Source organism: Glycine soja, chromosome 2, assembly GCF_004193775.1.
Source record: "Glycine soja cultivar W05 chromosome 2, ASM419377v2, whole genome shotgun sequence".
In the NCBI taxonomy this organism is placed as follows: domain Eukaryota; kingdom Viridiplantae; phylum Streptophyta; class Magnoliopsida; order Fabales; family Fabaceae; genus Glycine; species Glycine soja.
The window spans coordinates 21,769,614-21,831,588 of NC_041003.1; the positions used below are offsets into that span (position 1 = coordinate 21,769,614).

The following is a 61,975-nucleotide window of genomic DNA, read 5'->3' on the forward strand; positions in this document are numbered from 1 at the left end:
AAAACCCAAAGGAATAGAGGAGCAATGGGGAATAAGTGGGAAGTAAGAAAAAGTAGTAAACCCCAAAACCAAAATTACAAATTAAGCTTTAAAAAGTAAACCCAAAACAAAATCAACCAAGTCCTCAACCAATCCAAGTCTTCAAGCCAAGACCTCATTTATTCAACTTCATTCTTTTTCTATTTTATTTATTTTATTTATTTTTTTATTTATTTTTTTTGTTGTATTTTTTTTTTTTGAACGTGAACAGTAGCAATTGGAAGCATTTGAAAAATAAAGCAACAATTAGGCAATATATGTATACATCATCAAGCATGGCCAATAAAAACATATCATCCAATGAAACATACCCCCCCCCCCCCCTCACACTTATTCCCAAAACAATTCCAAAGCTCCAAAATTCCTTAATGGTAGGGTGAAATCATGGTTTTTCACTTAAGGCTTGTAATGAGCTTCAAAACAAAGAAAGGGGAACATGCAATGTTGTACACAAAACATAAAACCAAAATAACAAAATTAACCTAGAAAAAACCTAATAAAATTAAACTAAAATATCCAACAAAATTAAAGAACAATCTCCCCCCCCCCCCCTCACACTTAAACAACACATTGTCCTCAATGTAGCACAATCATAAGATCAAGAACAATCAAAACAATCAATAAATTTGGACAAGTGCAATAAAAGTAAAGAAGGAGACAGAAAAAGAAAACTCCCTAAGTCATGGTGGAAGAGAAGTAGGGTGAAGTAAGGAGGTCTCCACCACTACATCCACTAAGGACGGATTTGTGAGGAATTGTTTCAGCCGGTGTCCATTGACCTTGAAGCTCTTATTTGTGAATTCACTTTTGATTTCAACTGTACCATAAGAAAAAACATTAGTCACCACAAAAGGACCAATCCACTATGATCTCAACTTACCACTCATGAGTCCGAGCCTAGAGTTATACAATAAAACTTTATGTCCAACCACGAAGTCCTTCTTAGCTATCAAGCTGTCATGGAACTTCTTGGTCTTCTCCTTGTAGAATTTGGAATTCTCATATGCTTCTAACCGGATCTCATCTAGCTCACTTAATTGCAACTTCCTTTCATCTCCAGCCTGATCAATAGAGAAGTTGCAGGTCTTTACAGCCCTGTAGGCTTTGTGCTCTATCTCTACAGGAAGATGACATGCCTTGCCAAAGACTACCCGATAAGGAGACATTCCTATGGGTGCTTTGTAGGCAATCCTATGCGCCCAAAGAGCATCATCTAGCCTGGTGCTCCAATCCTTTCTGTTCGGCTACACAATCTTCCCCAAGATCCTTTTTATCTCCCTGTTTGAAATCTCAGCCTGCCCATTAGTTTGGGGGTGGTAAGGTGTGGAAATTTTATGCACAACCCCATACTTTTTTAGCAAGGCATACATGGATCTGTTACAAAAATGGGTGCCTTAATCACTAACTATGGCTCTAAGGACTCCAAACCTTGATCTCTAACAAGGCTCACAAGTGCTATAGATTCTCCACGCATCCTTGAAGATGGTGGGCCATAAGAAAACGCAGTCAAGCACCTTATGAGCTGTCCTCTGTATGCCAAGATGGTCACCTGGTGCACAAGAATGACAGAATTGCAGGACCGAGTCAATCTCGTGGTCTGGAATGCATCTCCTAATAACCTGGTCACTGCACAACCTACACAAATAGGGGTCATCCCAAATATAATGTTTAGCATTGCTCTTAATTTTATCATTTTGAGCTTTAGATGCTAAGGGAGGAAAAACAGAAGCAACTAAATAATTCACAATATTAGCAAACCATGGAATGCCGAAGGAATCAAAAATACTATACAAAATGTACAAATGGTCATCCAGAAAATCATCCTGAATGGCTAAGTCCTCAGACACACGCTCAATCCTACTCAGATGGTCAGCCATGAGGTTCTGCGCACCACTCTGATCACGAATCTCCAAATCAAACTCTTGGAGCCAAAGCATCCACCTGATCAATCTAGGCTTTGATTCAACCTTCTTCAATAGGTACTTTAGAGCTGCATGGTCAGTATAAACAATAACACGAGTACCAAGCAAATATGAACGAAATTTTTCAAGAGCAAAAACTATCGCTAATAGTTCCTTCTCTATGGTAGTGTAATTTTCTTGAGCAGCATCCAAGGTTTTGGAAGCGTAGTAGATCACCCAAGGTAGCTTATCAATCTTTTGAGCAAGGATAGCCTCCAATGCGTAATTGGATGCATCGCACATTAGCTCAAATGGGGCTGTCAAATCAGGTGCATGAATGATAGGGGTGGTAGTCACCGCACGCTTGAGGCAATCAAAAGCCTCTTTGCATTGGTCATCAAAATCAAACTCCACCTCCTTTTGCAGCAGATTGGATAGTGGGAGGGCCACTTTGCTAAAATCTTTGATAAAGCGCCTGTAAAACCCTGCATGACCAAGAAAAGAACGAACCTCTCGCATGCAAGAGGGGTAAGGCAATTGTGAAATAACATCTATTTTTGCAGGGTCTACCTCTATGCCCCTACTGGAAATGATATGCCCTAAAACTATACCTTGTTCTACCATGAAGTGACATTTTTCAAAATTCAACACAAGGGGCGTTTCAATGCATCTACTAAGAACTCTATCCAGACTATCCAAATATGTATCAAAAGAGGATCCATAAATAGTAAAATCATCCATAAACACCTCTATGCAACTCTCTAAAATATCACTGAAAATGCTAAGCATACACCGTTGGAAGGTACCAGGGGCGTTGCATAGGCCAAAGGGCATCCTCCTATAGGCAAAAGTGCCAAAGGGACAGGTGAATGTGGTCTTTTCTTGATCCTCAAGAGCAATATGAATTTGATCAAGAAAACAGTAATGAGATTTACCTGCCAAGCGCTCAAGCATTTGATCAATGAATGGCAGGGGAAAATGATCTTTTCTGGTTACCTGGTTCAGCCTCCTATAATCAATGCAGACTCGCCAGTTGTTCTGCACTCTTGTGGGGATAAGCTCATCCCTTTCATTCTTAATCACTGTGAGGTCTGTCTTCTTAGGAACCACTTGGACTGGACTCACCCACTGGCTATCAAAAATGAGGTAGATGATTCCATCTTGTAAGAGCTTGGTCACTTCCTTTTTCACCACATCTAGAATAATGGGGTTGAGCCGCCGATGTGGCTGCCTCACTGGTTTAGCTCCATCCTCTAGAAGTATCCTATGCGTGTAGGTAGATGGGCTAATACCAGGAATGTCTGCTAAATTCCATCCAATGGCCTTCTTGTGCTTCTTGAGCACTAGCAACAACTTCTCCTCTTGCTCAGCATCAAGGGAGGCAGAGATGATCATTGGGAATTTTTCCTTGTCCTCTAAGTAAGCATATTTGAGGGTTGTTGGTAAGGGCTTCAACTCTGGTGTGGGTGGTGGCTGAACAGTGGGAGGAACCAGGGTAGGAGAAGGAGAAGGTTCCTCAGCCTGTACCTTATAAAGCAAGTCAGAAGTATATGTACTTCCTGCAACATGGTTAGTGCATTTTGACTCTAAAAAATCAACATCAAGAGGTACAACACCCAAAAAATCAGAACCAGACTCAAATTCAAATTCACTCTCAGCATAAAAATCAGATACAAGATCAGATTCAAACTCGGATTCAGATTCAATGCATAAGGAGTGACAAGTATGCAGATCAGATAAAAATGGATGTTTCCTACCATGAAGAATAGAATCAAAATCAAACATATAATCATCAACAATCTGATCAATTATCTCAGCACAAAAAATAGAATGATCCTCAGATGGATGTTTCATGGCATCAAGAATGTTAAAATGAACAACAATATCACCAAATTCCATAGACAATGTGCCAGCATAAACATCTATCATGGTTCGGGCTGTTTTCATAAATGGCCTGCCTAAAATAATTGGGACTGAACCATGGGAAAATCCCTCTTCCATATTAAGAACATAAAAATCAACAGGAAAAATAAGTTCACCAACCTGAACCAGCACATCCTCTATGAAACCTGCGGGGTAAGCAACACTTCTATTTGCCAAATGAATCACCACATCTGTAGATTGCAAGGGTCTAAGAGATAAAGAATTGAAAATGGACAGAGGCATGACACTAACTGATGCTCCTAGATCTAGCATGGCATTCTCAAATTTATTGTTCCCAATAATGCAAGGTATACAGAAAGTACCTTGGTCCTTACATTTCTCAGGAATGTGAGGAACAGATTTACCTATCAATGCTGACACGTTTCTGCCCATGCTAATCCTTTCATTGCCCTTGAGCTTTCTTTTATGGGTGCACAGCTCCTTTAGAAACTTGGCATATCTTGGAATCTGCTTGATGGCATCTAACAGAGGTATGTTCACCTCTACTTTCCTGAAGGTCTCCAAGATCTCCTTTTCTGCTTCTTCCATCTTTTTGTTTGGAATTGCTCTAGGTGGGAATGGAAGAGGGATAAGAGGCTGCTGTAAGTCAGAATTACTCGAAGAAGGTCCACCTGCATGAAAATTTTTGTTAGGAAGCTTTCTCTTTTGTGCAACTATCTCATCCTCTTTTTCAGTTGTAGAATGAAACTTGACAGGTTCAGGTGCAGGTGCTGCTACTGGTGGAGGCACTTGAATTTGGTTGCCAGACCTCAAGGTGATGGCACTCACATTTTTCAGATTTTGTACAGTCTGTGAAGGCAATTTGTCTAGGACTGAGCTTGGTTCATCTGAGTAGCCATCTGCCCCATCTGATTTGTCAGACTCTGAATGGAGGCTCTTGTCTCTTGCTGAATTCCATATTCTGGATGGTCATTTGTCTCACTAACTCTTCTAAGGAAGGTTGAGGAGAAGCCTCAGTTGCTGGTTGTCTTTGTTGTGACTGTTGTTGCTGCTGCTGTTGCTGCATTGGAGGAGGAATATATGGCTTGCTTGGACCAGCATCATTCTGGAAAGGAGGGACAAGCTGTTGTTGTTATGGAGGACTTATCCATCTCAGATTTGGATGATTCCTCCAACCTGGATTGTATCTATTGCTTGAAAGGTCATAATTATTCTGCTGTTGTTGGTTTTGCTGCTAAGGAGGTCTATTATAAATGTTTGCAACATAAGCTTCAGGTTGCTCATTGACTCCAGATTGCTGCAAAGAAGGACAAAAGAAGGACAAAGATCTGTATGGTGATCTGTAGAAGAACATAGACCACATACTCTTGCAACGGGTGTAGATTTCTGATTCATGGAAAGCTGAGTTACTAGGTTGACCAAGGCATCAAGTTTTCCTTCAAGCTTTTTATTTTCAGTAGATGAAGATGAATTCGTGGCCACCTCATGGACTCCTCTAAGAACAATAGCATCATGTCTTGCACTGAATTGTTGGGAGTTTGAAGTCATCTTCTCAATCAAATTCCTAGCCTCAACAGGGGTCATATCACCAAGAGCTCCACCACTGGCAGCATCAATCATACTCTTCTCCATGTTGCTAAGTCCCTCATAGAAATATTGAAGAAGGAGTTGCTCGGAAATCTGGTGGTGAGGACAGCTTGCACATAATTTCTTGAATCTTTCCCAGTACTCATACAAGCTTTCTCCACTAAGTTGCCTGATGCCTAAAATGTCTTTTCTGATGGCAGTGGTCCTAGATGCAGGGAAGAATTTCTCCAAGAACACCCTCTTAAGGTCATCCCAGCTGAAAATGGACCTAGGAGCAAGGTAGTATAGCCAATCTTTTGCCACTCCCTCCAGAGAATGAGGAGAAGCCTTTAGAAAGATATGATCTTCTTGGACATCAGGGGACTTCATGGTGTAACAAACAATATGGAACTCCTTAAGATGCTTATGAGGATCTTCACCTGCAAGACAATGAAACTTGGGAAGCAAATGTATTAGTCTAGTCTTGAGAACATATGAAACACCCTCATCAGGATATTGAATGCACAAGCTTTCATAAGTGAAATCAAGTGCAGCCATCTCCCTAAGATTCCTCTCACAAGGTAGAGGTTGAGCCATGTTCTCAGTATGAAAATTAGTAGTTGAATTCTCAAAATCAGAATATTCAGAATCACCAACAACATAATGCTCAAAATGAATAGAATGACCAGGATGCACACTATGCCTAACTAATCTATGAAAGGTTCTATCTATTTCAAAATCAAAGGGTTGTAAATCACCTAGATTGCCCCTAGTCATGCACTATATGCAGCAAATAATGTGTTTCTCAACAAGCACCTAACAAGGGGGTAAAACTACAGCTATACTCAAACGATATCCAAATAAGCTGAAATTTTGTGAGCGACACCCTAAAATCATGAAAAGATAGCACAAAAATTTTGAGACAAAAATTCAAAGTCTAACTATGAAAACTTCCTAAGGAAAGTTTAGAAAAATAAGACAATAATAGTAAAAAAATAAAAAAAAAACTTAGTAAACAGATGATTTTTGGAGCTTGGGAGACCCCAACCGGCTAAAGCAGGCTATCACAATATGGGAAATTTTTTCTACCCCAAATGCATATATAATAATAGTCATTCTGATACCCGGAGCAAAAGTTATGGCCATTTTAAGTTTTGCTAAAAACAAGTTCCCAAAATTTTTTTCTCTCTCAAATGTTATCACACTAAGTGCTCCTGGTATTTTTCACACAAAATATGGATCAAAAGAAGCTACCACACAAAAAATCAGCCAAAAATAACAACTCTAACTATCAAAACAAAAATTGCTAATTAAATTGCAAAATCAGTCGCTAATTCCCAGTCGCTAATCACTGTTCAGCATTGTTTACAGCAAAACACAAAGCTGAATCAGTCGCTAAAAAATAGTCGCTAAACATGGGATGCAACTGAAATGCAAAACAGAATGCTACACAAAATAAGATAACTAAACACTATTATGAACCTTTCGCCCACTGCTCCCCGGCAACGGCGCCAAATTTGATCGAGGTCGTACCCGAATCAAATAAACATTAAAATGCAGTATCTAGGAAATTGCAGATTGAAGAAGAAAAAAAATTATAGATTGAAGCAGAAAACGAATTTTATTGCTACGTGAATAGTACGCATGAACAGTAAAAACTGGAATTGCAAAACCTAAAATTATTCTCTCTCCAAACGAAAAAAACTCCCCGAACTAAAACCTTGGTGCTATTATCTAGGTTCTCAGCCCCAAAGCTTACAAATTTGTTTTAAGTCCATGCCCATAAATAAAATAAAATCTGGACAAGATAAGATAAGATTTGATAAAATAAAATCTAGATGAAATAAAATCTAGATAAGATAAAATCTAGATGAAATAATATCTAGATGAGATAAAATCTGGATAAGATAAGATTTGGTAGAATAAAATTGTCTGCTCTCTTCAAGTCCAAGCCCAATTGCTTATAATTCTCCTGAAATTAAATTAAAAACACAAAATTAGTCCAGTAGGCCCAAATGATAAAACTGCATAATTAATTTGACAATTAAGGCTAGTCAGTAATTAAAATGGTGACAAAAAGGGTTAAGAAATAGGAGAAAATGATGACACATCAATGACTTTGAAAAATCAATTATTATGAAGTTGTTGAATACAAATGTGTAGAAGCAAGCTTCATGATGAATCAAGATTGATTCAAGGATTTTTTATGATAACAAGGATGATGACAAAAGGCTCAAAAGTCAAGAACACTTCATGTTAACAAAGATGATGACTTCAAGAATCAAAGAATGAGTTCAAGGTTGAATCAAGAACACTTCAAGGTTCAAAAGGAAATTTGATTTCAAGAATCAAGAATCAAGTTTCAAGATTCAAGTTTCAAGAATCAAGATCAAGATTCAACACTCAAGATTCAAGAATCAAGAGAAGTCTCAATCAAGATAAGTATTAAAAAGTTTTTTCATAAACTGAGTAGCACATGAATTTTTCTCAAAATCTTTTACCAAAGAGTTTTTACTCTCTGATAATCGATTATCAGATTATTGTAATCGATTACTAGTAGCAAAATGGTCTTCAGAAAGCTTTCAACTGAATTTACAACGTTCCAATTGATTTCAAAATGTTGTAATCGATTACAATGATTTGGTAATCGATTACCAGTGTGTTTGAATGTTGAAATTCAAATTCAAATGTGAAGAGTCACATTCTTTCACAAAAAAGCTTTGTGTAATCGATTACACTGAATTGGTAATCGATTACCAGTGATAGTTTCTGAACAAAATCAAAAGTTGTAACTCTTCCAATAGTTTTCAAATTTTTCTAAAATTTATAACTTTTCCAAATGGTTTTTAAGTTTTTCTAAAGGTTATAACTCTTCTAATAGTCTCTTGACTAGACATGAAGAGTCTATAAAAGCAAGGCTTTGATTTTCTTTTGAATGCATCTTTTTAATTCATTCTTTAGGCAACAAACTTTTGCCAATTGATTTCTGAGTCTCTTTGAACTTCTTCTTCTTCCTTTTGCCAAAAGCTTTCCAAAGTTTTCTGGTTTTCCAAGCCTTGGAAACTTGTGCTATTCATCTTTTTCATTCCCTTCTCCCTTTGTCAAAAAGAATTCGCCAAGGACTAACCGCCTGAATTCTTTTTGTGTCTCTCTTCTCCCTTTTCCAAAAGAACAAAGGACTAACCGCCTGAATTCTTGTGTCTCCCTTCTCCCTTGTCAAAGAATTCAAAATGACACAGTATGAGAATTCTTTTGATTCTTCCCTTTCCCATATACAAAATATTTCAAAGGACTAACCGCCTGAGAATTCTTTTGTATCCTCATTCAAAAAGTTTCAAAGGTTTAACCGCCTAAGAACTTTTTCTTAACACATTGGAGGGTACATCCTTTGTGGTACAAGTAGAGGGTACATCTACTTGGGTTGTTGACTGAGAACAAGAGAGGGTACATCTCTTGTAGATCAGTTCTAGTGAAGGGTACATCCACTAGGTTGTTCAAAGAGAACAAGGGAGGGTACATCCCTTGTGGATCTTTGCTTGTAAAAGGATTTTTACAAGGTTGAAAAGAAATCTCAAGGACCGTAGGTCGCTTGGGGACTGGATGTAGGCACGGGTTGTTGCCGAACCAGTATAAAAACTCTTGTGTATTTGTCTTCTTCTTCCCTACTCTTTTAATTTCCGCTGTGCACTTTAATTCCTGCTTTTACTTTTGGTTAAGTTTCTTTTCTATTCTTCATTTACTTAACAACATAGTAAAAGCCTTAGAAGAGTAAATTTTTAATTAGTAAAGATTTAGGAATAATTAATTCAACCCCCCCTTCTTAATTATTATGAGGCCACTTGATCCAACAAAATGAAGGAAGGGTGGCAATTACATTAGATATGTTGACTGCAAGCAACCAAAAGAAAGGCTATATGGCTGTCACAACTCATTACATTGATAGCTCATGGACTTTGCAAAGTCGCATTTTGAGGTACTAGCAACATTCTTAATTTTATAGCTTCCCAATATATTGTGTTGAATATTTTTTAGAATTTTTTGTGTTAGATATATTGTGATAGATATTTTGTGTTGATATATTGTGTTAGATCTTTTTGTGTGATAGTGTGATTAAGCTATTTATTGTTATATACTAGGTTCATTTATGTTCCTTCACCTCACACAAGTGAAAGACTTTGCAATGCATTAGTTGAGTGTTTCTTGGATTGAAACATTGATACAAAATTGTACACTATCACTTTGGATTAATTGTAGTACAAATGATTGCATGATTGAAAAAATTAAGGATAAGTTGTAGTTAGGCACTTTAATTAAGGAAGGAGCATTTCTTCACATGTGTTGTCGTGCCACATATCTTAAATTTGATAGTAAAATATGGTTTAGGAGTTGTGAAGGATGGAGTGGCAAAAATTTGAGATGGTGTAGCATATTGGATTGCAACACTTAAAAGGTTGGAAAAATTTCAAGAAACTACTAAACAATTGTGAATCCTTTGCACCAAAAAGTTGAGTTTAGATTGTCCAACTAGATGGAATTCAACTTACAAGATGCTTGATGTTGCAATATCATATAAGGATGTGTTTTCTTGATTAAAGCAACGTGAACTCAATGCTCTTGGTTTCCAAGTGATTCACAATGGGAATTTGCAAAGGAAATGTGTGGGAGGTTGGCCATATTTAATGATATTACATAAATGATTTCAAGTACAAAATATCTAATTGCTAACATTTATTTTCCTCAAACTTGTGAGATCAAGATGACTTTATCTGAATGGGTCAATTCCCCTAATGAAGTGATTCAAAAAATGGCAAAAAAGATGTTAGACAAATTTGATTCTTATTGGAGTGTCATTCATGTGATCATGGGAGTTGCTACTGTTTTAGATCCAAGATACAAGATGGAGTTACTTGAGTTTTACTTTGAATCAATTTACCCCATGGATTTTTTTTCACAAGTTAATAGGATCCGAAACTTGTGTTATGATTTGGTTTTGGAATATCAATCCAAAAAGCATGAAGATTTTACTAGTTCTTTTCAATTGTCAGATGTGATTAGTGATGGAAAGAGCAAATTGTGTGATTATGATAGATACATTGCAACATTACAAGAAATTACAAGGGATGTGTGTTAGTCGGTGAAAACGACTAACTTTTGTGTATAAAACTTGTGTATATTGTATCAAACTTCTCCAATTTATAGTTGTTTTATAATATTATAAGTACTTTATGTTAAATATAGGTAATAGATAATTTATACTTTTGTTTTGTGTGTTTAATAATCAATTTCTCTCAATTTCAGGTTAATTAGGCAAATTGGCAAAAGTGTTATTTTCACCTTCTCGCTAAGCCAATATGTTGGCTTAGCGATCATTCGCTAAGTGTGACATTCAATGGCTAAGCATGAGGAAGAATCCAGAAGAAGATGAGTTGTCAAGTTCGCTAAGTGCACCGCTTCAGATCATCAAGTGCATCGCTTCAGCTCATCCGCTAAGCGAAACAAGCGTGCTAAGCGATCCAGATCTGCGCTAAGCGCATGAGCACGGACAAGGCCATCTATTTAAGCCTGAAATCATATTTGCAAAGTGAGTTTGGCATTTTTCTTGAAGAAGCCTCTGCATGCACGTGAGTCTGGCCTTGGCTTGAAGCTTTTGCATGTTTAGGAAGTTCTAGAGAGAGAAAGGTCCAAGTTCCAAAGAGTTCTGAGAGATTTTGCTATGTGAAGATTTGCAGAGAAGCGAGTTCGAAGTGGAAGCCGTTTTGAGAGCTTGAGATGAGTTTGTGAGTGATTGTGAGATCCTAGAGGTGAAGGAGACATCCTCACCACTTGTGTTTTTGAAGTCTTTCATCTTGTTCTTCTCTTTGTTGTAAAGGAGGTTTCCGGACTATGAAAAGTTAAATCCTCTGTTGGATCTTCCCTGTAGGTACCTGATGTAAATATATTTCTATCTATGTAATGATGTTTTGTGTGTTCTCTATGCTATCTGCTTTTCATTCCAGTGTGCTTTTACCTTGATCACGTAGATGCATGCTTTGTTAGGGTCATTCAATAGTGGGAACTGGTCTGATTCTAAAGTCATTGATAGTACGGGACTAAGTTGTTGTGCTATCACGAGGGATCGGGGTACAAGAACTTAGTTGTGTATATGTGTCTTAATGCGGTCATGGTTGAGTTTAGTCTTACAAGAGGAATCTGCGGACGAGGCTTGACCAGAACAAGGCTAGGCTATCATGAGGAATCAGGGTCTAGCAGTCCAGGAGACAACATAGGAACACATGAGCATTGTTAGATAGAGAACATCCTTTTTAGCATCAGGAACCTATGAGGAAGACCAACGCATTCTGTACTTGTTTTTACACAATATTTCTCTTGCGTGATTTTCTTTCTTTTTGCCTAGATAGTTTAAATACCTGTTCATAACCACAGTCATATTTTCATACCAGACGCCTATTTATCGAAATAGCTTGCCAGATAACACAAGTTCCCCGAGAGTTCAATACTCGATTCTTACCGTTTTATATTACCTGTGCGATCCGGTACACTTGTCGGCCGCGAACAATGTGTTAGCTATTCTGATCTCCATTGTAGCTTCTGAATCAACATTTAGTATTGGACTTCATTATACTACTTTAGAAGCTTTGATGTGTTCTAAAAGTCGGTTATGGAATTCAGAGAATGCAAATAAAATTCTGAATGCTTATGTGATACTTTATGAATTGCTTATATTTTTAAAACTTATAAATTGTTATTTATTATTTTATAATTATTATTTGTAGGTTATAGAGCAATGGAAGAATCAACTTTTAATGATGAGATTGAATCTGATGGTGAAGGTATATTCACTTTTAATCATTCTAAAAAACTTTAATATCATTATTCAAATCTAATTTTTCAAATTTTTTAAAATATAGGTAGATCTTTGGTCAGAAGCATTAGTCAACATTTGCAAGATTAGTAGATATTGTTGTTGATAGGTAAAGTAATAACTATACTTATTTACTGGTGTGATGTTTGATTTTACGATTTGAAACCAGATCTAAAATATGATGTTTGATTTTATAAATACCAGGTTGAGGAAGAAATATTGATGACATCTTTGGTGAAGTTGGTGGTTGTTTTGATGATGGACATTGTTTTTATTTTCTAGTTATTTCTAATTTGGTGTAATTTGAACTTATGAACATTGGGTTAGTGTCTATGACTTTGAGTTATGTTATTTAATATTTGGTGTATTTTGTTTACCTTAAAAAACAATGGAATCATGAAAGACGTGCTTATCAAATCTTGCTCTTTAATTTAATTGGGTTTGTAGTCCAAATAATCTCATGTCATGATATATCTAGAATAGTAGTTATTAGTCAAACAAAGATACTTGTACAAACTATCAAAGTAATTCCATCCCAACCGTTCAAAGACGAAAATCTTGATAATATTTTGAACCATTCATAAACATCACAATAAATATTATTAAAACATTTATAGTGTCTAGTCAAACCATCAAAGTAATTCCATCCCAACCGTTCAAAGACGAAAATCTTGATAATATTTTGAACCATTCTTAAACATCACAACAAATATTATTAAAACATTTATAACATCCAGTCAAATAAGTAGTTGTGATGCAACTACAACATGAGAGTTTGATACGATACAGAATAAAAATATACAAACAAAAACTAGGCCCAATGAAAAAGTGAAAAAAATGGAATTCGTAAATAATGTGTTAGTCTTAATTTTATTTATTACCTGTTAATTTTATTTTAGAATTTTTATATAATTTAATATTATTTTCTTGATGATTTGTGTAAATAAATGTGTTACAATAAATTTATTGATATATAAGTAATTATAAATAAATATGTGATCATTAATTTATTTTTTTTAAAATTAAATTTTTAATATATTCTTTTATAAAAAAATCATTTTTTTTAATTTAAATCGAGACTAGAGATATCTTACAACTGATACGGGGGAATATGGTAACAAATCTTTAACTCCCCCGTTATGGAAAACAAATAAGGAAATATGTTTTGAGAGTTTGGGTAGGGAACCTAGAATACCCTTGCCCGCTCGGCTGTCATGTACTTCCCACTTTCCCACTTTCCAGTTCTCTCTCTTCCCACAACGCTTCTTCCAAATACGATTTCGTCAAGGTTTCTATTTCAATTCGAAATTTCTTTCTTTATTCTCTTTTCCTATGCTTTCTATTTCTATTTCTGAAGGTGTGGTTGGGTGATAATGCGGATCACTACTACGCTCTCTCCGGATTTTTGCTCAGCATAATGCTAACGGTAGCCAAGGTATCTGATAACCACTGTTTTTGCTGAATTCTATTTATGTTTCTTAAATTTAAGTTACTTGAGATGATTGGTTCATTCATTGATTGGATTGGAGTTGATTTTGTGAAAACTAGCAGGGATGTATTGTCAGATCATTTATTATTAGAATTTAAAATTTAAAATGTGTATAAAGTAGTTGTTTATCTATAACAATTTTTTATTATCTAATATAAATAAGTATATAGAGTTGCTTTTTTTTTTCATTTTTATTTATTAATTTTCAATTTTAAATTATTTTTCTAGTCATTCTTTATTCTTATTCTAACTGTTTATTTCTCCTGTGAAAATATCAGCAACAAACATGAAAATCCATTTGCAAAAATGATGAAGGTAAGTGAATTCTCATTATTAGTTTCAAAGGTTAGAACAAAAATTTTCTGTATTTCACATTAATTGTGTGTGAATATCTTTATTATCTATATATTTTTTTCTTCTTAATTTACAAACTAAAACTAACATATGTTAATATATAATTTAATATACAACAAGAGAAATTATTGTAAAATATTAAATTTAACTCTTACCCAAATAAAAAAAATGTATAAAGACATATATCGAGAAAAAATAACTTAATAAATTAAAAATAACATAGAAAAAAACTTACAAACAAACATTCATCAAATACAAAATAAATTATTCAATAAATTAAAATATACATCAATACATAATAAAAAAATATGATGATAATATATTTTAGTAATATAAAATTTAATTCTTTAAATTTATTATATATATATATTTATTTTATATAGTTATTGTTAAAAATTTATAGTATTTTAATTTGAATAATTTTTTATACAAAACTTGAAATAGAAAAATAAAAAATACAAACATAAAAGCGCGAAAGTATCTATATTTCCGCTAATGGTAACATAAAAAAATCATCAGTATTAAACTCTAAAAATACATTAGTTTTGATGATAGGATATTTTGACCTCTTGAAACAAATTTTACTTTTTACATCAAGCATCAGTCCATCCATCACCCTCCCAAACCCTAGTAATGGAGATCTTGCCGTGTGACTTTCTATCTGTCCTTTTCTCACCGAAGATTTGAGTACTTATCCTTTTCCTATATATTCTCCAGAGTTTCCTTCTTATACTTCTCTTTCTCTCCTTATTGGCGGAGAGAGAAAAAGAGAGAGGTAGAGAAAAGCGAAGAGTCTCTCTCTTCCTATCTCTCTCTTTCAATGTCAGGGCACAAATCTTCCACCTCTACTTCTTCTTCTTCTTCCTTCTAACCTATATCAGAAGGAAACGCGAAAAAAGAAAAAAAAAAAAGAGGCAGAAGGTTCTAGAAGCCGCCAATTTTTATTTCTTTTAATTTGTCTGAGTCAGAGACGTTCGTGATTGTAACCATGGATTCTTCGTGTGTCCCAAACGGCGACGTTTCTGGGTTCAAAGATAAGGAGTCAATGGTTGACCCTTTCTTGGTCGAGGCTCTTGAGAACCCTCGGCACCGTGTCACCAGTTAGTGCTCTCTCTCTATTTAAATCTTGAAATTTCGTGGTTTATGTTGTTCGGGTGTTTTATTTGTTGTTGTTATTTGAATGCTATGGTTGATGGGTATGCAGCAAAGTTATAGCTTGAAGTGAATTTAGTTATTGATTTAATTTGAGGTTTTGTAGATAGGGGTCAATTGTTTTTAATTCTTTTTATTAGGGTTATGGATAGGTTATGTTATGTCAGATCTGGGATGCTTCTGGTAAATCCCTGATTGAGATTAACATAGAACTTCAGAATCTGAATGTGATGTTCAATTTTGGGGAGTTGCTATGGGATTGAGAAATTTTAATTCCAAGGTTGTTGAAATGTACCCATTTATGTTGCAGAAATTTGGTTTTTGATAGAGCATGATGGAATAATCCATGTAATAGATCCCACCCAATATAAGACTGCATTGTATAATATGATCCTAAGCTAACTGCAGATAACTTCAGTGTCCAAAGGATAAAATATAGGCCAAGTATGTGTGCCCCCATGTAAATTTGATGGATTAATTAGGGGGTGATAAGAGAGGCAGCTTAAATTCTGAAGTTAACAAAATTTGATTTAGGTGTAGCATCTATGTACTTTGAGTTTTTAGGAAGATAGCACCCACCATAGACCAATTAATAATAACATCTCCATTCAAAATATCGTCTAGAAATAGGATTTAGGTGACATGCTGCTGGAATAGGTTGTAATCATCCTGCTTTTAATGATTAGGACTGCATAGTAGTTATAATTTGAAACTGTCAACTTCCATTTTAATATAATAATTGAAGACATGTAGAGAAATCTGAAGCCTAGAATTTTTTTTTATATAAAAAATGTTATATGAAATGTATCTTTTGGTTGTCGTTGGTGACCATGGAATTTTTTTTCATGTGTCAAAAAGAACTGAGCCCAAGAATGAATTGTTTGCCTTGTATTTGTATATAATTATGTATGTTTGTAACTTATTTTGGTTGGTAGGTAGAGAACATTTGGATTAAGATATAGGAGCATTGTAGGAGATGAAGAGGTTTCTCTTTGATCATGTGGTTGTCAACATTCGTTTGACAAGATTGTAATTTCCCCAACTAATATCTTTACTAGCTATCTTTTAGGTTATTTGTATTTAGTTTTTCTCCATTCTGTAATTGTGTATCTTGACATTTTTCTTATTCATTATCCACTATTTTGTTCAACTACTATAGTTTTGCGGATGGAGCTGGATATCCAGAGGTTCCTGAGTAATGCAGATTATCAGCATTTTGAGTTTCAACATTTCCCTTCTTCCTATCTCAGACTGGCCGCACATCGTGTTGCTCAACACTATGGTATGCAAACAATGGTTCAAGATAATGGCTTAGATGGCCAGGGAACCAGAATTATGGTAAGAAAGATGGCGGAAAGCAGGTATCCCATGGTTCGCTTATCTGAAATACCTGCTAAACAGTTGGAAAATGATAAACCTGAGAAGATAAAAATTGCCATAAGGCCTAGGCCTAACAAAATCAGTTTAAATGAAGCCAATGAAGCTGGAAGGAAAAGCAATCCTCCTAGAAGTGTGGAAGAGAGAAAGGTGGAATATGATCGGGCACGAGCACGCATTTTTAGTAGCTCCAGAAGTTGTGATTCAGATGATACTCTGTCCCAGACTTCAACTGATGAGAAAAATTCTCTTATAAACAAGGATGAGAATGAAACTAGCAAGACCCCTGTGGTTTATTCAGAACAATGCTCTATTGGTAGGGATATTAATTCTACTCGAGTTGCCATCTTGAGAGATAGGGAAAAGGATCGCAGTGATCCAGATTATGATCGTAACTATGAAAGGTTTGTTCTATCACTGCACTATCTTATTTGTTTGACAGTTGTCTGGGTGTCACTGTTTGATGTGTATACTTAGAAATTTTTTGAACATTTTATTATAATAATTGATAAAAAGTACTTAATAAATAAGGGGGAGAGGTAGTTACTGGTTAGTTTGTGGCATAGTTATCAATGGTGCACGATAGCAGCGCTATTTGCAGTGTAGCATTGCATTGCAGTTGGTGCCCATATGAAAACTGCAGTCGTTCCTGTAATCATGATAAAAATTGTTACTGTGGCCACAATGCTGAAATGAGGATAAAACCCCCGTTTTGTCCCCTGATAAACACATGGGGTTAAAAGCTAGCTGCCAAGGGGGGAGAACCAAGCACTTAATACTCCACCGAGCATCCCATACTACTTGATGTGGGACTTAGGCAACCCCATAATACCCAAGTCCCTATCACTCTCTTGTCCCTCAATTTTTTTGGGGTTATTTCATGTTCTTACCAACTCCCCTCCCCTTTTTTGTAAGAATTTCATTTTAAACTGTATTTGATGCTCATTCATGCAACATGCACCGCTCTGTCACCTGTTTCAAGTTTGAACACAAACCACTGACACCCAGTGCTCGCCAGCACTGTTTATGGGCTTGGGCATACCCACGTCTCTGTTTTCCACGTACCCTGCTCTATTGGTTGTTCACATATTCTCTACTTCAGTGGGTTCTCACAAAAGCCTTCCAAGTAGAAGGTCCATGTCCATCCTCTGCCTCTGTTCTGTTGCTTACCCTTCTGTTTCATTTTCCCTTTTCTTTTTTGTGTGTCTGAAGTCTTCATTCTGTTTACTACTCACCCTGTTGTGTTCTGATCTGATTGTCCTTTTTATACCTTCATTGTTCACCATCTTTGAAGCAGTCATAGCATCATCCAATTTGCTGCCTACACTCATTTAATTTCTTGACTTTTGTTGTTATTGACTTGTGTGTTCAGAATGTGACTTTTGACGATTAATTTCTAATTATGAACAAATCTTTGACTTTGCATACTTTTTTTATTTTTTATATTTTGAGCATTTATGTGTTATATAAATCATTTAGCGTATACCTAAAGTCGTTAGAATAGAGGTCATTCTGATTTCCACTATCCATATGGTGGTTTTGTGGTTGGCCACTCCATGGCCACCATTCTGGTAGATTGGTAAATATTGGTATGGAGAGTGTCAGGGAATGTAGAATTCAATTCTAGTGGAGGTTAAGAAAATTTAAATGAAAGATCACTATAGATTAGCCTTACAGTAGTATAGGTAAATTATTTCTGTAAAACCTTTGGGTTCTTCAGTTATTTTTGCATTGCTAAATCCTTTTAAGTGAAAGTAAAAAGCCAGCTTTGTGTAAGAGAGGAATGAGAGCGTTATGGATTATTGGGTTGGCATATTTCATGGCATAGATCAGAACCACTAATGACAGTCTACACATTAAGAACTTGTGATGTTTATAGATATATTTTGTCCCTATATGGTGGCTGATTTGTTCTAATTGAGTTTTAACTTTTATTATGACGAGTTTGTTTATCAGATCATATCTCATTTCTAATGCAGGTATGCTAGGAGTATTCCAACTTCTTCTGTTAACTTGATGCCTTTTAATTTGCAACAAGTTCGACATCCATTTGTGCAGTATGATAATGCTTTTAATCAGTTGAGTCAGATGTCACAAAATCAAGCTTCACTTGGCTATGGACCTCAACCAAGCCCTATGATGAATCCTTTTGGTGTCACAGGGTTGAATCAGGTGCCTAGGGATGCTGCTTATGTACAGTGGCCAAGTGCTGCAGTAATGTATGCACATTCATATGACCAATTTAGACAAGCTGTTTTCCAGGTAAGCCATAATTAATAATTTTGTTTTGCTGTTGAATGTGATGTGTGGTTTTCAGTTCATTTTTTCATCAAAAGATTGATACCATAATGTGACAGTATGATTATCTCCTTCTCACTTTTTTTTTCTTTTTTATCTTTTCATATACACACATCTCAATAATACACCTCAAAATCGAAGGAGATATCTTAATTCTTGCCCTATTTTGATGTTCACAAAACATTTTTCAGTGTTTTTTATATATTATCTTTAAAATGGCAGGGCTTGCTAAATCTTTAAATTTGAAATTTAGGTTTTGTGGGCTAACATGACATGTAAAAGTCCCATTCAAGCTTAATGTCTTGTGGCTCTTGCCTTTGCATTCTTTCAATTTCCTTGTTGCATGCTTCTCATAGATTTGTATTGGTTGGCTGGTTTTATTTGTTAAACTAATCACGCTGTGTTGGGGAGGAAGGTTGATGGAAGAAATGGCTGTACATTCATATTGTAGTTGTAGTGTTTCTTGGACACGTTTTGCTTTAGTATTTGCTAATATGCAAAGAACGACTAGTGTCTGTAAGGCGAGGTTAATGAATTTGTTTCACTTCTGTTTCATAGTTAGGATTAACATTGTGTTTCCTTTAGATATTTGTAGAATATATCCTTTATCATATGTATGTTATATGTATTTTTGTTGCTTTTGCAGGCTCCATTTGGTCAACGCCCATTGAGTTTCGATTATTCGCAGAATTACTAGATGACGTTTGGGAAGCAGTTTTCCATTTGGCTGCATAAGTTATTTTAGCTATTAAGGATTTCAGAGTTAGATATAATTTTTCTGTACTGTTATAGATCCTTGTTTCCTATTCTGGTTTTTAAGTTTTGATGGTGGTAGCAAGTATTTGGCGTTTTTGGTATTTCCTGGCGACATTTTTATACAGGACTGTAGTGAAAGTACTTGGATTTGAAGTATATGAAGAGTTATATGTGATTACCTTGTCTAATGTTAGGAATGCTTGACCTCGTTCTGTCTATAAAGTTTATGCAAAAACCTCACCTTAATTCCATTTTAAATGCGTGTATCCGCAGCCTACTCTGATAGTCTGATTGGTGTTGGGTGATTTTGGATGCATAGGGAAAAACTTGTGATATTTAGGTGTATAGACGCGTTAATGCAAATTCATATCACCCCTATAGCCGGAAAACAAAACTCACACAATCATCAATAGGTATATTAAAATTGTTCAGCCTCCAAATTGTTAAGTGTCAATTACGGGTGCAATGAGGTCCATTTTTTTTTCTCTCAAGCACTTTCTTTATTTCTCTCCTTTTTTGTTTTTTCACTGGGCAAAGCACAGGTTGTAAAAGAAAGTTCATACCGAATTTCAAAGGTCGCGGTTGTTCTCTAGTAGTTATTTATAATGTTTAGGCTATTTATAAAAGAAAGTTCATGCACAATTTTAAAGGTCGCAGGTTCTATTTCTTTCGCTAACATAAAATTAACAATTAATTAGCATTTATCAATAAAACAAAATAATTTCAAAAGTTGTGGGCCGGTGTATTTAATTGTACACGGTGTAGTTCTATTTTAAATTGGGTTGCTTGACCTGTATTGATTTGTTTATTTATATATTTTACAAGTATTAAAATTAGGCAATTATAAAACATACCTCGTCCCTCTTAAATATGCCTTCTTTTTTAAGTAAAAACGTAAAACATATTTTTTGTCCTTGAACTTTTTGTTATTTATTAAGTTCCTAAATTTTTTGATGATTGATCAACGTTCTCAAATTTTTCTATCTAATATTTAGTCTTTTTCATTTAGTTTACTGTTAAATGATGATGGTTAATTAATTTTATCATGTTTTCTTTCTCTAGAAGCTAAAAATTGTTAGAAATGGCTTGCCCTACATCATCTAAAATCAAGTCCAGAAATTACTATGACAATTTTTCAAACATCGAACACCAACTATGAACCCATCACATCCAATTTGCTTGCACTTTGAACCCACCGCATCCAATGCAAAACTACTCTGAAATTTTTATAAACATCTAACACCAACTCCTCCAAAAGAGGAAGTCCAGATAACAAAGCCATAAGAATAGCACGACTAGCCCTAGTGTCTTCTCCACCCAAGCCTTCATCCACTTTGCGATTTAAAACAACAAACCCTATATATCTCAAATCAAAAAACTGCATTATCATGCTAGGCATACAACCTATTGACTTATTCGCTTCCAATTCTATGGATCTAAACACAATCTTGAACGATCTGAACACAACTCACTGAATGGACCGGCAAGAGTTAGGTTCAATAGATTAGATCAAAGTAGAATTTGGGTCAATTTTGCTTTGTTTTCTTAATCTTATTGGTGGGGGTTAGCGGTGTTCGTGCAAGCTTGCTTAGGAATGTAGTTATCGTGTCGGCAACGATGATGAAGACACTAAAGAAGAAGGGCGAGTCGAAGGGGTTCATGGCGATGAGATTGCACAAAAGGGAGTTTATGAGATGTTGATGATGAGGCTCCACCTCAATTGGTGGTTGCTTGACTCATTGTGGTTGTAACGACCCGCCTCGTCGCTACGGTATCCACACTCTAATATTCGATGATTTCAATTTTTTTTTTTTGTAAAAAGAACTTCCTTAATTTTTGATTATGAAAATAGAAGCGATTTTGTCACAATATGAATTCATCCAACAACACGCAATTACTTAAGTGAATATGCATAATTACATAGAAATAATAATTCGGTACATGTCATACACATAACGAAAATTAAATCTGTTCATAGATATAATTAAAATCCCAATTTTACATCTTTAACTCAACAAAATAAAACTTAAAAACCAACTACGGAGGAGTTGATTACAAAATACAACTCTCCCAAAATAACGCCAACGTCATCACGTCGGCTCAGCGCTCCTCACCAGAATCTTACTCTTTGCACCCTGCCACTGTCATTCTACTCCCACGAACAAGGTTCGTGAAACATTACTGCAACCAAATTTGCTACAATCATATTTGTTACAACCAGAATTACTAAAACAAATGAACAAAATATGATTCATTAATAGTATAAACATGACACAAAATAAATATGAAAAAAGATGAAAAAAATAAATGTACCTAATACCTTAAATGCTAATAGTCCCAATATTAACCATATTTAAAGTAAAATTTGATTGATTTTCATTGGTTCAATTCAAATCTATAAATCTAAACCCATGACTCAACCCTTTAGATCTATAAATTTAAACCCATGACTCAACTCATATATGAAGTGTTTTGATCGGTTCGATTTCAATAAAAGGATATGGGCCATAATACAAGCCCGGTTGTAAATAATTTGGATACAACATAGGCTGAGAGGGGAAGTAATTAGTTTGGAGAAAGACATTTGGCAAGAAAAGTAGTTGTAAAGGCAAATAAAAAAGTGTAACAGAAAAGGAGAGTAGTTAGTTAAGTTCATTTATCAGTTAGTTCAGGAGAGAGTAAGGGCTCTACAATTCCCTTATTTGGAAGTGTTCTGTATCATAGTTATCAATTTCTAGGGTTTCCAGCAGCTTGCTAAGGATCCCCAATAATATACCATTCTCTATTTACCTCTCCGTCTATATCCTTTTTTTTTTTTGTCGGCATCAGCGTTTATAATATATCCTATTACTCTTTGGCACTATACTTTTGTCATGTAAAATTTGATTATTTGTAAAATAGAAAAAAAGTACCATGATTAACTGATTTCTGATTTCTATATTAAAAAAAAAAAAACTGATTTCTGATGTGAACATTCATCAGAAAAAATTTCAATTTACACAATATAATTAGTCTTGGCATATGATAGGATTATATCAAAAGGTTTACTGCTAAATAGTGTACCAACGAGCTGAAAAGACTGCTTCATTAGGGAAACTGGAAATTAGTAGAAACTAGAAAAGTCAACAATTCTTAAGCCATTGTTCAAGTTTAGAAGAAATGGAAGCATCATAGAAGGACAATCTTAAATATAACATATATGTTCAACTTGAAATCCACAAGATTGTCTTAGGAGATGACTTACTAGTCTACTGTCAGTATATCTACATCTGCTATGGCTGTGGAGAATACATAATGCTTAACATGCAAAGCCATTGTTAATGGAAACTGATCTACCTACGGTCAATTACAGAATCCAAGTTCAAACATGTTATGCAATGAAGCAGACAACAAATTGTTTATAAGTCCTTCATTTAACATGGCCATGCAATGCTGAGGCCAGAAGCCAGTTTCTATATGAAGATTTAAACATAAGAAGGAACAAGACAAACACCATATACTGAAACTCTAGACATTTAGACAGAACTCGAGCAAAACAGCTTCAGAGCAAACCAGAGAGGAGACTCACATACTGTGAACTTGTTATTTTGAGCAACTAGACAGTCATGTTGACACTGCCTGATGGAAAACTCAAGCAGGAAGATGGTCTTAAAAAACATAAAACAAACAATGAGTCAGAACTTTTGTCACAATTTCATATCCCAACTCAATTATGCTGGCAGTCCAATTACACTGAACATGATAGCTTCTTTGGTTTCTGAAGTGAAAACATGTTATGTTTAAATAGATAGAACTGTGATTTACTAAATCTCAGTTTGTGTTGTCAACCAATACATCTTCCTATGCCATTCAGAACACCAAAAAGAAAATCAATACAAGAGAAATGGTTAAAACACCATCCCTTGATCTTCTGAAAGGTAGTATATATAGCTAAGATCTTGGCACTGAGAAAATTGATCATCAAATAAATGATTTAAATGACTAAGACTCACTAGGAAACTTAGTACATGAGGAAATCTGGATGTCTAACAAGCCAAGAAATACACGACTAAGTAAAGATGAATTTATTTGTTTGATTTTAAACAGGGTAACATGGCAAAGCTAAAAATTAATGAAAACTAATCTTGAGTTCAAAGAACATGTAGAAATTAAATCAACAAGAAAATATAACCTGAATTTTGAAAGAACACCTTCCATCAGACAAACAATATAATATTCACCTCCTCAAAAAAGGGACACAACTTGAAACTCAAGAGGCTCCTGGATCTACTCGAAGAACTCACAATCAATGTGGCAATCTGATATGCTTCCATTGATATCTAATAAGCACAGTGCGCACTTATTACTATCTTCAGGCTCATAAATAGCAAACTTGTTCCAACCAATGCGGACAGAAAACTTCTCAATGGTAACACTAGAATCTAAATTGCATTGAATCGTGGCCAATGCCTGGGATAAATCAACATATACAAAGTCTTGAAACCACAAAACTACTGATTCGCACACAGAATTACAAACATTATTGCTTCCAAAAGTGTCTATAGACTGCTACCAACAAGGAAACTAATTACAGATAGGTTGCCATTGCCTATAAGAACACCACGGCTGAATCTACAAATTAATCCAAAAGTCTCATCACATTACGGATACACTCGTTTATGCCACATAAGCAAGATCAATTACTAACCCCTAACACACAATTATCCACTTAACACTAACCAAGGTTTTAAATTGCAGTTTCATCCAAATACTTGACATTGCAGATAAATGCAGCCACAGTTGCTGTCACAAAGAACCCAAAAATCTTGACATTGCAATTGCAGACCGTATTTAAAAACCTTGCCCCTAACCAAACTTAAACACACCACCAAACATTAACTTCACCAGGTGGAAACTACAGAGTTCAAACAAAGATAACTATAACCAACATTATAACCATTGTTTTAAAATTTGGTCCACAACCGCAACTTTGGCAGCAACTTTTTGAAATATCCACAATCGCCATTGTAGCCACATTGGCTGCATTTGTCCCTGCATCGGTAGCATTTGTCTACAATTTCCCACAATATCAAGAATCACGACAAAACCATGACCACAACAGCAATTTTTAAAACTTTGAATATAACCATTTAACATATTCATTCATCTCCAGCAGGAAACAAAGTAAGAACCTTCCTCCCTCCGGATTCCACATCCTCGGCCGCATAACCCGGCACCGGAGCCCCCATCCTCGATAAAATGGGAAGCTCAAAGTGCCCATTCGGCGGCAAGCCAAATTGGCGGTGGCCAGCTGCCGCGGAAGCTGCCACTGCCAAGTGCTGGTGGTGGTGGCGCTGCTGCTGCTGCTGCAACGCCGGCACTGACACAAGTGGCAAGAAGTGGTCGGAGCCCGGCCGCTGCAGGAAATGCGGCGGCACGGGCGAGCTGGCGAAGAGGCGGTCGGTGGTGGGGTCGGCGGAGGCGACCCTACCAACTCCGCCACCGGCCGACAAACCCTGCATGCGCTTCAAGTAGAGGCGGTACTTCTGCAGGTGACTCGCGACGTTTTCGCGGGTCAAGCCGTCGACGCTCATGAGCTGCATTATGGTCTTGGGCACGGCGTTCTTGATCCCCAAGTGGGCCACGGCGTCCACGAAGCGCTTGTGTAGCTGTGGGGTCCACACCAGGCGTGGCCGCTTCAGGGTGCGTGCGGGTTCCTCGTCGATGTTGTCCGGTACTTGATGAGGAAATTGTTGTTGTTGTTCTTGTTCTTGTCCTTGTTGTGAATATTGTTGTTGTTGTTGTTGCTGTGAGGGGTTTGTTATGTCAAAGGCTATTGCAAGGTTATGGCTTATTAGGGTTTGCGATAGAGGCATGAGTTCCTCTGGGGGAGGGAGCTCCTCTTCCCAACTTGAGAACCAATTTGAGTCCTCTTCTCTCATTGTTGTTTGTTTTCTCCAAATCTAACAACCACACAGACACCCAAATCACGCTCTGGTTTGGCCTAAAAGGAGAAGAACTGGGTTGAACATCGATTGCAACAACGATCCGATGAACGGCTCATTGGGATAGAGATAGACAAAAAATTGTTTGTTTTTTTGGCACTGTTTTTAATGTGGTTTTGAATTAGGATAGTGAGAGAAAAGGGGATGGAAGTGGAGATATCAATGTTGGGAGAGGGGGAAGGAGTGGAGAGAGATTCGAGGTGGATCTTGTTTTCAGCTTTTGATTATATGTAAATATGTAATGGTAGCTTTTATTTCTCTTGTGTTGGGAGTTTTAAAGGAATTTATTTATTTATTTTTCGGGCTTTGTGGGTCTTATAACCAGAGTGTTGCTATGTGCTAAGATTTCGAGATTTTTTTGTTCCAAAGACACAACAAACCAAAGGCTGCGACTAGGTTGCAGTTCCACGCTCATAATGCCTTGTCTTTTGTTTATTAATACTTTTTTGGTTTATTTATTTCATGTTCTAAAATTATTTGAAATTTTTAATTATATTTTTATTAAAAAATCTAATTAGATTCTTAATCTATTACATGTTTTAATTATTAGGTCTTGAAGTTAGGAAATCCGTTACAAATTGTTATTTTTCAAGCAATTTTAAACCATCATAAATTATAAGGATTTAATTATAAAGATAGGTCAAAGATCAACGATTTAATTATAATTATTTTAGTTTAAAGACCTAATTAAAAAATTTAGGAACATACTAATATATTAGTTTTCATCATACACCAAAATAATTTCATATAGCTTAGGAATAAAAAATAGAGACATTGAGTGAATAGACATTTTGGTCTCTGACTTTTGACCCATTTTATAAATTAGTTTCTATCTTTTTGAAATGCAAAAAATAATCTCTATCTTTGCATAAGTTTTGCAAAATAGTCATTGCCGTTAAATTTAAAAGTAATGTCGTTATTGAGGTGCATTTTGACAATTTTAGAAGCTTCTAACAATGGATTCCCTGAAAACTTGGTCAAAGTTTCTCCAAGTAGTAGAAAAGTGACGAGTGTTGCTAGGTGTGCCCAACATTTTTGTTGGTGCACCCAGCAAAGCTTTTAAATGCCAAAATTGCCCCTAGCTCATTTCTTCCTTAAAAATGTAACTTTTTTCCAGAAAAGCTGTTTACCTCCATTTTCAGAAACGCTGTGCTTCTCGTTTTCTCTTTTTCGTGCGGCATTGCCTCTGGTTCGTGGGGGTAGCAGCGTTGAGCGCAGCGGTGAAGGTGAAGGTACCACCGTCGAGCGTTGCGGTGGTCGGTGGCGGCAAACGAGGTACGTAGATGGTGGTTTGACTATCGTGGACGTACGGATGAGTTCCGAATCAAGTTGATCCGTAAGCTTTTTCCGGATCAAGTTGATCCGTAAGTGTATTATTTTTGGTATTTGTTGTTTTTGCATTTATTTTCCTTTTTTCTTTTAAATTACTAATTTTTTTGTATGGCCATTTTTTGTTTGATTTGGTTAGATGGACGAAGATGAGTGGATGTATGAAATAATGTCTGAACGAGCGGATATGGATTATGAAAATGCAAAATCATGTGGTGCGAATGAACCACATGTTGATTGTTCGGATGCGGTCAAGATTTCTCAGGTTATAATGTTAATGTTTGTCACATATTTAATAAAATGAATACTGGTAGAAAACTTAAATTATGTGGATTTTGTAGGTGTTTGAGTGTCGAGAGGATGTTTTGCGGTGGGCTCGATCTGTGGTTGATGAAAATGGATTTGTGGCGGTGATTTTAAGGTCAGACACAAACACAGGTAGTAAAGGAAGGAATACGTTTGTGTTAATTGGTTGTGAAAGGAGTGGCGAGTATAAGTGTAGGAAAAAAGAATTTATCAGAAGAGACACTGGGACTAGGAAATGTGGGTGTCCCTTCAAGCTTCGTTGCAAGCTAGTGGTTGGAGGAGAAGGCTGGATGGTGAAGTTGATTTGTGGAGTGCATAATCATGAATTGGCCAACTCATTAGTTGGACATCCATATGCGGGGCGATTGACTAAAGCTGAAAAAACACTTATTGTTGATATGACGAAGTCCATGGTAAAGCCAAGAAACATTCTGCTAACTCTGAAGGAACGCAATGCCAATAGTTGTACGACCATTAAACAGATATACAATGCAAGAAGTGGATTTCGTTCTTCCATAAGAGGAAGTGATCTTGAAATGCAACATCTGATGAAGCTTCTTGAATGTGATCAATATATTCATTGGCACAGAATAAAGGATGAAGACGTGGTTCGTGATATCTTTTGGTATCACCCTGATTCAGTGAAGTTAGTCAACGCATGTAATTTGATGTTTTTGATAGATAGCACCTACAAAACAAACCGGTACAGATTTCCATTGCTCGATTTTGTTGGGGTGACACCGACTGAGATGACATTCTCTGCCGATTTTGCATATGTGGAGGGTGAACGCGCTAATAATTTGGTATGGGCTTTACAATGCTTCCGAGGCCTTTTTTTAAAGCGTGATGCCCTCCCTGGAGTTATTGTCACTGACAGAGACCAAACATTGATGAATGCAGTGAAGGATGTATTCCCTGAATGCACAAATTTGTTGTGCATCTTTCACATAAACAAGAATGTGAAGGCCAAATGTAAATCACTAATTGCGCAAAAAAATGCTTGGGATTATGTCATAGATTGTTGGGGATCTCTAACTGATTGTCCTTCAGAACAACAGTTTGATGAATGCCTAAAGAAGTTCGAAATAGCTTGCGCACCTTGACCAATGTTTGTTGACTATGTCAAGGAAACATGGATAATACCACACAAGGAAAAATTTGTTTCCGCCTGGACTAATAAGGTGATGCACTTAGGAAACACAACAACAAACAGGTATGAAACTGTTCAACTATATCTATTAACGTTGAAAAATTTATGGAATTGTATTATTGCATATGTTTATTTTTATTTGTGTATTTGAAATGTAGGGTTGAATTTGCTCACTCGTCTTTTAAAAAGACTGTTACAAAATAGCATTGGAGACTTATGCAGTGTGCGGGATGCCATGAACAACATGATTACGTTGTAGCACACAGAGATTAAAGCATCATTTGAAACAGGTACACATGTCGTTGGACATGTGTTCCAAAAAACCTTATACAGGAGGCTGCTTGGAATGGTTTCAAGGTATGCTTTAAATCAGATTGCTGCTGAATTAGAGCGTGTTGACTATGCTGGCAAGAATCCCTCAAGTTGTGGTTGCATGGTGAGAACCACACTTGGTCTTCCTTGTGCTTGTGAGCTATCCAAATATGTTGGTGGTTGCATCCCACTGGATTCAATCCATATATTCTGGAGGAGACTCAGTTTTTCAGAACAAGGGTTATCTGAGCCCGAGGTGGGCATCAAGGACGTAATGGAAACAATATACCAAATATTCGAAGAACTTGATGTTTGTGGCAAGTTTACTCTAAGAACTAAACTTTGGGAAATTGCACACCCTGATCAGAATTCGATGTGTCCTTCTCCAGCAAAGGTTAACACAAAGGGGGCATCGAAGAAAACTATGAGCAGGAACCCAAGGTCAACAAAGCGTGATCCATCTTACTGGGAGTATGTAGATGCCTTTGAATCACAACAAAATAGCAATTCGTCGGTGAGGCGTACTGCATCATCCTCTGAGCAACCGAATCGAAGAACGATGATGCCCATGTTGGACCAGTTTCAGCCAATTATGCACGACTTCATTGATAAGATTGTTGATGTCAAAGCTGATGGTAACTGTGGATATCGGTCGGTTGTCATTTTATTAGGTATGGGTCAAGACTCTTGGTCGGTGGTCCGCAACCATATGCTTAAAGAACTTGCCAATTTCTCAGAAGACTATATCAAGCTCTTTAGTGGCACGGAGAGATTTGAGGAATTAAGGATGTCACTACTTGTTGATGGTTAACCAAGGTATGTAATTTATGTATTTGATTTTTAAGACTTTAGTTTGAAATTAAGTTTGACGTGTATATTTGTTTTATTCAGGTGACAAGGGATAAGTGGAAGTATATAACGGACATGGGACATGTCATTGCATCAAGGTATGACGTAATCTTTGTATCCTTGTCTAAACAACAAAGCATGGCATTTTTTCCCCTTAGAAGTCAATCGCTGGCAAATTCTTCATTGCATCATATAATTTGTATCGGTCATGTGTATGGCAATCATTTTGTAGAGGTACATTGTAGATATGAAGTGCTTTTTTTTATGATTATGCAATGAGTTTTGTAGGATTGAGTTAACATTTTTTTCGCATACACAACAGGTTTATTTAAAAGAACGTTGTCCCTTACCGCCTGTATCATTGTTATGGTCTAGCAATTGTCATCTGCAGGCGAAGTCGTGGCCAAATCCATATATTAGCAGAATGCAGCATTACAAGAGCTTTGTGATGTTCAAGAGAGACTATGTTGACATAAATGATGATTGAACATGTAATTTATAAATGGCTGATCGTTTTGAACATGTAATTTATTTGTTACGTCCACAACAAAATTAGTACTTAATTCTAAAAAAGCATGTATGATATATCATTGCCTGAGTTGACAACACATTATGGAAAACCGTGTATGATAAATTGTTGTTTGCATTAACATAAAGCGCGTGAAAGGACCCTGCACAACATGACTACACATGCATATTTGATGCAAGCTAAAGTATGTCATGTCATTCGTGTAGTTGACAATACATACAGAAAGCATGTGCATGCGTATTTTTAATCTTTAAAAAATACAGCACTGGTATTAAAACTCATCTATATATATGGTACAACCTAACCTTGTAAGAAAGCACAAGTTTCAGTATCAACCCAGGTCTTACAAAAAACTATGGCATTCTTGGGAGAGACAAGCAGTTAGACAGTTGTGAACTCCACATTAGGTTTTATTTTTCCAAATGGATCTATTGTTCACAACGACAGTGGTGTTTCCTTTCAAGCTTCCACTCCAGTTCTCATTCGAGTACCTAACGGGTGTGATTTTCAAACGTTAAAAACCAGAATACACAATACCCTTAAGCTAACCAACAAGCAATTTTTGGATGAAATTTACTACCGGCAACCTTTCACGTATGCAGGTAATCAATTTCGGTTTCAATGTATGCAACTGAAAGATGATGCTGATGTTAACACAATGTTAATGTGTAATCATGAATTTTCGTTTGTTGGTCCGATTGAGTTATTATGTAGCATTGCTAGAACCCCAGATGATATTTTAAACTTACTTGAAACTACTATGACCCCTACTCATGATGCCCTGCTATATTACAATGGGAGGTGGAACATGTCACGCCAAAATGAGTTTGTTGGTTATTCGTTCACAGGAAAAAATCCCAAAAACTTTGACATTCCCACCGGATGTACCCTGGATGAACTGAAGGATTTGATCAAGCAAGTTGCGCCTCGTGGGATTCCCCCTTATGGTGTTGATGAAACACAAATGGTAAGGCGATTGTTTTTTCGGAAACCAAGTCACCATGAGTATTCAGAAAAAGTTATAAAATTTGAAATAATTGAACTCAAAACCAACGAGGACATGATGAAGGTGCTCATTGAGTCTAACTACTGGAAAAAGATTGGACCAATAGAAATTTTAGCTGTTTTCAGTAAACCTATACTACAAATGGAAGACGAGTTGTCCTTGTTGCAAAATTAGCATGAGTTAGTTGTAGTATTTGATGCGAATTTAATTTCGTTCGACTATGTTGAAGTTAATGTACTGTTTGAATTCATGTATTGCATAATCGATTTCAATTACAAGAATCTCAACTAAAAAAATAGATTATTGTATATAACAAATTAATTAATGTAACAGCGAAATTACCAACGATAACAGTGAGAAGCACTGGCAGCAAAGAATAAACAATTCCAAATACCTGCCAATGTTTATACCTCAACAACTAAAAACTAAGACGAAGAACACAAGTTTGAAGCACAAAAAACAAAAGGGGGATAGTAGAAATGAAAATAAAAAATTAATTATTTATAATAAATCAATATTTATAAATATATTATAATTAATAAAATAAATATCTGTATAAATTATATTATAAAATAAATATCTTTAAATATCTTTAAATTTATAATTAATAAATCATTGTTTTTTCTCTAACGGATCAAGTTGATCCGTAAGTCTCTTACGGATCAACATATGGATCAACTTGATCCGTAAGAGGAAAAACAAGTAAGGGCAATTTTGCCATTTTGTTAGAATGTTGGGTGCACCAACAATAACGCTGGGTGCACCTAGCAACACTCAAAAGTGACAGATGCAAGTGTTCCATGGGTTTCACTCCCGTTGTGGCGTCCCTAAATAATGACAAGTTTAATAGTAATAAATTAAATAGCAGAAACCATGGGAATTTTCTTTTTCTTTTCTCTCTCTTTTTTTTTTCGCCCTGTTATTCATTTCACGGTAATTTTTTTCGCGCTGTCCCTCCAGGGCCACTCTCCTCTGTAGAGTCTGCCTTAGACGCTGACATAATATCCTCTGGTAGATCAGGGGCGTCCATAGCAGGTTCAGGAGATAACTCCTCTGGGTCCTCTTCAAGATCCTCTTCAGAGGATGACACCTCTATCACTTGAATCGGCTCAACTAGTCGATATGGAGTGGGTGTAGGTAGTATCCATTCCACAGGCTGCTGAAGTGTGCACGCGGGCTGCTCCGGATGTACTAGCGAAGTAGCAGTGAGTCGAATTGTGCCACGGAATCGGCACCTCTCATTGCCTTCGAGGGTCTCCCAAACACCCTCTAGGCACTCCATCACAACACGATCATGGATCAACTGTGCTGCCATCGCGATCTACAAGATATAAAAGAAAGAGGGTAGACTCTTTCACAAGAAATCTAACTATACAGGTAACCATACAATGCGTCCCATAACGGCTATGCATACTAAAAAAATGTCTTTTTCAAGGAATTTTCTCTCTGGCAATCGATTACCAAAGTATGTAATCGATTACCAGTGCCCAAAAACGAATTACTCAACCTTTGCACATTGGAATCTACAAGTTACACTGTGTAATCGATTACACATAAATGGTAATCGATTACCAGTAGCAGGTAGCACTATGTAATCGATTACACACAACTGGTAATCGATTACCAGTGCCCTATCATACTGTGTAATCGATTACACACAATTGGTAATCGATTACCAGAAGCTACTTAACATCCTGTCTCCATTTTTAAACCCTATAATCGATTACCCACGAATGGTAATCGATTACCAGAGGGTAATTTTCAGATACCACCCAAGATACATAGCTGGCCAGCCGCCACACAAGTCTCCTTGCTTCGTGGACTTTGTTCTTTTATTGGTTGACTGCCAGGAGCTCGCCTGCTTAGGTACGTCACAGGTTCTCACGGACTGACTATGCCCGGGTTGGGTCGGGATTAGCCAAGCTTGGTTTTGGACAATAGCACCCCACCTGATGTCCCCAAGGTCTCCTGACTCCCGCGACATATCTCCAGTTACCACTCTGTGGTCAACAAACAAAAGTAGGAAGACTGACTCTTTCACGCTTTCTCACATCAAGCTTATTGGATTATGGGGCACCCATCATATGTGGTACTAGGTGGTGATCGGGCGATGGCGTAAATCAATTCTCCCATTTCCACAAGTCAGGCATAAACACACTATCCCCAGTTGCCCACCTTTACATTGAGCTCACGCACTCCTACGTAGCCCTTATCCTCGTTCCTCTCAGCACCGGGTCCCCATCAACCCCTCCAAGCTTTCACAATATCCAAACAATTCAATTTCATTTGTCATGAAACTACCCTAAACCAAGAAAAAAAATTGGAGGCAGAAAACTCTGCACAAAACTCATTCAAATTCCACAGTTTTTCCTACTCACATACCCCAGTAACATTCTCTTCGTTCTGATTCTTTAACCGTTGGATCGCCTTGAATATTTAACTGGAGGTTCCTAATACATAAATCTAAATTTTGACCGTTGGGATCTGCTAGAAAATATCTAGAACACGAGTTTTACTGCCTTTCCCGTGACCAGCACTGCACCACCATTTTTCTGCATAATAGGCAAAATTTACTGCACAAATTTGACAGCTTTTGCTTCACAATTTGGCAGATTTCGAATTTTAGCTTGCTTGTGTCCAATTTCACTCAAATTGGATCCTACAAGTCCTAAACCATGTCCAAATCATGTTCAAAACAAAAACAAACTTCAAACCAAGGTAAATCAAAATATAGGTATCCAAAACCCACCAATTTAGTGCATTTTCAAGGTTTGAAAGGTGAAAATGAAAATTTGGTAATTTTGGGGTAAACTCTCATCTTCATCAAGTCTATAACATTGATTTAGACTTGCTCAAACTGGTTTTAAGGTGAAATCTCCACCTATTCCAAATTTGGTCTCTCAACACCCAATTTACCCTAGAAATGGCTCTTCCCTTCCACATTTGTCATTCATTTTTCTCATTTGCTCAGACCAAGCTCTCCTACAAGTTCTAATTGACATTTTAAACAAGAATCAACTCACTTTAGACTCCAATTTCCACTAACCCCAAATTTGGCTTTTCTAACCCTCACAATTTCACACTTTTCCACCTACAACACTATCATTCTCACATTTGACTCTAAGTTAGCTCTCCTCATCATCTCTACCGGTTTTCTATCAACATTTTAAGCATACACATATCACAAAGCATCATTATAAAACCCCAAATCAGAATGGGTAGTTTTGCTCACATCAAACATGTCAAGTTTAGCATGATTTCAACAAATTCCTTCACAAATAACTACCCTAAGGCAATAACCTAGTAGCACTACCCATTATAGCTCCCAAAAATCCAACACCCACAAATTTCAAGTGAGAAGAAGTCCACCCTTACCTGAAATTTAAAGCCCCACGAAGTAGAGGTGTGCTCCAAGACTCCGAAAATGGCTTCTCCTTGCAATTTGGGGTAGAAAGGAAGAGGAATTTTGGAGCTTCAATGGAGGCACAATGGAGAAGAAGAAGAAGAGAAAACCAACGTGGAAGAGAGGAAGAAGCTTCTGAAATTTGCTGAAGGAAGAGAGAGAAGAGTTGGGTTTTTTTTATAAAAAATGATTTTCTTTTCTTTTTCCTTTTCTTTTCTAAAAATAATTGTCACATGTCCCATTTTAAGTGGAGCAAAAGGGCCCACCTTTTTCCTTTGATTTGACATCATACTCATCCATAAGGAAGAAAAAAATTTGACCTTTTGGATGCTGAAATCCTGCCTCGGTTTGCGTGCCGCCTCTCTGGTTCCAGTTCCTCGCGTTTCTCTGCACTCGTCGGGGCCCGTTTTCGAAAGTAGGCAATATATATATCAAAATGCTCAGAATGAGACCCTGAGCGTGGTTCAGAGGTTGGTTTTGTTAAATTTTAAGTTGCACGCAAAATGATAATTTTTAGACTAATTAATTGCGAATTAATCTATAACCGTCCGGTTATGGGTTACTCTTCGTTAATTAGTTTAACCCGCGTATTTTTCCCCCAATGTACATACTTCTACCAAGAATATATATATATACACTGAATAATATATATATATATATATATATATATATATATATATATATATATATATATAATTATTTAAATGTAACACTTACAAAATTCCGGGTAGAAATTATAGGATGTCACACCCGTCATCTATTGCAAAGCTTGGGAGGGTAAATCTCCTAAAAACACTTTTTTTCCTTCCACTTTTAGCTTTTTTGACTCTTTGTTGTCAAGTATATATGCTGAATGCTAAAGATAGTTATATGCAATCTTGTAATTTTCATTGACATGTTTTCAAATTTAGCCGAGGGTGAGCCTTGGCATAACAGTGAAGTTGCTGCCTTATGACTTGAAAGTAACGAGTTTAACTCTTGGAAACAACCTCTTTGTATGCGGGGATAAGGCTGTGTACATCTACCCTCTCCCGAGACCGAGACTAATTTATGTTTTTTTTGTACTTGTTCTCATTTGGCTAATTGGCATGTCCCCAACTTTCAATTAAGGTCATGATGGAGAGGGTAATGCTAATGGGATAAATTCACCCAAATGCTTCTTCATGACGTTAAATAAACAAGTTTTATTAAAGCTATTATTATGACAACATAAATGCATATATAATAAGTATGCAACAACCAACTAGTATATTGCCAAATCATACGATTGGTTTATTCTTTGGTTTTCTGAGTCTGCCATAATAAAATATTTTCTGCCCATATTAAATTATCTTACTCATAGAACTAGCTGCTTGGAGAAGAAGTTTTGTGACTGTAATGTTTGATTGGGCCAGAGATCCAAGGAAAGGCCCTAGGATAGATTTCGAACCCATGGACTAAGTATGAGCCCGCTTATCTTTGTAAATATTAGAATAGGTTTTTCCTTCGTTTGGGCCTTGTATTTTGGCCATTCTAGTAGTATAGGGTTTTAGCCTTGTATTTCGAGGCATTTTGAGTAGTCTTTGTAGTAGGGAATTTTTTGTATTTTCATGTATTTTGTCATGGGGGTGAGCTTAGCTATTATAGGGGGTGTGTAGCTAAGCTCTAGCTTCTCATCTCAAGGAGGTGAGCTTAGCTATTAGAGAGGTGTGTGTAGCTAAGCTTTAGCTTCTTTAGGAATCTTCTCAAGGAAGCTTCTCAAGGAGGTGAACTTAGTTATTAGAGGGGTGTGTGTAGCTAAGCTCTAGCTTCTCAAGGAAGTTTTCTCAAAGAAGCTTCTCAAGGAAATTTTCTCAAGAAAGCTTCTTTAGGAAGCTACCTAGTCTATAAATAGAAGCATGTGTAACACTTGTTGTAACTTTGATGAATAAGAGTCTTGTGAGACACAACTCAAAGTTCAACTTCTCTCCCTTTTTCTTCCTTCAATTTCATGCTCCCCCCTCTCTCTTTCTCTCCCTCTTTCTTTTCCTCCATTGAAGCATCCTCTCCAAGCTTCTTATCCAAGGCTCATCTTGGTGGTGAAGCTCCTTTTTTCATGGCTTATTCCCTAGTGGATGGCGCCTCTTCTCCTTTGTTTTCTGCTGCATCTCCATGGTGAAAAATCACCATTAAAGGACCTCATTGAAACTCAAAGATCCAACCTACATAGAAGTCCCACAAGCAAGCTTCCATCACAGATGGTTGCAACTGAGGCTATACAAGAGGTTGTTGTTGCTGAGAGTTTGCTGCAATGTCTAAGGTATGAATATATTCATATGAACAACTTTACTATGAACTACTCAATGTCAGATTAGTACTTCCCATCATTAGTGTTTCTCAATATATAGTACTGGTATAGGTATATTTTGGCACCTCTAGAGGATATGCAAAAACTAAGTGGTTTATACTCATACCAATGAAGTAATGTTGATACTTTGTGATGTTTCTGGCAGTGTATATGCAGAGCTTAGTAATTCTGCTAAGGAACAAAACCCGCAGCCTGTAGTAGAGGAGTTCCTAACTCTTCATGCTAGCCTGAATATTGCGCGGATGATTGTTGACTTGCTATCTAAATCCAATCCAGATGATTCTTCTCCAGATAATGAAAGAAGCATAACAGAAGAGGCACTAAAACTCAAACTAGATAGACAAAGGCAAGCAAACTCTTGGGTCCAGGCTACTTTATCCACCAATCTATCATCCTTTTCTGTTTATAACCGCCAACCTCTATCATCCAAGCTTCCAGTTTCAACCAATTCTCAAAACCAAAATAATATCCTGGGAAGTAAACCAATGCTAGTCATGGAAAATTCAAGTGAAGATTCATCAAAATCTCATGGAAACAGGTGATATAGGGCATGAAAATCGTTTAGACTGCCCATTACGCGGTTTCGCAATCTCCGCTTTGTCTTCCTCTTCACTCTTGATTCCATCAACGCTTCTCTCGTCACCATTTCCAAGAGGCTCAACAAGACTTGCGATTGGATTGTTGCCATCAAAGCCCTCTTGGAGTATGAGCATTGTGTTGTTGGATTGGTGTGTGAAGGCCTTTTTCAATTCAGTCCAAAGACTTGTCACATGAGTTTGCTTACATGGACAAAGACTTGTCACATAGACATATGACTAACAGTGGAAATTAGATTTTAAAGGTAGGGGCTTAGTTGCATAATGGATGTAAAGATAAAGACTATTTTTTACATTTCAAAAAGATAGAGACTAATTTACAAAATGGGTCAAAAGTCAGGGACCAAAATGCATATTCACTCCAGAGACATTTGATAAACATCAATTTCTCTTTAACTCATTAAGGTTCTTTCAAGTGTAAAATTGTCCGGCTGAGACTAATGTCAAAGTAGATAATTCTCTGAATGCAATGATCCTAACTGTTCTAAACCATATCTCGTTATGATCACTTGCTGAGATCCTCTGTATCATGCCTGACATGCTACCCAAACCAACATTGCGTTAGGTTGAGATTTTTTCTCGCACTGACATGTTTCTCGGAAGGGTAGAGCATGTAACCCTAGGGTGAATCACAAGATCCGTAACTGTCTAACTAGTTTTCTTGCCAAAATCTAAGTATATAAGGCACCCGTAAGTATGGAACTAACTAGATCTAACATAGCACACTATTTTCCTTCTAAGATTGACTTAATTGTGGAAGTGTTTATAGCTAGGTACTCAAACTGGTGTAGAAGTGAATCAAAGATGTTGCCAACTTTTTTAAAATAATAAATTTACAAAAATTATTCCCTGTGTAACATTATTGTATCGATAGATATTTGGTGCGTGGAAGGAACGCGCAGCAAAGGAAGTTGTGGATGCAGTTTGGTACGAGAAAGATGACTTGTGTGAAGCAGGGAAGAGGAAAACTGAGATGAGACAGATGCAACGATTCTTAACTTTGTGGTGATTTATTGTTTAATGATAGAATAAATTGAGCTGGAGATTGGCAATTGGCACTCTTACTTTAAAGATAAAAATTGGACTTGAATGTTGATAAGGGATCTATTACAATCATGCCAATTGAGTTTAGTTTAGATTCCCATTAATAATTAAGCAGAACAAACAAATGGTGGTGACCTACATGTCTATGGCAGAATTATTTTAAGGACTAATCACAAAGGGGGTAATGATAAAAGGTACAATGAATCAAAGATTTTTTTATTTTTTTTACTAAGAGTAGTTGATAAAGTGGTTCATTATTTTCTCTTAATGATTGAGATTTGAATTTTTATTTGAAAATGAAATCACGATTGAATTTTTTTATATTTTAAATGGGTCTACCCCATGGAAAAAACAAAATTAGATATTAGTATTTTTGTTATATAAAATTTGTTTAAGTTATGAAACTTATATATAATTTTAATAAATTTATTTTGAGAGAAACATAAGAGTGAATTCAAAAGTGATCAAAATGTGGACTAAAATTTGAGAAGTTGAATGGGTTGTCGAAGAATTTATTTTGATTGAAATCGATGACTTCAATATTAAGGCACGTGAGATTTGAAAATACTGATAAGCAAGATCTTTTCAAAATTCAAGATATTAGTTAAAGTGACTACCAAAAAGTTACACGAAAACATCAAATAACATTAGATATGTGTATTTAGGAATATTGTCGTACTCATGTCGAAATCATATAATTCGGCCATTAGAATTAGAAGTCTATAGATAAGATCTTTGACTGTCAATATTCAGTTGATTAAATTGTATCATTTAACTCTTCAAACAAACACCGATAATGTCTCACATTCAAATTGGCTATGGTTCAGAATGCCAACATGCATGTATTCATTCCCACCCTTTATGAATTCATGTCTTTTTACTTTATTGCATCTTTTTAAACCCTTTACTTTTTCCAATTTTTATTTCTTCCCAAAACTTTTACTTTTCTAATTCCTATTTTTGGCTACTATTAAAATTACTATCAAAGTATAATAATTATCAAAATTAATTTTTTAATAAAAAATATTATCATAAAATCTAGTTATAAATCATCGTACAAACCGTTATACAATATTACTATAATTATCTATAAATATCTTTATTGAAATTACTATGATTATATGTATTAAGTATTTGACAATTCTTTGATAAGTTAAAAACTATGATCTTGTTTGTTTAATTAAAAAGAACTTATAATTGAGAATGAATTCTATGTTGCATCTTTAAACATTTATTTTTTAATATAATCATTTAGTAAAAATTACTCAGTTTCGTATAAAAATATATTTCTTTCGAGGAGTAAGTGTAATTTTCACAATTAACAAATGTCAAATAAAAATATCAAATACCATCTAATTGCACCAAAAGAAAAAAATGGACATGTTTAAATACAGTTTTTCATAAACACAGAAGAAAAACATGAAATAATTTTTTTATAAGCTAAAATTAGTTTATATATTAGTTAAAAATAAACCTTTGAAAAAAAAATAATTTCTACAAATTAACTTATATAGAAACTAATTTTCTTTGATGTAAAAGTTTATCTTCTCCTTCTTATCTTCTCCTTCTATAGTTACTTATATAAAAAGGTTTATTCAAACATTTAAATAAATGAACAAAAGTTTAGTATCTTTTCTTATAGGAGTTGGAACAGAAAGCCCAGAACAAAAGCATTGCAAGAATATGTTGGCTTCAAAAATCAATTTAAAGCACAATCACACATGGGACACTAAACAAATTGAGGAAGAGATAAAGGATGCAAAGGATTCGGATTTATGTCTTCCTATTATTAGCAAAAATAAAATAAAATAGAGTGAATAATTATTGTCGCAGGGCTACTTTCTTTGGCAGCTTATTTATACACTTATTGAAGTTTGACAAGAAGGGTAGCCCCATGTGACTCCAATGTTTCAATTCGAAGGACATTATCATGGTGACAAGTGTATCTCTTGTAGCTATTATTACTTTTTGTGACATAAATATCCATGTTAGACGAATTGTCAAATAGTTTTTTTCTTCTTCATCATAATATTCTTTTTCAGATAATATTATTGCGAACTTAATTATACATGTTAAAGCTTATCACTTGCCTCTAGAGGTATTATTTTATAGGGATAAAACCTCTAACTCTTATCATAAACTTTGCCGGTAATCTCAGCTCTATCACATCCATTAAGTTCAAATAGTTTTATTGCACATTTGAATATATGTTAGATAATTTAAACTCATGTAAAAATGTTTGTGAACCACCAAGCGTGTGAACTAGAGTAGGGTTGTTTTATTAATGGTTTTGAATTTGACTACATGTCATTGCATTAAATATTTGACAGAAATTTTTATTGTTCACCATAGTTTTATCCGCCTTGAATATAATTTACTTTAATAGAAAATATACCTGTAGTCTAAAAAAATAACTAACATATCTAAATAATTTTAGATAAACATTCGCATGTATAATCTTATGTTAAAGAATTAATTTCAGATCCTAAGTTCATTTTAAATTGAAATCATTTTAGATTATTTTGTGTTAGATAAAAAATATTATATTAGTTACTTTATAAAAATATATAAATATAAATTACTTTATTTAAAAAATCATTTTCATTTAAAATTAATTAGGCAAATGTCGCGTTGCAATATACGATCACTACTACAAATGTGATGTTTTACGACACTGGTTCTAAGGCGGTTCTATGAGAATCGTCTTAAAAAATATTACAGTGGCAAATTTGTAATTAATGAAATGAGAAAAACTTTTTACGACTGACATTCTAATGCGGTTATTAAAAACCGCCTTAGAATGTATGTTAGTGGCGATCCTGTGCTTCTGTGAAATGAAATTACGACGGGTTTTACTTAAAACCCGTCTTCCTTCGCATTCCCAACATTAAAGTCCTACATACCTCTCTCCACCTGTTCGTTTTCCCATTTTTGCATTAATTCTCTCATATCTCAATCTCTTCTCTATACTTCAATTCCCTCTCATGTCTCCGCTGCAGCCCAACCGCGTCGACCCCAAAATCTGGCGGGCATGTGCCGGTGCCACTGTCCACATGGAGCATGCCTCTCCCTCGCATCACCTCAGCCCTCTCATCCGTGGCGCGATGGGGAGAGTGACCGCGGAGGCCGTGGCTAGAGCTTCTACAGTACAGACTAGCTTGAGCTCAGTGATTGGAGTTCTCTTTCGCTAGCTCGCCCAATTTCTCTCTCGTTGGTTCATTTCTCTCATCTCTACAATTCCTCTTTAATCCGTAATCTAGGGTTTATTGATTCACGCATTTTTTTTTGTTTTTTTTATTTTGTTAACAGAAAATAATAAAGTTGCAAATAACTCTCTCCCTATCCCTGGTTCGTCTCTCTCTCATCTCTGCATTTCTTCTCAAATCTAGGGTTTAGTACGGTTTTCATGGTGCACAAAAGATTTCATATGTTTATCTTGACCCATTGCATTTAAATAAGTATTTTATTAAGTCTGTATCTTTTACTTGTGACCTACTGTATTTGTTGATATTATACAGGTCATAATTCTATGATATATTTTGTTGATGATGTTGGTCCTTCTCCTTTGGCCCAAAACGTTGTGCTCCGTGATGTGGGTTAGCATTCACTCTGGCTAACCATTTTTAATTTCCCATGGCCTTTTCACGGATAATTTACTGATATTTATGGAACTGGTGGATCATTGTATTACATGTTTTCAGGTATTATTTGTTTCGGATATTTGACTGTAACCCAATGATTTTTGCCGCAGATGAAAGGGGAATTTGGTATGTTCAAATTCACATTTTGGTTTTCTAAGATTGGCGTTATCGATGTGACTTGTCGAATTTGTGTGCAATATCTAAATAATTGTGCTTTTGATTATCTTTCTAGGTGGAAGAAAAGCGATTATTTTGGTTCCTCATTTATTTTTCCTTCTCTTTTGATGTGTTTTTTTTAGGAGTTTTGTCAGATATTTGGGAGAACGAAAAGCAGCATCTTCTGGACCAAGATACGGCTCACAGGTAACTGAATTTCTTGCAAAAGATTCTTTAATATTGAGCTATGAGAAACACGAATTTCCAGCTCGAAATCAATTTCATTAATCTTAATGCCTGGCATGGAAATACTCATGGAGTTGTAGCATGGGTAGCTTGATATAGAGAGAGTTCTTGATCTCCGTAAGTCCTTAATACATTTAGATTTGACAAATTAGAAAGATCAAAGAGAAATATCAGGGAAAAATAATTCTGCTAGCTCAAGGGCACTATAACTTCCATTTTGATGTCTAATGAATATACTCTTGTCATGACAACATTTAGTAGAACCCCACTAACCATGAATTTTTTTTAAAGAATCTATAAATTAAAAAAGTTACTAAGGTACATGGATAGGAATCTATAGTTGAGATTTGCTGATTTGGCTTCTAGTTGTCCTACTCCCTACACAAGGCCTGACATCACTTCATTGGTACTTAATTTGCTGTTTTCACAATTACTACATTCTTTTCTTCTCGCATTTACCTTCCTTCTCTGTTTATCCCCTGTTTTGGTTGGAGGGATCTTTTTAGGAATAGCATTTAACATTGTCATTTTGATTTTAATAGGATGAAGGAGATACTATTTTAGAAGGTTGCAGACACCCTTGTGTAGAGCCACAAGACTAGGTGAATTTTATACCAAATGATTGCAAGCTTGTAAGTATTCGAGACTCATGAGATTCATGGAAAGTAAGCATTTGTTCATTTAAATTGGGAACTTATAAGTTTCATTAGTAATTTGTTTGGAGTGATTTTGGCATGTAATCAATGTTGAATAAGTTACCCCTACTCCGTAGTCTAGATGACAGAGGGCCCTCAGGAATTATAGATGTCAGGATTGTTATATTCTACTGCCAGTTACCCTTGAATATGAAAGATTAACATGGTTTACATATTGTCTTGATCTTCTCTATGTTGTTTTCTTTCCCTTACCTTAAGTGAAATACTTGTAAAGATGAGGGGTTGATCTAATTAAAAAATGATAGATGAGGTGTAATTAATAAGGCAACGTGCTGGCCTAGTTTTCAATAACTTTTTATTCAATTTTAGTCTTCTCATGGATAAAGTTTTCATTGTGGTTTTGAAATAGGTAATAGTATAATAACTTAGGCTGGCACATGTGTCCCACTTTGATCAATTAGGTTTGTCTATGGCAATTGGAGATGATGAGAAATTATACTACATACTTGTCACTCTCTCTGGCATAGTGTTATTTATTTTTATTTTTATTTTTAAAAGCCACTCTCTCTGATAAATTTTAGGGAGTTTTCGTTTTATTTGTCAGTCATGTTTTAGCTCTATAAAGAGAAACAACCTGCTTGTAATTTGTGAGCTGGTTTCAGATTTTTTTTTCTTCCATATTCTTTCAATATAACAACAATTTTCTTGATTATGTATGAAACAGATTGGTCTGCAACAGTATCTATAGATGATTTCTATTTGACGACTGAAGGTCAGGTATATAGAAGCTGCTATTTATATTTGTCTTGATTGTTGTAGCTTCTCTTGCTCTTATTTGTTTGGCATGACAAATAGTGTTTGGACTGTAGAATAAACTAAGAGAAGCTAATCCAGGAAATGCTCTTCTTGAGGTAATTATTCCCCTATAAGCTAAGGGATAATTGTTTTTTTTAAGTATTTAAGGCATAGGCATAGTATAAATAAGACTTCATTTTAAAACCATTCATTAAATTAAAATAATTATATGTCAATACATCCACGTGTTTAATGGTAACAAATAAGTTAAAAATAAATAAATATAAATGATACACACTAATAATTAATGGATATACATAAAAGAAAATAGTCCAATTTACATAGCTACACGGAATTAGATTATTTCACTGTTTAGGATTGGATGCACGTTTCAGAGCGAAAAGAAGTAGAGGAAATTGTTTGATTATTTTAAGTAATTAGTTTTTTTTTTTTTTAATTTGAATGATATGAATAAAATAAAAATATTATATAATTTTTTTAGTTATTTTTATGTTATTTAATTTAAAATTAAAAAAGTAACCATTGATATTCTATTTTCTCTATTTCTTCTATCCAAAGGTGTCATTTCTCTTGTCCAGAATGTGCCCCCTCCCATTCTCCTTAGGTTCCTGCGGGAGCATAGATCAGAATGGGCAGACATTTACTAACGTCTATCTTATTCATGCTAGTTTTTGGAAGTCATTAAATTGGGAGTTGCTCATTCTCCTGGAGACTCAATAATGCCCAGAGAAATGTTTCTTTTCCAAGTAAGTTATTTTTGTCTCATGTTGCTTGCTCTATGCTTCCCTCTTCATAGATGCCAGTTGCCAGTTTCCTTGTTCTGATTTATGTATATTGCACTAATATGTATAGAGCATGTTTTGATACACTTAGTCATAACACTTAAGTGGAATTTGGTTCAGGCCTTAGTGTTCATATTTTTTTTAAGAAAGTAATATTTGGATATTTTGAGTTATAATTGATTTTGAGTATAAAATTATTAAAATAGGCTTTAATGTCTTTGAATACTTATTTGCTATTATAATTTGCTGTTATATAAATAAATTAAAATTAAATAAATATATAAACCCCCACTCATTATAAAAAGATAAAATTAGCATGAGTCTCATACACAAATGCATCTATTTCAGTACAGTATTTGTAACACCCCAGCCACAAGATTCCAGCACAATATTTGTATTACTCTTTCAATGGATATCCTATGAAGTGGTGATAATAATCTTTCTTTAACTGAGAGAACAAGTAAATGTAATAATAAATTTTGAACTACCAAAGTCCTAAGAAAATATAATAAATGCAAACAAGAAAAAAGAAAGAATGTATATTTCCAACTATTCAACCTATCACATAAAGTTTTATATTTTCTTGAATCAATTCAAGTTGAATTGAAAGTTCTCTCTAGTGGCGTCAAAGTCACTGTGGGTTGGAGAGCCTTAACGTGAAATTGAAAATGATATCGAAACATATTTTTATATAGTCAAATCATGTTTGACCTGGCTGATTACACCCAAACCAAATATGCTCTCAATGAATTGAACTAAATTTCATTAATTAACAACTAAAGTTTACAACTATTCCTCCTTGGATGTTGCCTTTTTAATATTTCCCCAAACCTTGTCACTGTAGCAAATAATATGTGGTTCATATTACTTCTATTTTACACTTTTTAAAATTGTTAAATCATTTCGTTAAAAAAATTGGTAAATCATTTGATGGGAAAAAGCAAGAAAAAAACACAATATTATAGTTGTAAGAAAATCAAAACTTAAAAAAAAATAAAAATCCAGAAGGTTGTAATTGGAAAAACGCAAATATTTAGAAAGTGCCAAGATTAGAGGTAGTTGGGCCTGTGTTGCTATCAATATTGTCTTCCAATCACACTTATATATTTATTTCTTTTGTGTTGAATAGATTTTTGAATCTAAAATTACACACCGCTATGCAGCTCCAGAATATATCATGACAGGTAACCTTACAACTTTCTTTGTGTGTTCAGGACTTCATCATATTCCCTTTGATGCATAGCATGGTGAACTTCTTGGAATTTGGATATGACCCCTGTTTCATGGTTCTTTGCATTGGATACTTGCATGTACACAGGGAAAAAACTTCAAAAATGGAGCTTTTTATAATTTCTGGTGCTGCTTGCTTGCCTCATCCCTCTAAGGTACCTTCCATACTTCAATATCATGACTCATTCTGCTCAGTTAATAGGAATGAGAATGAAGCATGTTAAGCTTACAAATGACACTGTTGGGATTTTAGTATCATAGTTAAATAACACTGCTTAGTTAATAACAACTTTGCTCCTCTATTTCATGCTTCTTGTTAAAAAATATTGTACAAACCTCAAAAGTGATAAAAACAAAATTCGTATCCCATATGTGAACCTCAATAACCATGTAAAAATTACTTGACCTTTTCTAGATAAATACATTTCTAGTCACGTGCAGATAAATACCTTTCTAGATATATAAAATTACATTTTAAAAATATTATACTTGAGCTTTTTTATAAAAATTAATGAACAAAAATTAGATATAGTTATTAGATAATTTTTTATACTGTTTTTTTAATTAAGATTAAAACTTTACTTTGATAATTTATGGAATTTATCCTTATTAAATAACTTAATTCTTATACTTACCCCACTAGCAATGATGTATTAAATTAGAGTATATTTGAAAAAATATATATTAAATTAGAGTATCATAATTTGTTACAATATAGAAATAGTGACTTGTCAAATCCCAAGATGCAAGAACACAGTGTTTTCAATTTAAAAGTAACTTTAAATTAATTTAAAAATTTTGATCTAACGATTCATACAAATTCAAACTTCCTTTACATAGATAGATATATTAGATAGATTCAAATGAGTTAATTATTTTTCACAACTAATGATAATAATTTTATATCACTAGTTAACAACTCTAAATCTATTATACCATATCGTTCTATAAGATTATTGAATTTTAAAAAATGAATGGTTGAAATAAAGAGTAAATATTATTCTTAAAATAATTTCATCCCTCCTCGTTTTTTTATACTTTTTTATAAAATAGGAGAAGGATTTTATTGTTAGAAATATATGATTTTCCTGGAAAAAAATTCTACAAGAGTTTTCCAAATATATGATTTTCCTAGAACCATTATTCTCTGAAGCTTTAACAAATAAGTCTTAAATCTTCACATGATATTTATTTTTGAAATTTCTGTCGATCCTCACTAAACATGTGACTTATTTTTTAATTCTTTTTATCGTTAATATTTGGATTGACCACTTACTTTTTGTTTATTCTGCAGAAAGCATACATAAGTAAACCAGTGCCTCAGAAAGATACTGCTCCTGGTCTTGCATATTTCCACATCCCTCTGCCAGAATATGCTACTTTTGACTCATCAAACATGAGTGGTGTGAAACAGGAACCGGATGGCAATGGCATTAGCTCTCCTTCTGTGAACTCCGGCTTCTTCACAACCTTGCTTGCAGCAGGAGATGTGAAGGCAGTTTTCACTGGCCATGATCACATCAATGACTTCTGCGGCAATCTAATGAATATACAACTTTGTTATGGTGGGGGATTTGGATACCATGCGTATGGAAAGGCAGGGTGGCCTAGGAGAGCAAGGGTGGTGGTAGCTAGCTTGGAGAAAACGGGGAAAGGAAGTTGGGGAGATGTCAAGTCAATTAAAACATGGAAATGCCTTGATGATCAACATCTTACTGGAATTGATGATGAGGTCTTGTGGAGCAAGAGCACTGGTGGTAAGATATCCTTTGATACTTGTAGTCCTATTCTTGTTTTGAACAAAGCAATGTTAAAAATGAATATGTAAAGTTGAAAAGTTGAAAAGTTGAAAAATTAGTATAGAATTTTAATTTTTAAATTAGCACTGAGTTGAAAAGTTGAAATATTAGGAAAAATGCACAATATATAATTATATATATATATATATATATATATATATATATATATATATATATATATATAGTAGTTAAATACTAATACAATTTAAGATAGTAATTAGCTCTAGTAAGTTAAATTAGCACGTAGTTTGTGATTTTTCTATTACTGGCTCAAATATGTGTATTTTTTCATTAAATAAACCATAATCATGCACTTTAACATCACATCAATATTTAAAGGGGAAATTATAAATTTTGCACAAATAATAAAAAAAAATCATTATTCTACATCGGTTGAGTGATAAACGATGTATAAACCCTTCAAATTCTACATCGGTTGACTTATAACCGATGTAGAAACCTTGCCATTATTACCCATTCTACATCGGTTGACTAATAATCGATGTAGAAACCCTACCATTCAACATCGGTTTCAACCTTAGAACCAATGTAGAAATCTCACATTCTACATCGGTTTACTTATAACTGATGTAGAAACCTTGCCATTATTACCCATTCTACATCGGTTATCAGTCAACCGATGTAAAAACCCTACCATTCAACATCGGTTTCAACCTTAGAATCGATGTAGAAAGCTCACATTCTACATCGGTTGAGCTACACAACCGATGTAGAAAGTTCGCCCTTCAAGGACGGTCCTCCAACCGATGTCGGTATTCAACGACACTATGTTATCACCATGCGTCATAATCGATGTAGAAAAGCCATTAGAACCGATGTAGAAGACCTTTTTTTTAGTAATGGATCAACAAGAGTAAAAAGAAATGCTACGAGATGAGCTGGACTGGGATCATCCCAGTGGGATGTGTTATTACGGTGTGATCAAGATAAAACAAATGGCCCATTGGGATTTAAAGGGAATTTTAACAAGAATACTCAAGTGACTTTTTCTTAAGCATCATTTCTTACATATAACAACATCGTTAGATTCATGTGAGCCGACACAAAAATTATATATTATACACAGGGAACCATTTTCTTTTTTAGTTGGACAGGGAACCATTGCATTAAAAAGTGGACCAAAGATCATACACAATTCAGAATGCACTAGGCAAGTAAAAAAAATATATTAAAAATAGAAATTAATATTAAGTTACTGATTGAGATTTAGTCTTATAACTTATCCAAAAGATCGAAAATGTTGAGATGCTGTTACTTGATGGTTCGAGACTCAAGCAATCTCCAGAATCTTCCTTCACAAACTTGAAGAACAAGAAGAAGAGAGAATTCGAGAAAGAAGAGAAAAAAACTTGAGGAAGAAGAAGAGGGAATTCTGGTTTTTTATTATTATGCCTTTCCTCGATACATGGTTTAGCTTTTATAGACATGACTAGCTCCTAACCGCCTAACTAACTCCTAACCGCCTAACTACCATAATTGCTTTTGCAACTCACTCATATACTACAATACAGCTCGTATTATTCTACGTACATGAGCCATAACCATCTTCTTCCTAATAGCGTATGTAATCCTTCAAGTATGCTGGAGGAATACTCTTGCGCTTGGGTCGATCCCTTCTATGCTCCTCCTCTTGAGCCCCTTGAACGCCTTGGTCGCTTTTATACGTAACATTCCCCTCCTCTTCAAATACCGCCTTGTCCTCAAGGTGGTAGGTGTCCCTCCAATGGTTCGTTCTACCATTGAACCAGAACCATGCGCCTAGGCCCTTCATTCGACGGAACAATTTTAGAAGTGACTGCCGCTAATGGTTTGGCCGCTGGAGCGCTCGTGTCTTCCAATGGAGGTAAGTCCATGCCGACCAACTGTTCTCCTTTATCGACCAACTTCTTGAGAATAGAAACATGGAATACCGGGTGAATTTTTGCATCATCTGGAAGCTTCAATCGATATACAACCTTGCCCAGCTTCTCTGTTATTTCAAACAACCCAAAGTATCGCTTCCCCAGTGGCTGACGTTTGCCTATATGGTCGGAGCTTGACCCACACCTTCTCCCCTACCTGATAATCTGCTTCTCTTTTATGTTTATCAGCCTATACCTTCATCCTGTCTTGTGCTTTAAGTAGCTTCCAGCGTAACAGCTCGAAAACTTCTTCCCTCTGGCTGAGCAGGTCATCAATGGCTTCCAGCTTAGAAGACCCCATGAGATATTGAGGAATGGAGGGTGGTTTCCTTCCAAATGTCACTTCAAACGGTGTCATGCCTGTGGCGGAATTATAGGATGTATTGTAAGACCATTCAGCCCACATCAAGTACCTTCCCCACGTTGATGGCTTCTCGTGGACAAAAGCTCGAAGGTATTGCTCGATCACGTGATTCGCCACCTCTGTTTGCCCGTCGGTCTGAGGATGATAGGAAGAACTGAATCACAACTTGGTGCCACTAAGGGAGAAGAGCTCTCTCCAAAAGTTGCTGATGAAGAGTGGGTCTCTGTCGGAGACAATGCTGCGAGGCATACCATGGAGGCGACTAATCATTTCCATGAACAACAAAGCTACTGAATGAGCAATATGCTTAGTAGGCAGCATTCCTAAGTGAAGACCTTTGGAAAATCGATCTACCACTACAAAGATGCATGTATGACCTTTGTAAGCTGGCAGTCCCACGATAAAATCCATTGATAAGTCCTCCCAAGGTCTCGCCGGAACTGGTAAAGGGCAAAGCAAGCCCGCTGTTTTCCGATTATCATATTTAGTCGCCTGACAAGTCGTGCATCCTTCCACAAATGCTCTTGTGTCTTCTCGAATAGACTTCCACATAAAATTCTCTTGAAGTCTTTGGAGAGTTTTCTGGACTTCGAGATGACCTCCTGTTGGTGTTTGATGAAATTCTGCTAATAATAACTTGATGAAGGAGCAATCGGAAGGCAGCCATATCCGACCTTTGCAAAGGATGAGATTCTCTGCAATGGTGTATTGTGATGTTTCAGGAAGATCATTTTGGATTTTGTCTTGTAATTCTTGGTATTTGACTGAACTTGCCAACTCTTTTCACAAATCATCTAGGAAGGCAAATTGAGGCATCGATATGAGAAAAAATTCAGCTGTTTCTTCCTCATTAACACGCGATAATGCATCTGCAATGACATTATTTCTTCCCGCTCGATACAAGATGGTATAATCAAAGCCCAGCAATTGCACCAAGTATCTATGTTGTTCTGGAGTTTGAATTGCTTGAGTCATCAATTCGTGCAAGCTTCTGTGATCAGTGAGGATGAAGAAGTGGTGGCCCAATAGGTAGTGGCACCACTTCTTAACGACGACGGTGATGGCGGCAAGCTCTCTCACATAAGTTGAAGCACCCATCAACTTTGGACAAAATTGCTTACTGAAGAAAGCAATTGGATGACTAGCTTGTGTTAATACTGTCCTCATGCCTGAACCTGAAGCATCTGTCTCCACAACAAAGGGAATGCTAAAATCGGGTAGGGCAAGTACCAGAGCTGTGGAGATGGTTGTCTTTAATTGTTGGAAGGCCGCCATGACTTTAGGTGTCTATAGAAAGGGAACTAGACCAAGTAGTTATGTTAATGGGGCGGCCATTGAAGCATAGCCTTTGATGAATCACCAGTAAAACCCAGCCAATCTTAAGAACCCCCGCAAGGCTCTAATCGACTTTGGTGGTGGCCACTGCAAAATTGCATCAACCTTTTCCGGCACTGGTTTGACTCCTTCACCTGAAACAATGTGTCCCAAGTATTCTAGCTATTGTTGTGCTAGAGAACACTTAGAAAGCTTCAAGGAAAATTGCCCTAGCAGTAGCAATTGGAAAGCGCTTTCTAAATGGAGGAGGTGATCTTCCCAAGTTCTACTGTAAATCAAAACATCATCGAAGAAGACGATGATATATTTGCACAAATATGGCCTGAACAGCTCATTCATAGTTTCTTGGAAGGTTGATGGTGCATTGCACAGTCCAAAAGGCATGAAACGAAATTCATAATGACCTTGATGTGTTCTGAAAGCTGTCTTATGAATGTCTTCTTCCTTCATCAGAATTTGGTGGTATCCCTACATAAGATCAAGCTTTGAAAACCAGTGAGCTCCACCTAATTCATCCAACAATTCATCCATAGTAAGGATTGGAAATCGATCACGCATCATAATAGCGTTGAGTGCTCAATAATCAACACAAAAATGCCACGATCCATCGTTCTTTTTAACTAAAAGCACCGACGATGAGAATGGACTAGAACTTTGCCGGATAAATCCTTGGTTCATCATGGCTGCCACTTGTTCCTCAATCTCATGCTTTTAAAAATGAGGATAATGATAAGGTCTCACATTTATTGGTGTAGTGTTTGGTAAGAGATTGATACTATGATCGATAGCTCTGAATGGAGGTAAACCTCGAAGAGGTTGAAAGAGAGAAGCATACTTGGCCGTGAGCGCTGCTATCTCCGGTGAGGGACAATCTGGTGAATCAGTGGCCTGTACTGCTTCCAATTGAATGTGAAAGAAAGTGCTAGCAGAGTGTGTATGAAGCAAACGACGCAATTGAGAGGAAGGCATGGCGTCGATGCTTGTGTCGTGATCACCATGGAGTTCAACTACTTGACCAAAAAGTATGAACTTCATAGTTAATGTGTTATAATCAGTCAGAACCGGGCCTAGCATCTTTAACCACTGTACTCTGAGCACCACATCGGCTCCACAATTTGGTAATATGTGGAAGTCGACAGAGAAGGTATGGTTTTGGATGTAAACTTTAACTGTTTGGCACATTTGGTGACAACACAGTTCATCACCCTTTCCTACTGTGACTCGTAATGGAGTTGTCTCTTGAACCTCCAATCCCATCAACAACACAATTCTATGATGCAAAAAATTGTGAGTACTACCACCATCAATCAAGATACTAACCTGTTGATCATTTATGCTGCCTTTTAATCTGAGTGTTTCCGGTGCGACATGACCAGAAAGAACGTGTAAGCTCAGCTGTGCCGATGACAAATCTGAAAATTGTTCTGGATCACCCTTAACCGTTAATTTCGGTGACTGCTGTGACTGAACCTCCTCATCATCAGCGATCAACAGAAACATAGTAGAAGAACACTTGTGACCTCTCGAGAATTTCTCGTCACAATGAAAACACAGTCCCTTTTCGCGCCTAAAAGCTAACTCCTCTGGTGTCAACCTTTTGAAAGGGATTGAGGCGGTTGCTGGTCGCACTGGAGTTGGAAGCAATGGAGGTGATGGAGCTGTTGGCACAATTGCTGAACGTGAATTGTTCAGGCTTGGCACCGCTGTGGGAGAACGAAATGTCGAAATTCTCCTGGCGTCGTCGTTCTTCTCCTCCTGCAAACGAGCATACGCTACTACCTGAGCCAAGGACACAGGTTGGAGAACCTGAACCTCTCGTCGAATCGCCGGCTTTAGCCCTGCGATGAAGCAGCTCAACGCAAATGGCGCCGGTAATCCAATTATTCGATTAGCTAAGGCTTCAAACTCAGCTAAATAGACACTCACCATGGATCGTTGCTGCAATTTGCACAACAAACCTGGCATCTTCATATGGAGTCGCTGCAAATCGTGAATGCAAAGCATGAAGAAAAGCTTGCCACAACGATAACTATGAGTTGCAATGCATCCACTGGTACCATGCCAATGCTTGACCTTCCATGTAAAAGGAAGCTATGGTGAGGCGTTCATGTTCTGGTGTCGCGTGATACTCGAAGAACTGAGTGATCTTAAAGATCCATCCCGTCGCATCAGAGCCATCAAAGCGCGACACATCCAGTTTCATTCGATAAATTGCCGATTGCATCGCCGGAATTGAGCTTAGCAATGGTGTCCTCCATGCGTTCCGATGAGGATGACTTCAATCGTTTACCGTCTTCCATGGCCAAGGAATGAAAGCACCAATTTTACTTGATGGTTTGAGACTCAAGCAATCTCCAAAATCTTCCTTCACAAACTTGAGAAAGAAGAACAAGAAATAAGAGAGAATTCGAGAAAGAAGAGAGAAAAACTCGAGGAAGAAGAAGAGGGAATTCTAGTTTTTTATTATTCAGATGCCTTTCCTCAATACATGGTTCAGCTTTTATAGACATGGCTAGCTCCTAACCGCCTAACTAACTCCTAACCGCCTAACTACCATAACCGCTTTTGCAACTAACTCATATACTACAATACAACTTGTATTATTCTACGTACATGAGCCCTAACCATCTTCTTCCTAATAGCGTATGTAATCCTTCAAGTATGCTTGAGGAATACTCTTGTGCTTGGGTCGATCCCTTCTATGCTCCTTCTCTTGAGCCCCTTGAACACCTTGGTCACTTTTATACGTAACAGATGCTTTGGGTCCCACCAAAAAGATAAAGGCCCTAATTACCATGTGTTCAAGTCGAAGAACACCAAGGAGAGAAAATAAGGTGCTCTAGCTCAGATCACCATCGATCGATGTCTTCTCCTAACTTTGCCTAATCATGAAGCTGAAATGGACCATGCAATTCATCTCTATTTATACATGGTGCTCTCCGACAATGGTGTCCATGTATAAGGATCTTGTTGGTTCCTTTTTGCTATGCAATTGTGTGGATTCAGTCTTGTCCCCCTCGTACATGATACAGGGTGCGAGTTTGTGTGTGTTTGACCTATTAGGTCACAGTGTGTCCCCGACCTTGCCGCTGCATGTTGTAATTCCTATTGTTCCATTGTCTCGGCCACAGTAGTCGAGTGTCTCTATGTCTTCTCAAGATTAAGAGTCGGCCACCTAGAAGAAGTCGCGGTTACGAGAGTCAGGAGTCATCATGTCTCTCGGATATTACTAGGATATTCATCTTAGATAGTATGCATCCCTTGACGCATTAAGCCTTATGGCATGAATGCTTAAGGATAAGCCAATATTTTGGAGATGAGTTATGTCTTCCATGTATTTCCGGGATAGTCATCCTAGAAGGTGTACATCCCTCTAAGCATTAAGCCTTGTGGCCTAAATGCTTAAGGATAAGCTGGTATTTGGAGATGAGCCATGTCTTCCATGTATTATCGGGATAGTTATCTCGGAGGATGTTAGAGATATGATTGTTAGAGAATTGGGTTAATAATGCTTTAGATATTATAGATGAATTGCATTTGATCGAGCGAGTATACTGAGTTGAATCTCTAAATATATGAAATCATTATTGTTCTGTATAATTCACCATATCATGTGTTGTGGTAAATTATTATTCCTGGACCTTTTGTGTGAATGTTCGTGATTATATTTTTTTGTTACTTGTACACATATATACAATGAAAAAAATGTGATGAAGTCATTCCCTGATTCATGTCTTGAGTTAATTATGTATTGGATTTGCCAATTATGCATTGAAGTTTTGCTTACTTCAATAGTGTGCATGTTGCGTTTGTTATCATTTATGATATATATATATGTGTGTGTGTGTCTGTGTGTGTGTGTGCGCTTTTACATATAATATAAACATATTGCATTGCATTGTTCTTATTAGTTAAATTGTCTTTATAGTGTATATATAGTGTTGCCATTATGACATTGAGAAATTAATGAAACATCTCCATCTGAGATGGGAAAAAGATTCTGGATATCTCTATCTATAATGGAAAAAATAGTGAGATGTCATTGCATAGATAATTTAAAGAATTTGAGATCCACATTGATTCTAGGAACTAAAGAGTTGAGTCTAGTAATTTCATAAATTACTGATTTGTGTCTGTGATATTTATTTGAATGATTTAAGGTATTGATGTTTATTTAAATAGTTTTATATGTTATTTGAATAAAGTATGATATATATATATATCATGGTTGATTTTTTGGACACTAGTTGAGAACAACAATATTTATGAACCTTTTTTTAGAACTTTTTTATTTACTAGAATTATCATCTCATTGTAAGTGTTGTTTTCAATGCACATGTAAGAAGTTGTTGTATTTGAGGAGACTTGAAGACATAGTTTTCTTAGTTACATTTATTTTAGTTTGATTAGGACTTTAAAATAAGACACCGGATGTGGCTGCTTTCTTTATATTTTTAACGTTCATTTAACTTAGATGCCCATATTTTAAGGATAATGTTTTATTTATGTAAAGACAATTTTATTTGATTTTATTGATTAATACATGAGGTACTTTCAGACTATTATGATTTTGAGATTTTAATACTCTTTTTAATATGTTTTTACTATTGGTTGTTATTGAAACAAAGGGCATTAAAATCATGTCTAAAATGGCACACAACATTAATCACACTAGAATTATTCAAAGCCAATTGTGTCCGAAAGGGTGGCACTCATCATTCACATTGGCAACATGCAACTCAAACTATTTTTCAAGCATTCTCAAATTGTCTTCAAAGTCATGCAATACTTAAATTTTCTCATAACACAAACACATCCAAGCTATGCGAATGAAACGTTCAACCACAAAATAAGCATTCAAACCATATTTTGCAAACACAATTTTTCAAAAGCGTGAAAATCATGCTAAGATCATGTTAGGATGACATTTTTTATGGCCATGAAGCCACTAAACACATATTTAAAAACTAAAAACAACACTAGGTTGAAACCTAGGATTGAACCATGCGGCCAATATCAAACAATAGCCAAACTTGTTTTAAAAAAGAAACCATTTTTTTGAAAAAACCAAGTGCAAAGTTCATGCAAACCAACTAAAATTAAAAGTGCAGAATTTTAAAGGTAGAAAATTAAATTGCAAAAATTTAAAATGCAGAAATTTATAGTGGTGTCCTTTAATTTAGGAGATAAAACGAGCAATCCCTTAAGCATCATCAAACTTGCTCCCAGAATTATCGAAGCCATCATCATCGTCATAAATTCCTTCTTCTTCACTTCCTTCCTCATCCTCATCACTCGAGCCACGTCCTTCATCATCCTCGATCTCTTCCTTGCTAAGTCTTTCTTCTTCTGCTTGCTCTCCTTCTCCAGCCACAAGTCTAGTAGCCTCAGCATTTGTAGCAACACTTACGACACCGACACCCCCATGAAAATGAGTTGGCCCCCAAGCCAAGCAACCAGAGCTTCAAATTCCACAAGGGCGAGCCAATTAAAATGGCGAGGATAGGGTTAAGGAAATGATAAATTGAAGCATTGAGAATTTGCATGGACCGGTTGACGACGACATTCTATTGGAATAAGAGCATAAAGGTAGCATCCATTTGAGCATGATTGAGAGGCTCAATAGTAGGAGGGATTGGAGGGTTTGTCTTCATCAAACTCTACAAGGTTGCAACAATGTTGATCAATGTAGTGCAAATCAATTGCCTTCTTGAGGATGAGGAGGTGAGGATGGTTGACATTTACACATTGGTAGGCCAAAAGAGTTGTGATTAAAGTTGGAAAATTAAGAGGCTTTGGCGGGTTGGTTAGAGATTTGGTCATTACAAACTTGTGCATCTCCCTTGAGAATACTCATCCAATGTTCACTCCTATATTGCTCATTATGTGATAAACAATATAGGAGTGAGACATGCTAAGTTCAGAAGTGTGAGTGGTGGGTGTAATGTTGCAAAAGAGGAAGCTGGTCGAATTTGAGCAAGGGTCTTCAAAGACGAATGCTTAAACCTAAGCACTTTTGTAGCATCGTTATCCATATAAGACCTCCATGGGAGGCAAAGCTTGTTGCTAAGGTCAGTGTTGCTAAAACCACTTCTTCTAGCATACATGATGAAGTAGGCACAATCTTGGCTTACAGGCTCTTGAAATGTGTTCTCTAAATATTTGTTAATGGTGGCAACATTATATCTCATTGGTACACCATGGATCTATGCTCTTCTTGTAGGTTCACTAGCTCTCCCAAGGTAAGTGTTTGCATAAAACTCATGTACCACCTCCTCATTGATCTTGAGAGGAAAATTAGTCACTTAGACCACTTCCTCTTGGCGATTTAATCTTGGAGCTCTTGAAATTCCCCAATCAAAATTTTAACCTCCCTCTCCTTGATGAGACCTCAGTTGACATTGTTCTTAAACCTCTCTTAGTTAGGAAGGACCAAGAATTTTCCCTTTTGGAAGCCCTAAGAAGAATGTTTGGTGGTAGTGGTGGTGGTTTTAGGTGTTTGTGATTAAGGTGCTGATTGTGGTTGTAGTGGTGGAATCTCTTGGACTTCATCATCTTCATGAGTGGTAGGAGGGGCTTGGGAAGTAGCACCTACTCTAGTTACTCTTCATTTCTTGTTGGAAGTGGTCAGAGTGTTATTTTCTTGAGAGGTGCCATGTTGAAAAATAAGAAAACACCATTGCATTTAACATATTTGATAAATACCAATACAAGAAAAGAAAACATATTGGAATTAAAAAGAGAAATATCAAACAACCACAAGAAGAAAGGTAAGCGTAACAACATAAATTGATACTGGGGACCCTGAATCAACACAAGGATGTCTCTATGTGTGGCAACCAACACTTGTTGTGGCCAAACTTATGCACTTACAACTGCAACAATTTTCAATAGGCAAGAAAATTTAGCTAGGCAAAAAACTGCTACAAGTGTCATTTTGATATTCAATTGAAACTTCCTTTAGCACGTGTTGGTGGTTACAAAAACATTAATCAGACAATGGTCCCATTTCTAGAACTAAGAAAATAGTTGAAAGAAAGTGAAAAGACAAAGGTTTTCCTTTTAGAGTAATAGAACATCTTGCATTACCCCTATGTGCTTCCCTCATTCACAACAAAAAAGCATTAAGCAATACCATAAGCATAGGGATCCAAAAGTGGTCCCTAAGGGTACATTCAAAAGAAACTTCTTAGAATATCCAGACAAGTGCAGATCTTTGAATAAGCAAGTGTTATAACACTCAAAAGGACAAACCACATCAATCCACAGTCAACAACAATAAGTTATACAAAGTCAAAACACGTACAACGCAAAAAGGATTTGATTTTCATTAGGCTGAACCAAAACAAAAAAGGAATCATATGAAAATGCAAGAATCTTAAGCATGCAAAACACCAAAACCCTTTACAGTTGAACACAAATCTCAAAATCTCAACAAGGACAACCATGATGTTCCTTCTTTGAGACTCAAATCACAAAAAAGCAGAACAAAAATGCTAAACTCTTCCTTATGAACAAAAATGGTGAAAAGATAAAGCGAGGGTAGAAGGGCTTGCGTATTGACAAAAAAGAGCTAGATTCGTGTCTGTTGCGATGATGCCCGTGGCTTGGAGTAGGTGTAAGGGAGAAAGTCAAGGTCACTCTCTCTCTAATTCTCTATGAATTAGAAGAGACACATAATAGTAGTAGGAGAATAATGGGAAGAGAAAAGTAAAAAGGAATGGGTGGCAAAAGTTGAGGCAACATAGGAAGTGTGCACAGTAGTGGGAAAAGTGAATTTGAATGTGATTGATCAATAGGTGATGTGGGAATATGGAATATTAAAAGTAATGGAGAATGTATGTGCATAAGTATGATGGGAAATTGGGTTGAAAAAGTGGTTTGGAAGAGGGAGAGTTTCAATGAGAGGTAATCTTCAAAACTGACTAAGGGGTCTCGTAATTGAGTTTTGGCTCGACCATTATTTATGGCTTGGAAGAAAACTTGTTTTTGGAAAATAACTAAATAAGAGGTGTTTGGCTTGGAGTGGCCATCAGTGATTTCCATCCAAGACAGACTAATACTCACTCTACTATGCATTTTTGACAAAATTGAACTTACTGCACAATTGGATGAAATTGCTATCGACACACATACAAATGGTGTCTATCTAATCATAGAAACATGTATTTATAACATTCAAACAAAAATTTCACAAATTTCAAACATGAACAACATAGAACATACCCAAATTGCAAAAAACTTGACTAACAAGCAAGCACAACAAAAAATAACTTAAACAATGCAGTAACTAAATGCAATAATTAAAAAGGGAAAAGAAAACTAGGTTGTTGTTAGTCGTCGTTTATGACTAACTTTTGTATAGAAAAGTTTTCCAAAATGTATATAAATCTCCCAATTTATGGTTCTTTTTGGTAGGATTGTAAATAAATTTTGCTTTGTTTTGATCTCTGTTCGTTAGAAGCCTCTTTACATGGACTTAATGTTAAATTCTCTTCTATTTCAGGCAAAAAGGAGCAAATTTGAAGAAGTGCCAAAGTGGATGTCGCGCTAAGTGAGCTCCGTGCACTTAGCGCGTATCAGCGGCTAAGCCCAGCATAAGAGTGCTTAGCGAGTCAGGGGAATCTGGAAGGGCATCTGCTACGCAAGCTCACGCTTAGCGCAATATCAGCTCGCTAAGCGAGTCATCTGTCGCTTTCCAGGCTCAGCGTGAGATTAGCGCTAAGCTCAAATTCACTTACTCGCGCTAAGCGCGAAAATGGCGCTGAGCGCGATGTCTAGGTTTTTGAGCCCTTTTTAAGCCTAATTTGCACAGAATTGAAGAGAGCTTTTTGGAGAGACTCATAGAGCCTGAAGGGTGAATTGCAGAGAGCGAAAAAGTAGAGCAAGAAGCCAAGTTCTCAACTTTGAGGGAGATTAAGGAGTTTTTGAGTGATTGTGAGGTTCCTAGAGGTGGAGGAGACATCCCCACTCCTTTGTAAGTAAGCAATTTCTCTTGATTCCTTTTCTTTATTGTCAAAGGAGCTTCTTTGCCATGGAAGGCTAAAACCCTTAGTTGGGGATTCTTACTGAGCAGTTGATGTAAAATTTTTTCCATATCTAATTAAGGTTGTTTTATGTGTTCATTGCTTCTATCAGTGCTTTGTTGTTGCATGCTTTTGGTCTGATCACCCATTGGTGTGTGCTGTTAGGAACTTTAGCATTGGGAAATGTATTGTTTCCTTAGAACTTGGTAGAGTAGGGCTAGGTAACTGCATTGCTAGGGATAGAGTGCAAGGTTTTAGTTTTTTTATTATGTTGTAATTATAATGCTGTTTAAATTAAGCTAAGTTCAACAAGAGGGATCTGCGAACGAAGTTTAGTTTAAATTAGTCTAAACTCACGAGACATTAGGGTTTAGTACTTGAGCCTTCGGCATAGAACACAAGAACTTCTTTAATTAGAGAAATATCTTTAATTGCATCAACTTGTTCAGTAGGAAGACCCAACGCCTTTAGGTAATTTGTTTTTTACACTTACTTGCTCGCGTTTATTGTTTTCATTAGGATAGAACACACTTTTACTTCAATTCACCCTTATTAATTTCTGTTTACAAAATGCTTGATTATTGAACAAAACTTTGCTAAATGAACAAGTTCCCTGTGTTCGATACTCGGATAATTCCATTTTAATTAAATACTTGACAACCTGGTGCACTTTCCAGCAATCTACTTTTGCACAAAACAAGTATTACCAATTTAGAAGAGGAAGTGGAAGTAAGAACAAACAAGTATTTTGGCGCCGTTGCCGGGGAACTTTTTCCATTTGGAAAGTTTAGTTCAGTTTGAAGGCATTAATTCATTATTCTTTGATTTATTAATTTTTGTTTTTGTTAATATTTGTTTAGTTCATAATTTATTTTCTTCTTGAATTGGTTAACTGTTGTTCTTGTTAGTCTTTGCATGCGTAGATCTTCTGCAGGTGAATTGGTTCCATTAGATTTAGAAATTGAAGCCACCTTTAGAAGAAACAATGCAGAGAGAAAAAGAAAGCTATTGCACGACAGAACAGTAGCATCAATCCTTGAAGAGGCTCATTTTTCTAAGTCATCATCTTCTAATTCACCTACATCCAGGGAATCTCAAACAACAGAATTTGAAGCCGAAGTCATGGCTGAAGAGCAACCTCGACGAGTGACCTTGGAAGATTACTCAAGTACTTCGGTGCCGCAATATTTCTCAAGTGTTGCACGGCCAGAGGTTCAGGCACAAAACTTAACTTACCCACCTTCATTGATACAGCTAATACAGAGCAATTTGTTTCATGGTTTACCAAATGAAGATCCATACTCACACTTGGCAATGTATATTGAGATTTGTAATAGTGTCAAGCTTGCCGGTGTACCTGAAGATGCTATTAGGCTCATCCTGTTTTCATTTTCTTTATCTGGGGAGGCCAAAAGATGGTTGCATTCATTCAAGGGCAATAGTTTAAAGACATGGGATGAGGTTGTTGAGAAGTTTCTATAAAAATATTT

General features: G+C 36.0%; 5 protein-coding genes and 1 pseudogene across 5 annotated transcripts; 4 read left to right on the top strand and 2 right to left on the bottom strand.

The window, feature by feature from the left end:
* Window positions 1-3,734: 3,734 nt before the first annotated feature.
* On the bottom strand, window positions 3,735-5,987 carry LOC114373688 (annotated as a pseudogene).
* Window positions 5,988-14,695: 8,708 nt separating this feature from the next.
* On the top strand, window positions 14,696-19,913 carry LOC114391445. Its single transcript, XM_028352460.1, has 4 exons — window positions 14,696-15,195; window positions 16,407-17,028; window positions 18,604-18,886; window positions 19,569-19,913. Exons 1-4 carry the CDS (start codon window positions 15,084-15,086, stop codon window positions 19,617-19,619), a joined length of 1,068 nt encoding a protein of 355 aa, XP_028208261.1. The 5' UTR covers window positions 14,696-15,083; the 3' UTR covers window positions 19,620-19,913.
* A 3,818-nt stretch (window positions 19,914-23,731) lies between these two features.
* LOC114391451 (transcription factor MYBC1-like) lies at window positions 23,732-25,936 on the bottom strand. Its single transcript, XM_028352468.1, has one exon. It carries the CDS (start codon window positions 25,597-25,599, stop codon window positions 24,817-24,819), a length of 783 nt encoding a protein of 260 aa, XP_028208269.1. The 5' UTR covers window positions 25,600-25,936; the 3' UTR covers window positions 23,732-24,816.
* Window positions 25,937-29,033: 3,097 nt separating this feature from the next.
* Window positions 29,034-29,654, top strand: LOC114373695. The gene is made up of 2 exons (XM_028331216.1): window positions 29,034-29,548; window positions 29,651-29,654. Exons 1-2 carry the CDS (start codon window positions 29,034-29,036, stop codon window positions 29,652-29,654), a joined length of 519 nt encoding a protein of 172 aa, XP_028187017.1.
* Window positions 29,655-36,672: 7,018 nt separating this feature from the next.
* On the top strand, window positions 36,673-37,519 carry LOC114371311. The gene is made up of 2 exons (XM_028328783.1): window positions 36,673-36,824; window positions 37,018-37,519. The coding sequence occupies exons 1-2, from the start codon at window positions 36,763-36,765 to the stop codon at window positions 37,412-37,414; spliced, it is 459 nt and encodes a 152-aa protein (XP_028184584.1). The 5' UTR covers window positions 36,673-36,762; the 3' UTR covers window positions 37,415-37,519.
* A 5,660-nt stretch (window positions 37,520-43,179) lies between these two features.
* LOC114391457 (probable inactive purple acid phosphatase 29) lies at window positions 43,180-47,965 on the top strand. Its single transcript, XM_028352471.1, has 6 exons — window positions 43,180-43,187; window positions 43,936-43,988; window positions 44,081-44,122; window positions 44,696-44,773; window positions 46,024-46,194; window positions 47,334-47,965. Exons 4-6 carry the CDS (start codon window positions 44,747-44,749, stop codon window positions 47,865-47,867), a joined length of 732 nt encoding a protein of 243 aa, XP_028208272.1. The 5' UTR covers window positions 43,180-43,187; window positions 43,936-43,988; window positions 44,081-44,122; window positions 44,696-44,746; the 3' UTR covers window positions 47,868-47,965.
* The last annotated feature ends 14,010 nt before the right edge of the window (window positions 47,966-61,975 follow it).

Bases quoted from the DNA above. Each gene is read 5' to 3' on its own strand.
- LOC114391445 (XM_028352460.1), top strand. From the start codon at position 15,084: ATGGATTCTTCGTGTGTCCCAAACGGCGACGTTTCTGGGTTCAAAGAT. The intron at 17,029-18,603 runs GTTTGTTCTATC...TTTCTAATGCAG, and splicing joins TATGATCGTAACTATGAAAG to GTATGCTAGGAGTATTCCAA. The intron at 18,887-19,568 runs GTAAGCCATAAT...TTGCTTTTGCAG, and splicing joins TTAGACAAGCTGTTTTCCAG to GCTCCATTTGGTCAACGCCC.
- LOC114371311 (XM_028328783.1), top strand. From the start codon at position 36,763: ATGGTTGCAACTGAGGCTATACAAGAGGTTGTTGTTGCTGAGAGTTTG. The intron at 36,825-37,017 runs GTATGAATATAT...TGTTTCTGGCAG, and splicing joins AGTTTGCTGCAATGTCTAAG to TGTATATGCAGAGCTTAGTA.
- LOC114373695 (XM_028331216.1), top strand. From the start codon at position 29,034: ATGGAAACAATATACCAAATATTCGAAGAACTTGATGTTTGTGGCAAG.
- LOC114391457 (XM_028352471.1), top strand. From the start codon at position 44,747: ATGCCCAGAGAAATGTTTCTTTTCCAA. The intron at 44,774-46,023 runs GTAAGTTATTTT...TTGTGTGTTCAG, and splicing joins GAGAAATGTTTCTTTTCCAA to GACTTCATCATATTCCCTTT. The intron at 46,195-47,333 runs GTACCTTCCATA...TTTATTCTGCAG, and splicing joins GCTTGCCTCATCCCTCTAAG to AAAGCATACATAAGTAAACC.
- LOC114391451 (XM_028352468.1), bottom strand. From the start codon at position 25,599: ATGAGAGAAGAGGACTCAAATTGGTTCTCAAGTTGGGAAGAGGAGCTC.